This window comes from Podarcis bocagei (assembly GCF_964188305.1).
Source record: "Podarcis bocagei genome assembly, chromosome: 15".
NCBI lineage: Eukaryota > Metazoa > Chordata > Lepidosauria > Squamata > Lacertidae > Podarcis > Podarcis bocagei.
Genome location: NC_138141.1, coordinates 31,819,701 through 31,878,108, shown reverse-complemented (window position 1 = coordinate 31,878,108; position 58,408 = coordinate 31,819,701). Strand labels below are relative to the sequence as shown.

The window sequence follows — 58,408 nt, the reverse complement described above, 5'->3', positions numbered from 1 at the left end:
ACAGCCATCACCAGCTTCATGTCCTCCACATGTTCTGGACTACAACTGAGGCTGATAAGAACTGTAGTCCAAAATAACTGGAGGGCACCAGGTTGGCAAAAGCTTGTCTACCAGTGATAAGCCTTTAAATGTTAAGGAAAATACTGGCCAGTTTTCTGTTATGTTGGGTGTTGCTGCAACTCAGGATTTCCAAAGCAGCTTTTTCTCCTTCCTCCAGCAGAGGTTACCCTCAGATTGTCTATTGCTGAACTGCAGTGCATTTTATAATTTTTTTGTCTTCCAATAGTTCTGGGTTTTGACACCCTTTACAGACTTGGCCTTAAGCCTTCTAGTATGTCAATGTTAGAAAACAGGAAAAGAGGCACTTTTATTATTTTTTATAGCATCTGAGAGGTGGTGAATGTGGGATTACCCTTATTCCATATTCATAAGAATCCCAAATGATGAGCTTGGGCTGAACTGGGAAATGGCTACTTTGCTTATATAGGTGAGCAGGGCTTTGCACCCTGACTGAAATCTGACCTTCTACCAAGCAGAGTCCAACCACTATCTATGCTGACTGGCTGTGGCTCCCCTGGGCTTTCAGGAGATTCCAAACCCTACCTGGAATAGGATTCTATGATCCTGTGCTGCCATTGGGGATTGAACCTAGGACCTCCTGCGTACAAAGCAGATGCTGTACCACTGAGGCCCAAGGGCTCAGCCATTCTGAAATGTAAACATGGGAGGCAGAGGGGGAATTTGGCATGGGCAGCTTTCAGCCGTGAGATCGTATTTGCTGCCATTCCCAATTCCCCATGCTCAGCCACCATGGAGTCTTGGTCCACTCTACACCAGTCCCTGAGATTTGAAGGTAAAGAAAACATTTTAAAGTTTTGATCTGGCATGCCAAGCCACACTTGTTATCCAAAAGACCATCTGCTCCCTTGCAAATTTATGGACAGATCAAAGAAAGCACTGGCTCATAGAGCACATATGCTCCATCACAAAGGAGGCAGCAGTGGCCACCAACCTAGATGGCTTTAAAAGAGGACTGGGCAAATTCATGGGGAGAGGGTGATCAATGGCTATGCTCTGCCTCCATGGTCAGAGGCAGTGGTACTTCTGAATCCCAGTTGCTGGAAGCCACAGGCTTGTGTTCGAGTCTTGTTTGCGGGTTTCCCATTGGGGCATCTGGTTGGCCAGGATGTTGGACTAGATGGGCCATTGGCCTGATCCATCCAGCAGGCTCTTTTTATGATCCTAACATACCTTTTCTTTAGGATCTGTGTCAGAAAGCCCTGCTCCGGATGCCAATGTCTTTAGAGGTGAGGCAGGTGACAGCCATAGCAGGGCATTCTTAGTGGTGGCACTCCTGGTGTGGAATGATCTTTGCCCCTAATGACATTCATGGGAATAATTGCCTCGCAGATACTCTGCACACTTGACCTTGATATTGTCCATGTCCTGTTTGGGATGATGGGACAAGGGGGATGCAGTCCAAGTCTCCCTTCCTCCACCCCCATCAAGCAACGACCACCTATTGTCAGCTAAGTGGGTAGGCATGCAGATAAACCAACATTCACCAGTGTGGTCACAGCCTGCTGCTCACACACTTGCAGGCCACAGGTAAATATCTTCAAACCAGCAGAGAAACACCTTCCCCCCCCCAAAAAAATCACATATTTGACATTCCAAATCTGTGTTTTGTTTTGTTTTTACAAAAACCCGCTCTGGTAAAAACTAAGGTGCAAGAACAAGAGAGAAAAGGCAGGCAGCCTAGGCATCTCCAAGCTCAGTCCAAGCAATCTCTGCTCCTATGGCTTTCAGAGGAGCTGTGTAAATGGAGAAATACAGTCCTGGATTTCCAGCAATGAGTCTTAAGAATTTGGCCATGGGATGAATTCATGGAGAACGTCTCCTGCACAAGCACGGTGGATATCAAATGGCATGTGTGCACAGCAAAGTACTTTTGCTCGCTGTCCACTCGTTCTGAAGAGGTTTGCACAGACAAGATCTCCAGCTGCAGTGCACAGTGATCCTGGAATCACTCACTCAAAATAGCTCCAGCATTTCAGAGGGGCCGCTATGGAGTCAATGGCACGAGGACTAAGACACAGAGGGTTAACATGTGTGCACAACCCCCTTCACCTCCCACAAATATACCCCCTTTTAAAAAGCAAAACAAAAACCACAGGATGAAAAAAAAAATTCTGAACAAACAGAACAGCTCAGCAGGTTCTTGACGATTCCACCCCAATGCTTTCCTCAAAAGGGCAGCTGACGTCCCTGGTCAAAAGAGGAAAAAAAAGATTTCAGCAAGTGCAACTCAAGGGTGGGCTACCTGCAGCAGCTTTGGGGCAGTGACTCATTCCTTTTTGCATGCAGAAGATCCCAGGTTCCAATCTCCAAGTAGGGCAGGGAGGACTCCTGCCAGTAACCCTGGTGAAACGCTGCCAGTCCGTGTAGTTAATACCAAGGCTAGATTGTCCAATGGCCTGACTCAGTGTATGGCAGCTCCATATGTTAACACCACTCTGGGCCATTGACAGGAGCTTAGCATGCAAACACGTGCAACAAGCGCCTCTGCTCTGTGACTGATGCAGCTGCCTATTGTGGCTGGTAGGGTGGAAGACAGGGAGTCAAACAGTAGGTGGCGCCAGAGCCAATGATAGCCAGAACCTACTAATTCTTTTTGTATATATCTAAATTAAAATCAATATACTAAAAATACATAAAAGCAGCACAGTATATCCATAAAAGTCTTAATATTGGGATGGTAGAGTACTTAAGACTGTTAGGAAAGCCTAATTTTAAGTTGTGCTGTAGAGAGGGAGTTCAGAGTGTCTGTATTTGTTAAAATCCCATTAAGCAGCACAGAATTTTTCAAGCTCCTCTGAGCCTTTGGCTTCACATAATCTATGAGTTACTTTTTTCAGCTAATGCTAAATGCCGCATATAGTTTCTAGAGTGGTTTAACAATCAATTCCTCTTCCAAGGGAACTCTGGGAGCCGTAAATCCCAGGATACTTTGTGGAAAGCCGTGAGTTTAAAGTGGCATGATAGTGCTTTAATTGCATAGTGTGGATTTCAGTGGGTCTACTCAGAGTATGGTGATCAGGAGGCGGCTTTCCTCCCAAGAGGGGCCCATCACATTCAACCACAACTTGCAAGGTTTTCACCCTCACTGGAGACAACGCACTAGACATTTACACTTATTACCATGCTCATCTCAAGAGTGCTTGTGGAGAACACAACCCAGTGAGGGTGGGCTCAAAGCAGAAGGCAAGAATAAACCTTCCCCCCACCCCAGCCATATACTAATATACTTTGTGTTAACAAAGAGAGGTTGAAAGACAGGATGTTCTCTTTTATTACCAATTAAGCACAATTAACTCCACCAGGACTTCTATTTCAGCACATCAGCCTAGAGAGAGAGAGAGAGAGAGAGAGATGGAAGGCACATTAATTTCACAAGTAAATACCAGCTGTCCATTAAAATCAATTATGCTTGTTAGTAAACAGGAAAAGGCAAAAGGCAAATACCAGTGAGGGGGTTGTCACCCCATAAAACTGACTGGTAACAATTCAATTATGCTTTTCACGCAGAATGAGTTTATGAAACTCACTGCCACAAAGTTTAGTGATGGCCAGCAATGTAAATAACAGGACAACAGAAATACATGGAAATGAGGAGGGGGAAGGGGGAAGTGGTCTATTGGTTGGTTGGGGTTTAGTTGACTAAATGGAACATCCTACTGCAGAGACAGTCTACCCCAGAAGAGCAGGTGCTGGGGAACGATCAGTGCAAGAGCTCCTTATGAACCATCTTACTTAAAAGCAGACTGGAACAAAAAAGGTCTGTTAATAAGAGCATACAAAGGGCTCTGCCAGTTCTGTCTAGACCAGCATACTGTTTTGCCACAGTGCCTGTCTGGGGGCTGATGGGAGTTGTAGTCCAACAACAACATCTGGAGTGCCCCCATTTGCCAAAGGCTGCCGTAAATAATCATTATTTTTGGCTCCATAAGGGACAGGATTTGTTGAGTGAGAATATAGGGGGACAGATGAACTAAGAGAGAGAGAGAGAGAGAGAGAGAGAGAGAGAGAGAGAGAGAGAGAGAGAGAGAGACTTTACTTAGATGCCAATTCTAATGAAAATACACAGCTTCTGCAACACTTTATTTTATGGGGGTGATGAGCACGCAAAGTCTGGAGCGGAGCAGAGCCAAGGCAGCATATGAAGCCAAACAGGGGCAGATCCTCTACAGCTTCAGGTTAGAGACAGCCAGCCAAGGCAGGGAGGCCCAGAGGGACAGCAGAGACCAAAGGAACTACCTTCCTGTGTGCACCAAGCAGGTGAAACACAGAACACACACATACATGCATGTGAATGAAAGGAGCTGGGTGCGAGGAATTCCAGTGCCTGCAGCCAAAAATGGGGGGCGGGGGTCCGTGTTTGGGGAAACACAAGACAGACACCACACACTACTATACTTTCACATCAGCTCCTCAATCATTTTATCTTGGCTTGGGGCTTCCTTTCTACAGTCTTCCGCAGCTGCAATGAGAAGAAAGGGCCACGGCTCATTTAAGGATGGAACGAAAACTCTCGCCTCGAGTTTGACCAAGGGGTTTTTAAAAAAGAGGAGTTCATTTCACAGGAGAATAGTATTGTGTGTTATATTTCCAAAGGCGGGTTGGTAATCTGAACTGTAAACCTTTAAAAGAATTTGTACCCAAGCTTGCTTTTTCCTCTGCCCTCTGTTGCTTTCCCCCCCTCATGTGTCATGTATTTTTAAATTTTCCATTAGTTCAAACTCAATTAAGATGAAGAAAGGTCCTCCAAATGAGTTGATGGACAGGCCAAAAATATTTATGGTGCAACAGGCAAGACGAATGCTTCCAAGGCGCCTTACCTGTGGCACTCCTTTGAGAAAGTCAGGAAGTTGAAATTCTCCTTTGTAGACCTTCAAAGAAAACAAGCACGCTTTTAAACCTTTTTAAACACAAGTTTTGATTTAATTCAGAGCTGGTGCAGTGTTATAGTTAGATGTGGGTTCACAGCCCCACACAAGCTGTGGAGTTCACTGAGTGACCTTGGCCCAGTCACTACCATATTGACTTTACGGGGGTTTTATGGAGCTAAAATGGAGGCCGGTGTAAGCTCCTTGGGAAATGAAATAATATATGTGTTTCTCTCAAGTACCTTTGAGACAGGATGAATGTGGCAACTTAACAAGGGAACAAAAACTATGACAAAGATGCTCAACTCAGATAACAAATATCAGCAGCGAAACAAAGCATCAAGCTAAAAAAAAATCCAGAAACAGAAAGAATAAGCCTGTTTAAAGCCACTTGAAACTTGAAAAGCTTTAATAAATTTAAAGAAAAGACGATAAAAATTGACAGAAGCACTTTCTCTTTTTTGAGGGGGGAGGGGAGTGTGGAAGACCATGAAGATACGTCAAATGCTAACTGTATGCTCCTTGGGGCTTCAGTTTTGCCAACAGTGCAGTGTATCATTCTAGGTAAATAACAATATTATAGTAACAATAAGCCTTGTCTGTTACCCTTCTAGTGTTTTCCAAAACTTTCTGATCCGGCTTCCCGTAGTTAGGGGGGTTGGCGTAGGGGTCATAGCCAAGTTTCGCCAGCATCGGGGCAATCACAGGCATGTCGTGAAGGACGTCATCGGGGATCTTCCCCACCCATTTTGACAAAGCTTCCACGTTCACTGGCTTGATTACTTGGTCGGTAGATCTTTCAACTCTGCAAAAGAAAGGAATTTTTCTTTTAAAAAATGATCACATTTAAAGCCAGTATGGTGCTGTGGTTAGTGTGTTGCACAAGGTTCAACCCCACCTCCACCTCCCAAATTTGGCCACGATGCTCAGCTGGGTGACCTTGGGCCACGCACTGCCTCTCAGCCTAACCTACTTCACAGGGGTATTGTGAGGGTTAAATGAGAGGGAGAACACCTGTACACCACCCTGTGCTCCTTGGAAGAAAAGGTGGCATATACATGCAATACATAAATGTATTTCCAGGTACAGTGGACGCTCGGGTTGCGAACGTGATCTGTACGGGATGCGTGTTCACAACCCATGTCTGCGTGTGTGCGCATGCGCGGGTTGCGATTCGGCACTTCTGCGTATGTGCGACCGCTGAAACCCGGAAGTAACCCATTCCGGTACGTCCGGGTTTCGGTGGTCCGCAACCTGAAAAAACGCAACCTGAAGCGGCTGTAACCCGAGGTATGACTGTATTGATCAAAACACTGGATTTTATTTGCACACTTAAGAGAAGCCTGCTGGGGAAAAATACATCAAGACAGCTACAAAAATCCACAGCCACCCAGAGCCCATAGATTTGCTCTGTATATTCTGGAGAATATAGTGGCTTGGAAGCTTTCCCAAAGGTGCATAAGAAGAGCCTGCTGGATCAGGCCCATCTGGTCCACACCCTGTTCGCACAGTGGCCAGCCAGGTGCCTCAAAGGGAGCCCTTTCTCCTCCTGCAGTTTCCAGCAGCTGACATTCAGAAGCCTCTGACAGCGAAGGCAGAGCATAGACATCATGGCTAGCAGCCACTTATCACAGCTTTTCCCTCCATGAATTAGTTTAAACCACACAGACTTTTCCAGGGCAGGGGAAGGCTCACACATCACAGTTTCTTCTATGGGTGACTCAAGAGGCCAGAGATAAGCCCAGCAAAGAGGGAGAGCACAGCTAGGAGCAGGAGAATTTGGAAGGGGTTGGAGTTGTCTTCCTTTCCATACACAGGAAACTGCCTTATTGGACCCATCCAGCTCAGTCGTGCCTACACAGACTGGCAGCATGGTTCCCCAGGGTTTAGACAGGGCTCCCTCCCAGCCCTGCCTAGAGACACCACTGGGCTATGGCTCTTCTCTCCCTCTCACTACCCAGCCAACGTCAGCTTTGGGAACTTGCATCTGCCAAGGTAAAGCACTGCTCCAGACAGAAACTCTGCCCTGAATTGCCAATCCTTGGATTTCACAGCAGATTAAAATAGAATCCCAGGCATTCTGATGCTCTTGGACACAGAGCTCCCTTAATGGATTGTCAATACGGTGCTACACTTTCACAGCAGCCCAGGCTGGGTGGGGGAACAAATGCAAAACTCAAAAAAGGAGGATGGGAGCAGAGTCTCTCTCCATCCCCATCCTAGAATGAGTGAGAGGAGGGGATGACTCTGGCCAGTAGGTTTCCTGGTAGCATCTGGTCAGTCTGATGTAGGAAGCAAGAGTTCTTCTTATAATAATAGCTGAACAGACTGAAATCCAGACACCACACCCCCCCCCATCGCCACATCCTAAGAGAAGATAAGCCAGTGAACAAACCAACACACACACACAAACGTTGCACATTCCTTCTTGCAGATTTGTGGGTTTTGCTTACAGTAATGAAAAGGAAACTTGGCCCAGATCCTCTCCGGGGAAAATGACACCTCCCCCCCCCCCTTTCAGAGGCTGTTGCAGACACAGATGTTTTCCATCAAGGAGAGGGCAAATGCCTGAATTTTTCAGCACTCAGCTATGGCAAGACTGCCTGCCAGCAGCCACGCTGGCGATGCCCCCAAGCCACAGAGAGTCCCGTGCTGATCTGCGCTGGTGCCAACCCCTTCCCTGTGAAAAGCCTCCCTTTGGACGCCCTTGCGCCAGCTTTCGAAGCAGGAGATAGGAAAAACACGCCCGGAAATTGCTAGAGGGCTGCAGAGTCGCCCAGAGCGACAAATGCAAGAAGGCCTGGTTATCCAGAGGCCAGAAAACAGCTCAGGCTGGAACACGCCAGCAAAGGCCACTGAGCTCAAAGTAAATATTGTTTCGTAATGGGAGATGGATGGAATCATTAGAGAGAGAAGGGAGGAATGAACTGGGCTCCCTTTCCCCTCTTTTAACTCTTCCCCTGTTCTTCTACCCCAAAAGACACACACATATATTTTGCAAACTGTCTTAATGAGCTTGATTAGCCCATGGAAACTGCTTTTAAGTACCGCCGCAAGCCTCTTGATTGAGATCTGCGTCTCTGCAAGGCTGATCAAGAGAAGTTTCTCAAATGGCATTTCCCTCCCAGTCCTGCCAGCCCCCAGCTAAGATGAGAGGCACCCAAAGAGATCTATTTTTATCACATCCAGGTGGAAGGGCAGGAGAATGAGAATGCCCTGTCCATATGCAAAGGAGATGCCGTGCCACTGAGCCAACTGTGGTGTTCATGCATGGCTCCAAAACAGGCTGGAACCCTACAAAGAGAGGACCCTTCCACCTCTTCAAAGGTGAGATTTAGCAGCCTACAAGGGCAGCAGCCAGAGACAGTATCAAAGACAGCTTCGTGGTGAAGCACCCCAAGCCAAAAGAAGTTCCAAACCTTGGCCTGGAAGTCCTCACTGCTAGGGGGTGTGTCTCGAGAGTGCCAATCACAATCATCAGGGGAGGGCAGATTTCCAGCCCACGGGACATCCTTCAACCTTTACTAGAACCCCAGTGCCCACCACTCAGAACCAAGTATAATATCATTAACTCAGCCAGGCACACATGTGAAAAGCATTAGGGTTCGGGGTGCCTCTGAACATACACTGAGCATAGGGATTTGTGATCAACGCCAGAACCAACCTCAAAAAGCCTTTCAGACAAGCCCATCTCAAAAGTCTTTCCCTGCCCTTTCAGACTACTACGGAAACCACATTTTAAGTTTCTTTTTCCTAATCAAATATGACCGAGGTAAAGCAGGGCGGGGTGGAGATTTATATAGGACATAAAATGGAATACTTACTTACTAAAGGTAAGCAAGATTAAAATGCTAATATTAGAACAAAACTATCTGCAGCAGCGGGGTGGGGAAGTTCAGGCCCAATAGCTGAATGCCCTCCCCGCCCCCTCAAAACTCTTCCCAGCAGGACCAGATTTTAGGGCTGTGTGAATGAAGCACATGCACTAGGTGTTGCACGAAAGGAGCGCAGTCTCAACACATCTTATGTTCTGTTAGTGCTAGGAAAGAGTTTAGTTTAATAGTGGTTTATGAGGGAAATGGATGCATCTGTGTTAGAAATAGCTTGGTGGGATTCATAGCCTGGGTAGGGTTGCAAGTATTTCAGGAGTGTTAGCAATAACGATTCACCCCGGTGTGCGGACTTTATAGCTACGATACACACAATACAGTGGATGGTCAGACAGGCACGAGCTATGCATGTTCTTGAAGAATTATAAAAATGAATACTCGATTCTGACCAAACTACAGTGGTACCTCGGGTTACATATGCTTCAGGTTACAGACGCGTCAGGTTACAGACTCCGCTAACCCAGAAATAGTACCTTGGGTTAAGAACTTTGCTTAAGGATGAGAACAGAAATTGTGCTCCGGCGGCACGGCAGCAGCAGGAGGCCCCATTAGCTAAAGTGGTGCTTCAGGTTAAGAACGGACCTCCGGAACAAATTAGGTACGTAACGAGAGGTACCACTGTATACACTTCCAGAGTTAATGCTAAACACATTACTTCTGGTAAATGAGCCACCATAACCGCTAGGGGGCCAGGAATATTTGTGTCCCGAGCTTTTTAGACTCATCTACCCACGTACTATCTGAAACCAGCATTGGTCGCCCAATGTGAAAATTTTTCCACCCCGATGTGGCCCACAGAAGATTCCCTCCAAGAAAAAGTGGCTCAAAAAGGTCCCCTACCCCACCTTAAGATAATTTTCTCCCTACAAAGATTTTCTGGAAAACCCTCAAGGGATCCCCCACCCCAGGGAGGAACCGACTCACTTTGAGAGGGAGACGCCCCCGGCTTTCCCAATCATTTCTTCGTGGTGCAAAACGGCAGGGTCCCACGGGATGTGGAGGAACTTGAGGAGCGTTTGTAGCCACCTCTCAGGGTGCAAGACAAGCTGCTCGTAATGGACCATCATGCAACGGTCCAAGCCAGCCTCCAAGCACTGGTTATACATGGTCTCTATGGCCCGATTCCACTTGGTCAAGCAGTCCCTGTAGCTGCTGAGGTCAAAGCCAGCGATGGTGACCTTCCTGGAGATCATGGAGTGGACGGAGGCCCGGCCGTCCCGCACCATCAAGACGAACTTGGCGTTGGGGAAGATCCGGGCAAGGTACGCCAGGGACTTGAGGGCAAAGGGGTCCTTATTGCACAGGTATGGGGCTGGCTCCCCATGCTTCACAATGATCTCCAGCAAGAAGGCCCTCATAGCCGAATCCAAGACCTCGTCCGTGACGCCGGCCTCATCGAGCCGGATCTTCTCCTTGCTCGACCGAGCCCACATCTGCTTGACGGCCAGGATCCGGGGGATCACCCGCGTCTCTTCCCCGCAGCGGATGTCCGGGTGAGCGTCCAGCATCGCCCGCATCAAGGTGGTGCCACTCCGAGGGACCCCTCCAATGAAGATCAAGGGCATGTCTTTGTGGTAGGCCAAGGTGACATTCTCTGGCGAACCCAAACCAGCTCTCAGAGTGGCCCTGACCGGCTCCGGGTGGACTATCTGCCTGCGTTCCTCCATCTGGTGGTGGCACTCCATGGCGTGCTGGCCCAGGTAGAAGACCGTCACTGAGCTCACCACCAGGCATGCCAGCAGCAGGTTCTGCTTGAGTTTGCCAACCATCTTCGCGCAGAACGGTGCCTCACACGACTGAAGCAGATCGCTTGGGCCACGACAACGATTCAGACCATGAAGAAGCTAGATCTGAAAGCGAAAGAAAGAAATTGCGGTCAGGACAATTTACATACAACCTCCTCCAGCCCATAACAACACACATTCATGGAGGACTATCAAAGGCTGTGTTCTGCCTCCGTGGTCAGAGGCAATAAGGCTTGTCTGTGCCAGTGTTCTTGTGCACGGGTCTCACTTGCAGGTTTCCCATTAAGGGCATCTGGTTGGCCACTGTTGAGAACAGGATGCTGGAGTAGATGGGCCACTGGCCGGTGATCTAGCAGCCTCTTCTCATGGTCAAAATGACACACTTCTCAGAAACAGCAGCACCCAGGTTACAGTACCGTCTGCCCCAGGAGCAAGGCAGCGTTCAAAATTAACAAGGCACATTTTTGCATCTGGCACAGGTCCAACTGTGACCACAAGGGAGATCTCTGGGTGCCAGGTTGGCGACTGGGATAAGCAAAATGTCACTTAGAGAAGGACCTGAAATATTTTATGTGAAACTTGAATTTGTTTTATTCTGCATGGTTTTAATGTGCTGTAAATAGCTTTGAAATTTATTCTTTAAAATATAAAGCGGTATAGAAATGAAATGAACAACAAAGATCAATGGAGAAAAAACGGCACCTAGACATTCTGTTGTGGCAACCGTAACCAAGGTTTAAGGTGCCATTTGGCGATTAGATTATTGATCTGAGTTTCTAACACTGAAACAAGGGTGCTCCTTGGCACTTCAACATCTTGGGGCCATAGGCCCGTGAGACAAATTAGCCTAAGATTTGAAGGTGTTCATTTATATGTACAGATACCTCTGAGGAATTAAGATGAAGGGCTGCCGTCACCAGCGCAGCCCATTGCAAGGTGCCCAGATGCTGTTTTAAGTCCCTGTTGCCGTATAATAATACAGTGGTACCTTGGGTTACATACGCTTCAGGTTACAGACGCTTCAGGTTACAGACTCCGCTAACCCAGAAATAGTACCTCGGGTTAAGAACTTTGCTTCAGGATGAGAACAGAAATCGTGCAGCGGCAGCAGGAAGCCCCATTAGCTAAAGTGGTGCTTCACGTTAAGAACGGATCTCCGGAACGAATTAAGTACTTAACCCAAGGTACCACTGTATTAGGGTCTGCCCCCCCCCCACTTGCTCTGCTGTTCTTCATCCCCACCTCCCCCTCTTTTCGCTTCTTCCACACCTGACCAAGCCCCTCACTTTATGCCTCTTCCACCCCCTCACCTGTCCCCACCCCCAGCTTGCTCCAGCAGCTGTTTGGTGCTGAACTGACTCATTTCCACAACAGCAGCAGGTGGAGAGGGAAACACAGGTTTGGACCTGCCCACCATGAAGCAGAGGCAGCCAAAAGCACCGCCAAGCCGCCCCTTCAGGGACGGATGCCTCCAACAGCTGAGGTTTCGTTATTCTGACTATTTGGACAAATTAATTCCATCTTGATTTGACAGCTGCTTTTGCTGGGTGAGGCCAAAGGCCCATCAACATGTTGCTCCCAGCGGTGGCAAGGCAGGTGTCTCTTTGTCCCCAAGTGCACAGTATGCAGAGGTACACCATCTCTGCACATGGAGGCTCCATTAGCTCAAAGAAATTCATGGGAGAGGATCAGATATCCCTAGAGGACTACCTCTGAAGGACGCAGACTCTCTTTCATGGGAGGTTTTTAAGCAGAGGTTGGGTGGTCGTCTGTCATGGATTCTCTGCCTAAGATTCCTGCATTGCAGGGGGTTGGACTAAATGACCCTTAGGGTCCCTTTCCAACTCGACAATTCTAGGATACTCTGTGTGGAATAATGCACAGCGCCCATTCATGGAAAATCCATCTTTTTATTTAAAGCAAGCCGCTATTGTTTGTGGCTGCAAAGACTTATAAAAGGGGACCTGCATCAGCATATGGAGACAGAAAAGGCTATCAGCAGCTACGATAGGAAAGCAAGCTCCACATTCAGAGGCAGTCTACCTCCGAATGCTGTTACTGTGGGGGAATTACAGGCAAGAGCTGCTCCATTCACACCCCGCTTGTAGGCCTCCCCAAACCATCTGGTGGGTCACTGTGGGAGATGGGAAGGAGGACTAGATATAGTTTGGATCCATCAGCAAAGAGGACTAGTGGGAAGAAAGGAAACACAAGAGAAGCTTGCTGGATCAGGTCAATGGTCCATCTAGTCAGCATCCTGTCTCACAGCAGCCAACTATGCCTGTGGGAAACCTGTAAGCAGGATTTGAGCACCAGAGCCCTCTCCCCTCCTGCGGTTTCCAGCAACTGGTATTCAGAAGTGTTCCTGCCTCCGACCGTGGAGGCACACAATAGCCATGAATCCTCCATGAATTTGTCCTAGACTCACATATTCAAGGGTCATTGGAGTGTTTCTAGCAGGAAAGCCACTGCACATTTCTCTTCCCCCCCCCCAACACCCTAAATACCTCAAGTGTTTCTGGGTGGGTAACGAACTCAGAGGAAATTGAATTGGGAGGTGATCTGGGTTCACAGGCAGAATATTAACGTCGGGAAATAAATTAATCATAGATGACTAACTCAAGATGATGGGGGGAACTAAATTGATTTGCAGCGGGAACTCTTGTGAAATGAATAAAGAGTAAATGAACTGAACTCTCTTGGGATGATCCAATTTGGGTGGGCTGCTGCAGACTGACTGAACAGCTCACCTGGGGCGAGCTTGGACAGGAAATTAGCCGGCTCATCTCCTGTGACATTTAAGTTTGTGTCTACAGACTCTTAATCTTTTATGCAACCCACCTGCTGCAGGGTGCCATGAGGCATAGTAAGAAAGATTATTTGGGACAGAGGCCCTCTTGCAAGTAAGTGGATGAGATCTCCTGAAAGCTGTGTTAGGATTCTCTTCAAAGGGGCATTCTAACCATGTTCAGAGGCCCCTTCTCAATCTTTTTAAATTTAAAATGCCCTGCTCAGAGATCCCCATATATTTCAGAATCAATTTACAATCAATATAAAGACACAGTATATCCCAGCAGGTATAAAACACCCTTCATTTCCAACAGAAAGCTGATTAAAAATACAGCAAAGAACAGTTTCTCTGAGCATGTACAGGCCACTATACGCAGTTTTTTTATTAAAAAAAACAAACACCACAGGGTACGGAGTTATTGTACATGACCAGAAAGGTTTTCTATCTACATCTTAAACAAACACCTCTAATAGAAACCATCCAGAATATCAAAGACAAACAAATATCTGGTTTTTCTGGCTTAACAAACTTTCTGCTCAATTAATGAAACACAAATATGAATTATTTAGCTGGCAACTGAGTCATTCAAAATCCTCGGTGGCAACGCTGGCCGGCTGCTCTTCTCAAGAGGTTGGTATCTTTAAAAGAGCATTTTTAAAAACGCCTCCGAGCACATGCAGAGTACAGTTCCGACACACATACAGCTTCAGTCTTCTGCGTAAAAGCAGATTAAAATAAAGCAGGTGGGGGAATTCTGTGCGTGATCAGAAACTTTCTATTTCAACAAAAAGGGGGGGAAATCAATGTAAGGGCAAAGCACCTCTGAGCACGTGGGAGGCACCCTTTGTTGGGGAACAAGCCTACATACGAAGAAACAGGCTTGATGGAATCTGTGCATGCTCAGAGACGCTCTCCCCCGATCCACGTTTTTTGAAAAAGCAACAACGCAGAGTTTATAGAAAGCACGAGAAAGAAATAGTAAGAAGCATCAAGCCAGCACCTACGCAGGCAAAGAGGATGTCGTCTTCTCGGCTCTGCGGTCGGTTAAATGGGATCCGAGCTCCCGATTACCCGCCCCCAGGAGTTCAGGGATCAGCCGCATGCACAACACAGGAAAGCCGCTGCGATGCAAGGAGTGGGGGCTCCCACTTTACCTGTCGGGGGTCTCCTCGCGGATCCCATCCTGTCCCCGCCGCTCCCGCTGCGCCTCCAAGCTTCGCCAGGCTCCTAGTCCGCTCTGTACGCTGCGGCGCTGCCATGGAAATCACAAGCCCTCCCAGGATTGGCCGTTGTGTCGCCGCGCCCCATTGGTGGCGCGAGGGGTGATGGGCAGGAGGGCGGGGCTTCCTCTGGCTCCACCCCACCCCCAGATTCCTTCCAGCCTGGGCTTCCCCCATCACCACCCACGTGGGTCATCTGGATCAGAGCGCACAGCTGGCGGTGGTGGGGGGGGGGGGGAAGAAGAAGCGCAGCTAACGTCTGGCCTAACGTGAAATATTGGCATCGTAACCCTAATAATACCTGCATTGAGTACTGCTACTGTTCCCTACAACGTGGATAAGGCATGAAGAAGCCTTGCAGATTAAAACGGGATGGAGCGATTCCCCCTATGAGGAAAGGTTTGGGGGTTTTTCGTTTAGAGAACAGACGAGTAAGATGTGGCATGATAGAAGTTTATAAAATGATGCTTGGCACAGAAAGAGTGGGTAGAGAAAATGTTTTTTCTCCCTTTTTCTTTACACTAGAATATGTGAACACCCCATGAAGCTGATTGTTCGGAGATTCAGGACAGATGAAAGAAAATACTTCTTCAGGCAGCTCATAGTTGAACTATGGAACTCTCTGCCACAGGAAGCAGTGATGATCATCAGCCTGGAGGGCTTAAATTAGAAAGAGGCGTGGACAAATCCATGGCTGATATGGCTATCAGTGGCTACTAGTTGTGCTGGCTATGCCCTCAGTCTCCATGCTGGAGGCAGCAATGCTTCCGAACACCAGTTGCTGGAATGCAAAGGAAAGGAGCAGGCTCTTGTGCTCAGGTCCTGCTTTTGGGTTTCCCCACACAGCCATCTGGTTGGCCACTGTGAGAACAGGGTGCTGGACTAGATGGGCCTGATCCAGCAGCCAGACTCTTCTCATAGACTGGAACAAATGACCCCAGAGGGCTAAGGAGGCCTAACCAGAAGCCAGAGCAAAGTGTAAAGAAGGGGAGGAGGCATCACAATTATTAATCCATGGCACATCGGGTGGAGGCATCTCAGACAGACGTCATCCCTGCAACCTGCTTTGAACACCAGGGTTCACAGAGTTCAATTTCTTTTAAAAAGAGAGTACAGCAATTCTGCTTTCAAAGTTATGCCTGCAGGTTTTTACATTTCCCCCTCTTTTGTAATTTCTGGCATTTCTTTGATAAGCGTATTTAACTTAGGTAGGCAGCAATGCTTCTGAATGCCAGTTGCTGGAAACCAAAGAAGGGAAGAGCTAATTTTGTGGCCAGGCCCTGCTTGAGTTTCCTGTTTGGGCTAGGTTGGCCATTGGCCTGATCCAGCACGCTCTTCATATGCTCTTCTGGGATGCACAGCCACCTAGGCATACTTAGAATCACAGCCTTCCTTTTATGGCTCAACATGTTTTATCTTTTTGGTTGTTGGTCTTTTACGATACAAATTTTAATCAGATTGAGAGGTGGGTGGTGGTTGTTGTTTTTATAGTGACTTTTGTTAACTGCCTTGGATCATTGTTTGTGTATTCATTTTTTTAAAAAAAGAATGATGACATTTCTTAGAAATAAAAACCACATATTCTAAAGATTTCAGGGCAAACTGAGAGATAATTTGGCACCACTCAATCCACTTGAACCCACCTAAAACACTTGGGGGAGATGAAATATGGTGGCACCCTTACCAATTTTAAGTCACCTCTAGGAGGAAGGAAAAAGCACTTTATACAAACTAAACTCTCAAGCCACTGGTTCGGATTATGCATGCGAGTCCAAAGTTTCCATGTTAATCATCAACTGGTTATTTGGTTCCCAAAACCTGCTGGCAGCCACAGGATGCTTCTACCCATGTCCAGAATACTTTCTGCCGGCTGTGGGGCTTGCAGTCATTCTACATTGATCTAGAATTCAGGATTATGCAGGCTAGGGTCCAGATACCTCAATATCAATATGATTTCCAGTAACTGGCATTCAGAAGCATCATTGCCTCCAACCATGGAGGCAGAGAAAACCATCAGCTAGTAGCCATTGCAGCATGTGAAGAAGTCCTTTTGTCTTTCCTGAATCTTCCAACATTCAGTTTCATTGGATGACACCCCACCCCCCCGTCCTGGTATTACAGTGGAGGAAAAACTTCTCTGTCCACTTTCTGTTCATACCATTTATGTTTGGCACTGTTCTCATATTTAAAAACTCTGCAGGTCTCCCCTCTTTCCCCCAACCTCTCTACCTTCCTAAACATCTGCTTTTCTGCTGGGCAGGAGGGAAGCTTAATAAAATGCATACAATACGTACAGTGCATTAGGAGAACTCAGCTGTGCAGCTAGATCTATCAGACCTTGGCTGGCAGCTGAACCTGGGACGTGTCACATCAGAGAGATGAGAGTTGCTAATAAAAGCAAGTTAAACACGCCAAGCAGTACCTGGAGACAGCTCACGCAATGCTAGCCTCCAAATCTATATATCTGAACGGGGGTCAAAGGCATGCATCAGCAACAGTGCAGAAATGGAACTGCCTGGATTTGGAAGATTAAAGGGCGATCAATGAGCCGACAGGTTGAAATGGATTGCTCTCGGTTCAGGCATGAAACATTTGTGCATATATGTAGTATTCTCTGTCATCCCAAATTAACCTCATAAATCGACATATGTAGTAAGTTTTTTGTGTACGTTTAATTCTGCACCTTCAAGAGCAGCATGACCTAAAATAATGTAGCAGGTGGAGTTTCCTGGCTGGAGTTTGTGGGGTGGGGTGCTCATTCAAACTGACTTCTTCTTTTTTTGGAACATGTCTGGGGGCTGTTAACATCTACTCTGGGAACGAAGTTCCAGACCCTTTGAAAGCTTACAGCTCTATTTCAGAAATTTGTGCAGAGTGTCTTTGGGAGGTTGAATTGTACTAAGACTTGGGAGACCAAGGTTCAAATCCCCACTCAGCCATGAAGCTCACTGGGTGACCTTGAGCCAGTCACTACGTCTCAGCCTAGCCTACGTCACAGGCCTGTTTTGGGGATTAAATGAGAGGTAAGCCTTTGCTGTATTCAGTGTTCACACAAAGGTAAATGGATATAGAATTGCAGCCTTGGTCTCACTAATGAAATAAGAATTAAGAGACCCAGGGTGTAGATTTTTTGATTTTAAAAATGTTCTATTAATTGCATTTAGCCAATGACTAGAATGCATCCATGAATGATTGCTGCATGCCTGCACTTTGTGACTCATGCCTCCCTCCTACGTAGCATTCCACCTCTCCTATCTGACCCTGAAAGTGGCACAACTGGAAGGATGTGTTCCTATGTCTGTCGTGCGTTAGCATCCGCATCTCCTTGAGAAGTTCCAGGGACAGATACAGGAAAAGAACGTCAAGAGCCTCCACTGAAGGTCTGATTGTCTAGACAACTGCCTGATAAGTTGTAAGTTGAGACCACATGTTTTGGAACACCCCAAGGAAATTGATCTCATTATGAAGCCGTGCGTATTTAACATCCCATGACCTCTAACCATTCTTTATATATGTAGAAGGACGTTTAAAGATGTTTTGATGACTGTGTGCTGTGTGTTAGCGGCCTACATAAGCTTTGTTCTGAAGCATCTCCGAATCTCTGCCCCAAAGGGTTTCCAACCTATGGAAAACTAGAAATCATGTTTAGCAACTCTAGTCATGATTCTCAGCAATCTCTACAATAGCCCCGTAGGATAGGCTGCTTTTATTGTCGCCATGGTGCAGATTGGGGAGGGGTTGAGTCAGAGAGAGTGACTCCATCACTAGGCCGGAGTCAGGAGGATCAAAGACCGTACCTGCTCATAGAACACTCCATGCCATAATTAGAAGGTTAAAACACAACTCCCTACCACAACTCTTATTTTAAAAGTTAAGTATGGTGTGTTTGGAATACACCCAGGAGGGGTATCTCTGCTTCAGCAGGCAGGAAAACCAGAAAGGTCTTCTAATCCCAGCCGCTCCATTGACAGTGCCCAACACCACTGGCTAAACCCAGGCATCAAATGGAAAACCAGGAGCACATTTGTTTTCTCATCTTTTTCTTTTCTAAAAAAAGCTAGTCATTTTTGAGGAACAGTCAAAGGCTTGAAAAGCAAAGCTTAGGAAAATCAACAGGAGCGTTATCTAGAAAAGCCCTGCAGCACACACATGGCTGTAGCATTATCATTAGCTGTCTCCCTGGCCTGGGCCTAAAAATGAAGGAGTGGGAAAACTTCAAGCTGGCAGCACAGACATTTCCTGCGGGCCTCTCCCCAAAGCCCACCCCATCTTAGGTCCCACTCCTCCATACACTGCTGAGCTGCTTCTCTCTCATCTGATGTCCTCTCTCTGAATTATTCCACCCAGCTGATTTCAGTAGCAGGAAACGTGAGCATTCCCAAGTTCTGGTGCCAAACTACCCCACTCCCCAGTTTGATCTTTTTCCAAAGAGATCCAAAAACTACCAAATTTATTGTCTAGACTCTGTTACATTTTTTTTATTCTCCTAGGCTTCTGCTGCTGGCTGCACTGCTTCTTAACAGTTGTTTTCAATTCAACTTAGACTATCTGTTGTATTTTATTTGCTATAGACTATCTGTTCTATTTTATTTGCCCACCCTCCACCCTTAGGTCTTAGCGTGGTTACAATTTAAAATCTAACATTAAAAATTACAAGGAAGCTACAACTGCAAGAAAATCAACCACAAAAAATAACATCTAATAAAAATGCAACATCTAATTAAAAGGTAACAAGACTTCATATAGTTGCTTATAGATTCCCAAGCTTTCTGCATTAGAAATCTTCAGGCAGTTTTCTAAAAAGAGACCACAACTCCCATCAGCACCAGAGGTTGGTAAATGTGTTCTGGCTTGTTGAGATCTGCCTTGGAGGCCATGAAGGAGAAAAGCTCAAGCAGCACTTCCTCACCCGCTGCCAGAGCAAATGTATTAGGCTGAGGTCCTGTACTTGACTTACTTGGGCATAAGTCTCAAGGAACTAAAATATTACTTCTTCTTGTTGGCATCTGTCTGTCTCGGGAGACAATGGAGTGCACCTCGGGGGGGGGGGGGAGTCAAACCACTAAAGAATCACAGCACCTGCAGTGACCTCTCTGGGGTGCAAGCCTGGGCAGTGTATATGGAAGCACTGGGTTTACTTTTGAGTAAAAAGGCATAGGAGGTTGGACTGTTCCTCATTTCACTATTCTCAAGCAAAAAAGCTAAGTATTTTATTTACTTTGACAACTTATATATACTGCTAAATTAGTTGCTTCTATGTGGCACATACAAGAACCCAATACAATAAAGTGGTTAAAATTATAACATCAGAATTCACTTAAAATGCCTGCTGGAATAAAGAACTATTCATTGGGTGCTGGAGGTTCAACAGAAAGGGGGTCTATCTGACCTCAACCAGGAGGGAGTTCTACAAAATTGGGTTCACAATACTAAAACAGCATGTGAATCATGGGCGACTACTCCCCCAAAAATCCTCAGTGATCAAACAGGAATAGAAGGAAGCAGGTGGTCCCTAAGGTATCCTAGACCAAAGTTTTTATACCGAAAGAGGTATAACACAATATGATCATGATGTTTATTTGTGAACTACTTAACATTACTATGTGGCTTCTGAAGAGTTAGATCTGGGATAGGTAACTTTCGGCCCTCCAAATGTTGCTGGACCCCCCAAACTATTGGCTGGGTCATCAAATGGTGCAGAAACATTCCAGGTCTCCAAAACCTTTCAAGACACACCTCAGGCAGTTGCTTCGCACAGCAGCCTGGGGTTTATTCGAGCTAAGCTTACAAACCACGACATCCGCAAACAGAAGAATGTGCTGGGAGGGAAGGGGAATGCATTCTTAGCTGCTGAGGAACATTTCTATTTGTTTTTGCTTTCAGGGATTGGTCCCTCACACACTAACAGGCCCTAATAATTAACTGTCAAGTTCTGATAAAGACGGTGCAAAAATATGTATCATTGCCTGGATAAACAGAGCACACACCCCAAATTTAAACCACATCTCTGCTTATCTTTTCATGCATTCATTCTTTTACACAGCTTCTACAAACACAAAATGCAAAGTTTCAGAAATGGGCCCCATGTTCCCATGAATGGGAGGGAGGGAAGTGGGCAGATGTTGACAGATGCCCAGAACTGCAAGGGCAGGGAAGAAGGACAGTCACCCTGTAGGAAAAGCTGGATGTCTCCAACCCTGGTATTCTAAATACAGCAATGTAATACAAGCCAGGTCCTTCATGTTTTATGCTTTCTAAGTCCAAACCAGTTCTAAGCAGGTGGAGTATGTGAGATCTAGAAAGCTGAGAGAGAAAAGTGTCCAGGAGACTGAGGAACTAAGGAGATGAGGGGCCCCAGAGGCAACAGGGCTGAAGAGAAAAGAACACAGATTGGGCGAAGGAGAAGGATGATGACTGGGGTCAGAGGGCCTAATAGAATGAGGTGTGGATATAAAAGATAAGGGAAGGAAAAATGGGTCACAGGGCCTAAGGACAGAAGAGACTGTTGGTTGAAACGCATAAAGCAGGGAAAGTTTTGCCTTATGAGATTAGAATGAGGTCCAGAATTCAATTTCCGCCAAACAATGGATGGATGCTTCCAAATGCTCATAAGCAGGGCACAAATCCAACACTCTCCACTCTTGTTTGTCCCTGGTCTCTAGCATTCAGAAGTACTAGGGCTTCTGTGCATGGAGGTTCCATTGAGTTATCGTGTCACCCCACTTACTCATACAAGTAACATCAGTTTTCCATCTAGTTCAGGGTTGTCTACACCAGTGTTTCCCAACCTTTTTTGGGCAAAGGCACACTTGTTTCATGAAAAAAATCTCGAGGCACACCACCATGCCAGATGGGGAAAGGTCACTTTTTACTTATGTAAAAAAAAAATAAAAAAATAGTAACAGCATAGAAGGTAATGGTTAGGCTAGCATCCCTCTTCCAAATATGCTAGGTTTTTATTTGCAGGGACTGTTCTACATGGGAAGGAGAAAGGAAAGTTAATAGAAGGAAAGGCGGGTGGGAGAGAAAGAGAAAGAAAGAGGGAAGGGGGGAAGAGAAGTGGAAAGGAGGGAGACCGAGGCGGGGGAGAAGCGTCTGGAGAGTTGCTCCAAAGTTTGGGGGGCCGCGGGGGTGGGCGCGCGTCCCAGGAGGCGGAGGCCAGCCCGGGCTGGGAGCCGCGCCGCGGCCCGGGGGCGGAAGGCGGACCGCGGCTCCTAGGATGTGGAAAGGGGACGGCGGCGCAGGGGGAGGAGACCCGCACGGCTAGGGCAGCGCGCAGGGCGAGGGGAGCGGGCCGGAGGCGGGCGAGGGGGGCCGCGATCCCGCGCGCCGCGAACATGGCCTCCTTCCCCGCAGGCCCCGTCGAGCCCCCCGGCCGGGGAGGGCGGCGCACCCCCGCCGCCGGAGGAGAGCAGAGGCAGCAGGAGGAGGACGAAGGCGCTGCCGAGGAGGCGCGCCAACTTCTGCCAACTTCGGCGCCCGCCCCGTCGCCGCAGGCTCCTCCCGGCCGAGAGCCAGAGGACGGCGGCGGAGCAGGAGGAGGAGGATCGGGTTTGGCGACGGCTGCTGCGTCCTCTCCAAGCGCGGGGCTGGCCTCCGCCGCGCCCGATCCTCCAAGCTCGCCGCGCTTCTTGGCGGAGCAGGTCTCGTGCGTGTGCGAGGCGCTGCTGCAGGCGGGCGACCCCGGCCGGCTGGGCCGCTTCCTGGGCTCGCTGCCGCCCGACGCCGAGGCGCTGTGCCTGGAGGCGCAGGCGGGCGAGAGCCTGGCCAAGGCGCGCGCGCTGCTGGCCTTCCAGCGCGGCGACTTTGCCGAGCTCTACCGCCTGGTGCAGAGCCGGAGATGGGATGTGGGAGGGAGCTCGCCCCGCGTGTGCTCGCCGCCGCCGCCCCGCCTCTCACCGCCCGACTCGCCCGCCTCCTTCCCACGGAACACAAGGCAACGTTCCGCGGCACACTAGTGTGCCGCGGAACACCGGTTGGGAAACACTGGTCTACACTGAAAAGCAGCTGCTCTCCAGGGTTTGAAGCAAGGAGTCCATCCCAGCTCTGTCTGGAGATGCCATTGGGGATTGAATCTGGGACCTTCTGCATGCAAAGCAGATGCTTTGCCCCTGAGTTGCAGCCCTTCTAATTCTTTTTACAGCTATCTGAGCTCATGTGTTGGCTATCAATTCTGTAAGGTCATGTGTTGCGTCAAGAGCTGCTCCCTTTCTCCAGTCCTGAACCTACTGCCAGTTTACTTTGTTGGGTGATCCTGCACTCTGGTAATGCGAGAGAAGAAAAACTGGATACACCTCTCTAGTAAATAAAGAAGCAGAACAAGATTTTGCAATCAATTGTGAGACGTATTTTGCAAAACAGGTCGGGTCATTCAGAAGCACTAGAAACCAACTGGTAATCAGAAGGCCAGCTGCATGTAAATCTTACTCAAAGGAGTACACACATAAAAGGCACAAGGAACCAACCACAGCATCTGCATCTCAGACAAATCGAGTTTTCTTATCCCACAAATAGAACATTTGTTAAGAATTCTGTTGTTGGTAATTGTTGCTCTTGTGGAGGATAAACAAACATGAAAAACACTGCAGGGTGATATCACTGTGTGTTAGTCAGCAAATGAGGGAGGGGGGAGTCTTCATCCTCCCTGGAACCTCTTTGCAACTGGAATGTTTGGCTGACTCTCCCCAGTGATAACATTTTGGCAAGGCCACCCACATGGTCCAAGTCTTTCTATACCCCATCTCCTTCTTCCTCCGCAGCCATGGCTGACTCCTGCTGCTCTTCTTGCTCTGGGTCTCCAGGAAGATTTCTAGTGACCGTCTGGAGCAGGGATTCAATCTGCTCTTCAGTGAGCCTCTCCTCACTTTCTTCCACGATCTGCAGAGGAAAAAGCAGTGAGCCACCTCTGGTCTCTTGCCACCATCACATGCTAAGAGCAAACCGTTCCTTAGGGCAAAGCACAGACAAACTTTGCCAACCTGGTACCTTCCAGATGTTTCAGACCACTACTCCCATCAGCCCCAGCCAGTTGGCTAATACTGTAAAAGCAGAAATAGCCAAAATGGGTGTGGTGCAAGGCTAAGTTAGGGATGCTTAGGCCCCAATGAAATCAATGTGAAGAGATAGCTGTGACAAGCTCAAATTCCATTGATTTCAATGGAAACCAACAGCTGCAATCCTAGAAGCAGTTACTGGGGAACTCATTGGGACTTATTTCTGGATAACCATTCATAGAACCATGCTGTCACTCCAACTTAGTCTAGATCCAACCCTTCATTTCTACCCAGTGAATTCAATCCAAGATTCCTTGTGTCTTCTGAAACTGCTCCTTATGTTCCTAGAATGTTTGGCAAACCTGTTTATTTATTTGGGACATTTCTCTTATGCTTGGAACACTCTTCTTTTGGAGCAAGAGACACAGCAGTTCATAGAAAGCACACAAAAACAGGATAAAACCTGCAGCAGATTAAAACACAAAAAATAAGATCTTCTTTAAAAAGTTTTTTAAAAAGAGGATCAATAAAACAGACATAAAATCAAATAGAGAAGCAAGTGACAGAGTCACTAAATCTGGGAGGTTTTCCTTCTATGTGACAGGCTAGCACTGCTGAATCTCTAGCCTGTGGGCCTCATTAGACCTGCCAGGCCTCTGAATTTTGCCCACAGGGCCCTTTTGGGCAAAGCATGCCAGGATGTCAGGCACTTCACAGATCTGCTGCATCTTTGCTAAGCTGAGAGATAAGATCAGGAAGCTGCTGCCCTCCTGCTGTGGTTGTTCAAGCAGCAAACTGGGCAGTGTAAAAATGTACAGCGATGGTACTGAATAAAGGAACTCAATGAACTATTACTGTAACCAATACCAAATTTTCACAAGCTGCAAAGAGATCATTGGGAAAAACACACACACAATCCCCTTAATGTTCAAACGTTAACACATCATGTTTTCAGAAATGTCTTGTTCTGGGGGACACACACACCCAGATAGTCCCTTCTTTTTCTATGGCAACTGCCAACCCACACCTTTAAATGGCCTTTGTTCTCTGGAACTGCAGGGAATTTGCCTCAATGGAATAAAGAAAGACTCTCTGAAAGGACGGTCACATTTTCATATCATGGTGATCATGACAAGAGCAAACAAAAAATTTTTCCTCATGCCAAGTAAAATCAGATATACGTAAGTCTCCATCTCTGACCCATAAGCCTCTGCCCGTAAACTCTTATCTCAAGGAGAAAAAGAACATCTCTTAACCATTTGCTGACACAGGATCCCACTCTCTAACTTCTTTATACTCGGTCTCAAATTAATTTCTCCTTGCGATAGCTTGTATTTCAATTTCTTTTCCTCCTGCTTGCTGTATATTGCTTTGAAAAGAGACAGCACAGACACGCAAATAAATAAAGAAGGGGAAATCTACTGCTAAGTCAAATCTGCAACATGGAATGATATCCACATGCTTCAGCTTCCAGATCCATTTCCTAGGCTTTGCATTCAGGAAGAGGTTTAGAAACAAGTGCTTTTATTGGGTGGATTAACCTGGCAGTCACCTTTTGTCTTCAATCTGCTGTAACCTAATGGACTTCCTTTTGTTGGGGGAAGAGGGAAGAGGGAGCAGAGAAATCACCTTCTTCCCATTTCATTGACTCAACAACTCCCACAGCTTCAGTGGGTGCAGAGGCCATCTCAGAGTGTTTACTTCAGCTATTCATCTCCTTCTAAAACAGTAGACATTTTATGTGCTCAAGGGTACATTGGTTCTCAATGACGCATCAGTCAATACTTGTTTATTACACAGTACTTCAAGGTCTGTTAGCTTCGGTTGCTAGGCTTTAGGTAACCTGGAGAGGCAAGCAGAGTGGAAATTGGGACTTACCAAGTCCCTGAATGGTGGCTGAGGGAGAAAACCCACATATAGCAGGCAGGCAGGCAAGCTGACCCAATAGGGCTCACCTTCTAGCCTTTGTAGATAACTCAATGAGCCAGGATTAAGGCAAACCATTCTAGAGACAGAGGGTACATCGTCATCAGTGCATGGGTAAGCAAACTAAGGGCCGGGGGCCGGATCCGGCCCAATCGCCTTCTAAATCTGGCCCGCGGACGGTCCGGGAATCAGCGTGTTTTTACATGACTTGAATGTGTGCTTTTATTTAAAATGCATCTCTGGGTTATTTGTGGGGCATAGGAATTCGTTCATTTCCCCCAAAAAATATAGTCCAGCCCCCCCACCAAGGTCTGAGGGACAGTGGACTGCCCCCCTGCTGAAAAAGTTTGCTGACCCCTGATCTAGTGGAACCCTCTGAACTGCAGCCCCAGCTGGCTCACCAAAGGGGGCAGCCAAACATAGCCACTGCTTCTCCGTGTGTTTCCCTCTGGCCTTACATATCACTCCTTCAGGATACACCACTGCCACCAGACTTTCCCCACATGCATCCTCACCCTTCACTGTTCACCACCTCTCATGTGGACCACTATGCTGTGCAACACACTTTGGCACGAGATTGGTGCCCACCCCTGCCAATCATCCTCTTGGCCATAAAGAGGTCTGAGCCAAAACCACTAAATTTGAGAGCCAGTGTGGTGTAGTGGTTAGGACCAAGGAGACCAGGGTTCGAATCCCCACCTGGCCATGAAGCTCACTGGGTGACCTTGGGCCAGACACACTCTTTCAGCCTATTCCACCTCACAGGGTTGTTGTGGCAATCAAATGGGGGAGAGAATCATGTAAGCCTTGAGCCCCGTAGAGTAAAAGGTGGGCTATAAATGCAATAATCATGGTCAATCTTATGACTGACAAAAACACAAATGATTTCTGATTATGAATGTCTTTCTGCTGTTCCAATGCTGCTTTCTGAGCATCTAGTTATTAATTATACTTATTTCTGAAATGTAGATCCCAGCCCTCAAATAAATTGTTAAGGAAGGCTTACAACACAAAAGCAAAGATACAATAAAAAACATTTTAAAAGAAAAGAAAAACTGACTACAGACTAAAAAGCAGGGCGCAAAAATTTTAAACAGCTGCATGAAGTTTATCTGTCTTCTGCTGGCTCCCACCCCATTTTCCCCTCAATGCCATTTAAGCAATACAGGTGTGTCCAACTACGTGGCTCATTTACTGTTGTCCATAACGTCATCACATCAGATGTCACTTTGTGACAACGCTGGCAAAATCACTGGGGTTGTTAGGGCCCGATTAAACAGCAAGGTAAGTGGAGGACAGTCAGGTAAACAACAAAGAAGGAGCAGGAAATATAAAAAGGTCAATGAGCAGCATCAAAAGACTCTGAACATTTCAGGACACAGAAGGAAAAGGGTTACTGCTCTTCAAGGGCTAGGGATACCTGGAAGCTTTGCAACTTACCAACTGGATCTCAACGGCAGTCACAGGCCTGAGGTTGAGAAGTTGCAGTTTTTCTGCCCTGTGCAAATGCAAAGAACACAACACCATATAATTTAGGGATTCTGGTTACAGGAGCCATCCACATGCTAACACTTCTTGGCCGCAAAACAATGGCTGGAGAGCCAAAGTTGCAGCTTGACCTCAGATGAGATGCACAACAGGCAAAAATGAAACCATTTGGGAGCTTGGAAACAGGCTCATGGCCACATCCATAACCCAAACCCACTGTGGCATTTAGTGGCCCGAAAGTTTTAAAACCATCCAATTTTAATTGTAACTCTTTGTTCAGACACACTCAAAACCACTACTCTTTCTGAACCCAGGATTCTTTGGATGCCGTCTACAACCCACAACACACTTTTCCATAGAGCTGTCCCAGAGACAGTTGGAAAAGAAAATATTTCAAGTTCAGAGGCGCCAGAAAAAACCCTTTAGGAGTCTCATATTCTAGGGTGCACAAATATGCTCCAGGAAGACAAAAAGTGGAGTAGGGAAGAATCATCAGCAGGGTGCATAAAAATATTGTTTTTAAAAAACCATGGATTTTTAAACATGTAAATCAGTTTTAATTTCTTAACAACGTTAAGATATAAGTTTGTTTTTAAAATAACCTCAGGGAAAATCTGAACTCAATTAAAACATCTCCCAGAGCTGAATGTATGATCCTCTTATGAGCAGCAACTGTGAAAAAAGCAAGTTCCATGCTAGGGATGAGTAGGAACAGAACTGAAAATAAAAGCGCTAATATAATAATGTAGTTACACAAATCCACGGTGCAGCCACATTTGGAATACATTAGGCCCTCAATTTACACAGGAGTTATGTTCCAGAGATTGTGCCTAAAGGTTCAATGGCAGATGAAATTGCCAAAGCCATTTTCCCCAGAACCCCGCCCTCTTAATTTTTTTTTTTTAATTTACCGTTCACTTAAAGCTGAATGCACACAAGTTATATGTGTGCAAGTTGCAGACTTACTGTACTGTGTACAGTTATGGCTGCTTCACCTAAAAAAAAGATATAGTGGAGTTTGAAGGCGATGGTGGCCACCAATTTAGATTGTTTTAAAAGACAACTGGACAAATTCATGGAGGAAAAAGCTATAAATGACTACTAGCCATGATGACTGTGCTCTGTCTAAATACTTGGAGGTAGCAATGCTTCTGAATACCAGTTGCAGGAAAACACAGGAAAAGTGCACTTGTGCTTAAATCCTACTTATGGGTTTCCCACAGGCATCTGGTTGACTACTGTAAGAACAGGATGCTGGACTAGATTGGCCATGGGCCTGATTCAGCAGGCTCTTCTTATGTTCTTAAAATATTATTAATAATAGAAAAACAATTTCTCTTAACATTTCTGTTTAGGTCCAGACAAACAAAACTAAACCAATTAGATTATTCTGAAGTGGTAATGCAAGAACAGAAGCAAGTAACAATGGTCATTCAAGGGCACTGGGAACTTCTCCCGCCTTAAGACCCCCTGGAAAATTCAGCCTCCATTCAATCCAGCAAGGCTTGCTCAGGAGAACTCCCTGGCAAATTGTCGCTCAATATTTACTTACTTCTCTTGCCTATCTTTCCACTCAGGAAGCAACAATGTACTAATCCCGCACACAAGAACTCTGAACTAGTAGCTCCCTCTGCTGTCAGCATAGTATCCTTGCATGTAATCTGGTGAGGTTTCATTTTGGTTTAATAAACATCATAGAAATACTGATCTTTCAAATCTGACTACCTACAGGGAAACACCAAAATCTTGAGGCAAACTTCAAAACAGACTGGGAGCCATTTATTTTTCAAACTGGCATATTTTTGTATAAAGCATTCCTAGTTCTGTTTGTGATTTTGTATAATTATAGCAGAGTGGTTATACTCAGAGAAAAGGACGCAGGTCTAAACCACTGAGCCTAGGGCTTGCCAATTGGAAGGTTGGTGGTTCAAATCCTCGCAACAGGATGAACTCCCATTGCTCGGTCCCTGCTCCTGCCAACCTAGCAGTTCAAAAGCACGTCAAAGTGCAAGTAGATAAATAGGTACCGTTCCGGCGGGAAGGTAAACAGCGTTTCCGTGCACTGCTCTGGTTTTGCCAGAAGTGGCTTAGTCATGCTGGCCACATGACCCGGAAAAACTGTCTGCGGACAAACGTCGGCTCCCTTGGCCAGTAAAGTGAGATGAGCGCTGCAACCCCACAGTCGTTCGCGACTGGACTTAACTATCAGGGGTCCTTTACCTTTTTATACTCAGAGAGTATCTACCGTTCTCAATGAGTCTACTCTGAGTATGACTCATGTTGCATATCACTAATACATTTTAAAAAGGCTCATGGAAGGGATATCAGTGGTAATTCCACCAGAATTAATACCCACTTTACATTCTGCAGTTCCATGTTTTCTCATAAATTGCATGCTTAGGGTTTAGGAGAAGTAATGCCCACTCTCCCCGTCAACCCCACATTGCCTATAACAACAATGTCTCAAACTGACTACAACTAACCTGTATGAAGGACTCTACAATTTGAAAACAGAGATGATGAATGTATTTTTTTTTTTACTTATGGAAAATATATTAATAAAAACTTTTTTTTAAGTGAATACCTGGACTTTCAGTTTAAAACACTGGTACCTTGAATGTCATTAAAGATATTTTCACATTTATAACCGCTATATGCTTGTATGCACTGGTCTTTGACACACAGGGTATGTCATTTGTTTTATTTTTATATCCTATGCTTATCAGCAATGTTCCTCTTGGATTTTTTTTTCTGCTGTAAATTGGACCTGCCCAGTGGAAATAAAATGCATTTTAGATCTACAAAGCCACTGAGAGAAAGTAATGCTTCAAAATCTGGTAAAAGATAACAGATTGAAAAGCAGATTCACTCATCCATCTCTTGGGACTGATTGCTTTTGACAAGTTTCATCGCTACTTTGAAAACATGGAGCCCACTGGATTGCAAAGGCACAAACATCTGCTAAGTAGCACTAAAGGATAAAGACTTAGCATTGGCGCCTCACAGAAGAATGAGAAGAGCCAGTCCAATCTGATTGAAAACAGAACACAGAGTTTGGTCAGCTTTGAAGGGGGGTAAGGGAAACCACCCTCCCACTCATTTCATCATGGCACTGTCAGAAAAGCTTGAGAAATTTGTTATTTGCTAATTCTCATACAAATGGATCTAATCCACACATCCCATGAATGCAGTTACCTTTCAGATTTTGCATTTCTTTGAATTCTATATTGCAGCTCTCAGCTCAAAGAGCATGCCAGTATGTATATAAAATTATTATTTTAGGGTAAAATACATTTAGACATACATACTTTGGGAGAAAAATATATAGCAAAGTTCCTCTGGAGCATAGAAAGAGACTTGAGATGCAGTCGTCACACGCACTCTGAAGGGACTGTGAAGAGGGTGGCTGCCTGTATATACAACCACCAAGGTTACAAGCACTCTTTCAGTGGTTCATTGGAAGAAAAATAAGACATTGAATGTGCCCAGACCAAATAATTAAGTCCTAGCCAATGACTGCTGGCAGCGGCAAGCTCTTTCATCACTTGACACCTCCCTGTGCTTCAGAAACTCATGCTTTTCTATGGGTTAGCATATACTGAAACCAGAAATTCAAAAGCATCATACATCAAGGCCAAGCTCAGCAGTCAGTAACAAACACAGTGCTGGGTTGCTGCCTCACTCCTGCAAAGCTTGGGATGGAGGGGGTTGCATGGGAGAAGCAGCAGACTGGGGGAAGGAATTTCATCCTCTTGTCAACTGTTGGAATAATTGAACCTCTCATCTGGCAGCTACAATCCATCAGCCCACATTACAATATTAATGACTTACTTCGTTAACTTGTGGCTTTTCAGTGCCAAGAGGAAGTCTCTTACAACCTCAGGATTCTGGAATTTGCATGGTGTCTTAGATATGTATTTCAGTGTCTAGAAGGGCAGAAAAAGATAATTGTGCAGATTCAGTCTACCTTTACGCCTCCTTTTCAAGTCTAACTTAAAAGCCGATCCCTCCAAACCAGGAACAATGTTCTCTGAAAGCAAAACTGCTCTTCAGATTAGCAAATGTATCACAGCCATGTTGTAACCAAATAGAGAAATGATAATCAAATTGTTGGGAACTTTAAAATATTCACTGAGCAGGAAATCCAGAGGTCAAATGTTTAATGATGACATTAACACATTTTCTTATTTCACACCTGTTAATGTTCATAATTAGAAATAAAGAGAGTACAGAAAAATAAAATAAAAATGATTGGGGCATATGTGGGAAAGGAACACCGCTCACTGATAAAGCATGCAGAAGGTTGCAGGGTACAATATGCAATAGCATCTCCAGGTAGGGCTAGAAAAAGACTCCTGCCTCAAGCTCCAGAGAGCCACTGGCTACCTGTGTACACAATACTGAGCTAGATGGACCAACAGTATGATTCACTCTGAGGCAGCTTCCTATGTTCCTAGTTAAAATCAGACCTTTTTTCAGAACCATGTGGACTGAAATCTTCATTTTCAGGAAAAGGACCATAGCTCAATGGAATAAATAACACATGCATTACATGCAGGAGGCCCCAGATTCAATTTCCACCATCTCTAGGTAAGGCTGGGGAAAGACCCCACCTGAAATCCTGGAGAGCCGCTGCCAGTCAGTGTTCACAGTACAGAACTAGATAGACAGATTGGTCTGGTTCGGTCAAAGGCTCTATGTTCCCTTTTTTAAAAAGAGCTTAAATTGGTTAGTTTTTCTGGCTTAGAAAACTGCATGTGGATATAACTGTGCTACCTAAAATTATGAATGGTATCAAGACAGCAGAAGCACATTTTTTTCCATCCTTCTCTCTCTCTCTTTTTCAAATGCTCTTGTGTGTGAGGAGGGCTGGGAGAGGTGAGGGAGGGGGAGCTGGCAAAAAGGGGATCCTGTGAATAGAAGCATGGCTAGTGGGATGTGGAGAGAAGGTTGCAGCTTGGGACAGGATCATTTCCATTGTTGGTTTTACTCACTTCATACATGATAGTATTCAAATTCTGCTGCCCAGCACTCTGCTTGCTTCTCCCGGTCTCTCGGCGCTGCTGCTTAAGATCAGTCAGCAACTTATACACCTGAAAGAAGGAACTTTGCTATGAGGTGGCCTCAAATGCCATAAGAGCTTTGATAATGCTAGCAGCTCATCATATGAGCTGAACCGTTTAATTCCTGTTCTTTCTGCTAATTTTGGTATGTGGCTCTCTTCTATTTTTGAAAGAGGTCCCGGTCTTCAAAATGAGCTCATAACAACTATTGTAGGTCAAGCATATATCATTCTATTGCAGATAGAGAGAGCAAGCACACATTTTAATGGAAAATAGGACCTTAAAAACAAATTTTCAGAGGGGTGCGGCTTTCACCCCAGTGAGAAGAACTTTTTAAATTTTGGCTGTAGGAACATTTCAACATTTATATTCCCCACTCCTCCAAGAAATGTATGACTACAATGCAAGCTTTGTTTGTTGATCTGGCATGGAACAAAGGTTAGAACTAGCATTCTGAATAGGGCAGGACTTTACATAAATTATAATTGCAGTAAAATGATTTTACCTCATAATTGCTCAGAAGAGCTGCATTTCCATCTTTCCTAGAAAAACAATAAATAAAATATGTTAAGGTGCTTTAGATGTGTTGGCGTGTGTGTGGAAAATCCACCTTAGAAACCCCTGCCTCCCGTTACAAAGCTCCAAAAGAACTATTTTTAAAAAGTGTATTTCCTTAGTTCCCTTTTCCCCAGTGTTTTGTGCCAGGCTTGGGTGAGGCTACACATGTGTGAGTGGACACATCTCATCAAAGCCAACCATTACAATTAAGCTTACATACAAGCTTTGCTTGAAAGAGAACTCAACTGGCAAACTCAGAAACTCACTGCCCACATAGACAAGGATACACTAATTCTCACAGCACATATTCATTGCCACAAGATGGCTTTAGACAGGGATCAGACTTCACTATGAATTTGTCTATCAGTGTCTGTTAACCATTTCTGTGCACATACCATACATTTGAGACACATTTTTTATCCCAAGAATCCTGGGAACTGTAGTTTGTTAAGGGTACTGGGAATTATAGCTTTGTGAGGGGAATAATAATAATAATAATAATAATAATAATAATAATAATAATAATAATAATAATAATTTATTTATACCCCGCCCATCTGGCTGAGTTTCCCCAGCCACTCTGGACGGCTCCCAATCAAGTGTTAAAAACAGTACAGCGTTAAATATTAAAAACTTCTCTGAACAGGGCTGCCTTCAGATGTCTTTTAAAGATAGGATAGCTGGTTCCCTTTAACCTCACTTCTCGCAATGAGGGAACTGCCAGAAGGCCCTCGGTAAATTAAATAATCATTTTTGGAGGGGGCAGGGGTGTGCTTTAAACTTATGCAGTGTACACAATCCATGTACCTCCACATCCAGAGGCAGAGTACCAGTAAATATGAGTTGCTGGGGAATACCAGTAGGATAGTGCTGTTGCTTTCATGCCTCTTTGTTGGCTGATTACAGACATCTGATTGACCATGGTGGGAAATGGGATGCTAGACTAAGGCCTGGTCCAGCAGGACTCTTCTTCTCAAGTCCTTGTTTAAAAGCATGAGTTGGTCCTAGAAATGTATAGTCTAACTTTGCTATAAACTACCTCTATAGAGTCAAAATATATGCTAAGGAAAGAGCTTTCCTGCATGTTTAAGGCTGCAGTCCTATAAGCACTTATCTGGACGCAAGTCCCACTGAAACCAATGGGTCTTGCTTCTAAATAGACACATGATATATAGGATTTCACTGTAAATCAGTTTCAAGCCACTGGTTGTGTGTAGCGGCTGTTGCTGCTTATTATTATTTTTCCAGCAAAAGGCTTATAGCGGCAGGAGGCGTAAATGCAAAGTGGAGGTTTGTTGCTCCCCCTGTAAGAGCCACTAACTGTCAGATATGAAGGGGGCAGATATTTCCCACACCACAACACTGTTTCTGAGCAGGACTTTAATTTTTTTCCCTTAGCAATGACCAGTAACCATCCATCTATGCCCCTGGTGACCCAAGCTATAAACATTCCCTTGAGTTTAGGTCTGTTGGAGAAGTTTCCTTCTGTGCTTCAACAGCAGAAATGTTGGCTGGATCACAACAGTTTTTTGGGAGAAGGCCTTGTTGGCAGTATCAGAAGGCTGCAAAATCCCCTGCCTAAGGAGGCTGAGCTTGCCTTGAAACCTTGACAGTTGTGCTGGCCCTGTTGGATTGCTGGTGTCCCTTTCTATGCTGCCTGAACTTGCCATGAAACTTTTCCTGACTGTCTCAGTACCTTCTGAATTGCTTTACTTGTTATTTGTAAATTTCGCACTGCCTTGTTTCTTTAGAAATGGAGAAGTGGGATAATAAACATCGTATCAACTGCTGAATCAGGGAACAAATGTACATCCAATTGTGGATGCTATCTAGTCATTCCATAGGGTAGATAGGCAGCTCCCAAGATTCCTGCATTGCTATCAACACCATTCACAAATGTGGACCCTCATACTTTAAGCAACCAGCCACACATAAATACCTTTTTAAAGCACAACTAGAGATGGAGCAGACTGGCATGTTCCACAGCCAGCAAGCACTACTGCAACCCACACTTATTTACAATTGCTTAGATTCAATTCCATTGGGACTTGCTAGCTATTGTTTACTATTTAAGCACAATCCCGATTAAGCTACAGACAATATTATTTAATTTATTTCCATTATAAATAAATAGAATGTTAGTTTTTAAAAGAAAACAAAACCACCACAAAGCCGCGACCGCTATACATCCTCAGGACAATGGGTTCTGCTGAACAGACAGACAGCACTAACAACAGAAAGTTGCCACAGCTATATAAAAGGAGGAGGGTAAGGCTATTCTCGGGTCCCCCTATTGCAACATATTTAAAAGTACAATGTATTATGTCAAGCACAGCCAACTGTTTGAATAGAACTGTCATACTCATCACTTTCAAACAAGTTCAACGCCTCTTCCACAAACTTCCACAGTTTCTAGCATTGTTTTTGAAATTGCATTGGGATAGGGCGAGGGGGGAAAGAGGGGACCCCCTTCTGAAAATACGCTGAGGTGCAGTTCTCATCACACATTTTGCTGATCCAGCAGAAACTTCAGCAAGCAAGCAAGATCACAAACACACACATTCATGCATTGCAAAAATGGTTACTGCTTTTTGTTGATACGTATATTTGATTCTTTGGAAGAGGGCTATCTTTGCATTCCATCTACATCTAGAGAAATCCCTGCAGATTCACTATGACCAAAGCCTATTTTTTTAATGCCCCACATAAAATAAAATAAAGGAGAACACAGTACAGAAAGCAACTGAATGTACTAATGGGTCTAGGAAGAATTATTGTTGATGAAGTGCATTTAAAACAAAGGGTGGTCCCATTTGGAGCAAAAAGAGAAAAAGTTTGCATTGTTTCATAATAAATCAGAAGGTTCAGGGAGGTCAAGGCTCTTTTCAGGGTGTTAAGTCTTGCTGGAAAATATGGAACTACTATCACACAATTTAATCTATTTTTGTATTTCCGTCTTGAATGTAACTACATCAATATGCTAAGAATGATACCAGTTGACAATGCCACACACACACACAGTTTGATTGCAACCTAAGTACTTGGTACTGTGTACTAGAAAAAGTCAGTGGGACTTCTGAGTAAAAGTGCATAGGGTCAGATTGTACCAAATATAACCCCCATCCATTTCTACTTCAGGACACCCTGGGAGGAGGGGGGGGGGACCTTTTTCCTTTCTGGGGAAGACACAGTAATAAACAAAGAAAATGTGCATCTTTAAGATGGTTTCCATTTAAATGAAGACAATCATGTCCAGTACAACTTTCAAATTAAACAAATACATTTCTATGAACAGAAACTCAAAATGAACTTCTCAAAACCCATCTTTTTGTCAAGACCCTTGCGATCACCCATAAGTTTTCATTTGCAAGAAAAACTGCTTGCAATTTACTTTTCTTACATTTATGTCCTATCTTTCTTTCATCATGGAACCCACATGTGGTTCCCAGCTGGCCTCCCATTCAGACACTGACCAGACTCAGACCTATTTAGCTTCAGAATGATGGTGGCCTTCATCCCACACAATCTGTTCTGTGATAACATGTGTAAAGCGTTTTAAAATGACTCTCCATCTGGCACTCAACAGTAACCATATTATTTTTTTTAAGTTATCCTTAACAGCTTCATTTAAAAAATAGTAAAGATGAATGATGCATTATCATATGGGAAGATGGAGTAAGTCCAATTTCTATAGTGGAGGAATGGGGAACCTGGAGCCCTCAAGAGGTAAAGAGTTCATATTAAATAATCTGAATATAAACATGTCAGCCCTGCAGTTAATCATTTCTTGTAGAGGCACTGATTAAAGCTTAGTGTTTCTATGTAAATGAAGAACCAATCTGATCATTTCTCAAGTATGAAATGACTTTACACAGGGATTTGATTTTCACTTCATGAAAATGAAGCTGCTCTATCCTAGCAGCTACTAATGGACTTTGCTTTTGACTTATCCAGTCCCAGGCATTTAATTTTTTTTGTTACTTTTGTTTTTGCAAGGGTGGGACTGGGCCAAGACAGAGCGAAGCAGAAAATGAGCAACGATGAGGGTGTGGAAGAAAGAAAAGCTGGCAATATGGTCCAGTGTGCAGAATCCTTTCTATTTTCAGATTTAAGCTCACAAAGTGTTATGTGTGCCGGTTGTAAGAAAGGCCCAATGAAACAGCCACTCCTGGACTGGTACCCTCTAGATCATGGGTAGGCAAACTAAGGCCCAGGGGCCGGATGCGGCCCAATAGCCTTCAAAATCCAGCCCGCGGACAGTCCGGGAATCAGTGTGTTTTTTACATGAGTAGAATTTGTCCTTTTATTTAAAATGCATCTCTGAGTTATTTGTGGGGCACAGAAATTTGTTCATTTATTTTTTCAAAATATAGTCCGGCCTCCCACAATGTCTGAGGGATAGTGGACTGACCCCATGCTGAAAGGGTTTGCTGACCCCTGCTCTAGATGTTTAAATCTGGCTAGGGCTGGTGGGAATTGTGGTCCCCAGCAACTGGAGTATACCAGGTTGGTGAAGGGTGCTATATGGAAATATTTTACACATTCATGTCAAGGATGTGACACAAAAATGTGCTTTCCCCCTCCCTCCCTTGTAGATTAATAATTCTGAATTAGAAAAAGATGATCATGCATAAAAATCTCCACAGATCTGGTAACCTGTAGGTGACACAAACAAGTGACCGTCAGTTAGGGAAATCTTAACAAAATCTGCAGTGCAACCCTATGCATGTTTTGCTCTAAGTGGACGTACCCACACTCTGGCCCCATCCATTAGCCAGAAGACTGAGAGCTGCTGGATATTGTGAGTAGTGTACTTAAAAAGCAGGCAATGGTCAGGGCAGGATTTTGGTGCAGAAGCCCAGAGCTCCCCTCAGGAGAATGGAGGGGGACAAAAGTGGAATAAATACATATTACCACCCAACAGAACATTAAACCTAGAGTCTAAAATTAATGTCAACAGTGCCACTGAAAGCAGGGAGCCAGATGATGCCATTGAGATTATATAACTTCAAGAACTGGGTCCTGGGTCCATCTGCTTTCCTCTGCCCTCCTCACTCGCTTTTCATTTTGTACTGTGTGCATTAGATTGTGAGCCTGCATGAAGGGACTGTCATCTCCTTTTATCTCTGCAAGTTTTTCAGGTAGCCCCTTCTCTGTCTGCTCAGTACCTCCTAAAAATATTATCATTTATAGACAAGCCTACCCAGATACTTAGAATGCTGGTGCCTGTTTTACACTTCTTTTTAGCTTACTGATTTTAATTTTTTGAATGTTTTAAATTGTTTCCAGTGGTAATTTTATTGTTTTATCTTTTTTGGTATTGTATGTCACTTTGAGGGTTTTTCTCTTCTTTTTTACAATCTAGTCCAAATTTTATGAAATGAAAAAATAAAAATAATGTTGTGTGCCCAAGAAGGAGGTCTGCACCCGTCCGATTGTTCATTCACCCCTTCAGAAGTTTTGAGGAGAGGAATTTCTCTAGGCATCCCTCCAGCACCCTCATTTCTTCAACCAGCCCTTCAAATATATTGATGTTCTTTTATTTTAGGAAATTTCATCAAGCAATGCCAATTCCAGGACCCCATCTCACCCCCCCCCTCTTAGGAACGATTTCATTTTCTACCCCCCCCCCCCTTTCCTCAGCCATCCCTCCAATTGTATTTTTGGGGGTGGGGAAGGGTAGGAAATTACCTCAGGCATTGCCAATTCCTGGAAATCCACCCCTCCATTTGCTCCCCCCACATCACAGAAACTCCCCCCCCACCCCGTCAAAAAACCCTTAGCCATCTAAATGTGAGATTTACCTCTGGAAAGGGCAGCTGCAGGTCACCTCTTCCCCCTACCCAAAAAAACCCCATAGCCATCTAAATGTGAGAAAGTTTGCCTAGAGAAAAGTCAATACCAGGAATCCCCCCAAGTAGGAAATATCTCTCCCCCCCCCCTAAAAATTTTTTTCCTCAGCCACCTAAATGTGAGGAAATTCACCTCAGGAAAAAGGACCATTCCAGGAATCCCCCTCTTCCTCCCACCCGAGTTTGAACGGCCTCACCCACTCCCCTGAATTTACACGCCCCCCCAATAGGCAGGGAATCTCCCCCCCCCCTTATCCTACGGCGAGGAGGGGAGAGAAACGGGGTGACTTCGGAGCAAGCGGGGCTTCCGCCGTCGCTCCGCCATCTTACACTTCCATCTTGCCCACGCCGCGGCCTCTTCCTGCCTCTCGCGCCGCCTTCGCTCGCTCCTCCCTTCGGTCCTCCGCCGCCTTTCTCGGCTGTGTCGTCTCCGGCCGCGTCGCTGCTCAGGCAGCGGCCGCTTTGCCTCTTTCCGGCGGCCCGGTCGGAGCGGGGATCTCGGCGGCCTCCTCCCGCCTTCCTCGAGGGAGTTCAGGGCGGACGGCTCTTTCCGTAGGAAAGGGAGGAAATAGTATATGAAGGTATCAGTAATACCTTTCACGCTGGAGTATGACTTCTGCCCCGGGAAGGAATCGAACTCGCGTCAGTCTCGCAGCACCATCCTCATTGTTATTATTAGGTCGCTTTAAGAATACTTTTTATAGTGTAAATTAAAATAACCTCTAGCATAGAAAGAAATCGAACCCACGTCTCTCTCGTAGCACCATTCTTAATCTTATTATGTCACTTTAAGAGTACTTTTTACAGTGTAAAATAACTTTACCATAGAAAGGAATCGAACCAGCAGCCACCTTATAGCAGGTACACATCGTATTTCCACCACTGCTACTACCCCATTTTTTATTATCATAATCAACATCACTTCTTGGCCTTTTGGCTAAGATCAAGTGTATTATTATTATTATTATTATTATTATTATTATGGGGGGGAAATAAAAAAATAAATAATTGTCTGATAGCACCTTATAGACCAACTAAGTTTATACCAGAACAAACTTAGTTGGTCTATAAGATGCTACTGGACATTTTTTTTTTTTTTTTTACTGCTTCAGACCAACACAGCTACCTACCTGAATCTATTATTGTTATTATTATTATGGTTGTCACTTTATCCACTGAAAATGACTCAAAGCAATTCGCAGATACTAAAACTCATTAACAACCTGTGAGGTTATCCCTAGTAAACCACACCATGCGTTTTAGAGCATAGCCAAGGCACGTTTAGAATGTGTGCCACTTCCCCTTATGTGGTGCAGCAATAAAAATGCTAGCACATTTGCAAAGCTAAGCAGGGTCCAGTATGGTTTCAAATTGGATGGAGGACTGTGTGTTGAGATTCCTGCATTGCAGTGAGCTGGGCTAGATGACCCTAAGGATCCCTTCTAAGAGTCCTGGGAACAGTAGTTTGCAAAGGGTTCTGGGAATTGTGGCTCTGTGGGGGGGAGAAAGTACAGTTCCCAGGATCCTTTGGGGAAGCGATGTGCTTGAATTTCTTCACCAAGAGAAGGACCTCCCCTGAAGATCTCAGAGCCTGGGCAAGTGAGGGAATACCATCTTTCAGATAGCTTGGACTTAAGCCACATGGGGCTTTATAGGTCACAACCAGCACTTTGAATTGTGCCTGGAAACAGTGGAGCTCTTGTAGCAAAGGAGTCATCTGCTTCTCTATAACCAGCCCCTGCAAACAGTTTGGCTGCAGCTCTTTGAGCCAGTCAAAGTTTCTGATCACATTCCAAAGTCAGCCCTTTGGGAGAGCCCTGTACGCTACCTTGAGCTCCTTGGAAGAAAGGTGGGATATTAAATAAACAAACAAAATGTGCATTTGGCGTGGGACCGCAGTCCAGATCCTGCAAGCGCTTCTTACGTTCTTACACAGTCCAGCTACAGAAATTGTTTCCCCTTTTACTTGGGTGTGGAAAAACTTTTCCCCACCAGATAATGCAGATCCACAACTTCTACAATCCCTGGCTGTTGGCCATGCTTGTTTTTACTGATAATTTAATTGTTTTATTCTCTTTGTAAACCGCTTCAAGGTTTTTCTGCTACAATTGAGCAGTGTGTAAGTTTTTGGCAACAGCTAAGTCCGTATGGTATAGCTCAGCCAGTAGAGCATGAGAGCCGAAATCTATAGCTTTGAACTCTATTGTATCTGTCCCTTAATAACATCAGAGCGGGGATAGCTCAGTTAGTAGATAGTGAGAGACTCTTGACCTCATGGTCACAGGCTCGAGCCCCACATTGGGCAAAAGATCCCTGTATTGCAGGGGGTTGGACTAGATGACTTTGGTGGCCCCATCCAACTCTACAGTTCTATTATTCTATGAAATAAAAACAGCAGCTACGATAAGTGGCTGCATGAAAGCACCCTCTGGTTAGCAAAAGAGAAACATATATACACACACAGAGCTTTCTTGCTGGTCCCTGGCCCAGCCATGTTGCTAGACAACACAGAGAGAACAAAGGCACTTTGTCCCCTTTTTCCTCCCCAAAAAAGTGTGCTCAGCATAGCAACGTTTCGGTGCAGCGTTCTGAGTGAGATGGCAGGGGGGCCCAGGGTCACTTGTGTGCATGTCGGTATTAACTATTGAAAGCAGAGAGGCCCAGCGCCAGCTATTGTGAGTATTTGTATTCTTTGTCATGAAAGATGTTTACTACGCTCAGCATTTCGCTGATGACACCAAAGTGTCTTTTTTCTCTCCCCTATCCTTTCCTTTTCTTTCTGTTTCTTTCTTTTTTATAAAAAAAGGAAACATGCACAAACATTCCCTATTCATTAAAACAACTGGTTTTAAAAAAACAAAAATGTCAACACCTCTACATACAAGTTCAGCTGATCAAGCATTTCACCAGCACTTTCAGGATGTATACAGAATCTTTCTTGCAATGCTGAACGTACTTTTTTAAAAAAGCTCATTTTAGCACCCCGCATTCATTAAACATAATTGCTTCTTAAAGAATGAAGAATCATTGCTATACTATTCAGTTTTAAAATAGTTTAAAAGGAACTTTTATTTTATTTGTACACATAAATCTAAGAATAATGAAATAAAAGTTTTATATTATGAGGACCCAGATGTTTATTATTTATTTGTTGGTTTGTTGCATTTATATCCTACCTTTTTCACCAAGGAGCTCAAGTTGACTTACAATGCCCTCTACCCCTCCAATTTCATCCCTGCAACAACCTTGCAAGGTAGATTAGGCTGAAAGTCAGTGACTGGCCTCCAAGGTCACATCCAGCAAATTTTATTTGGACCCTTGTCTCTCCCAGGTCCCAGTTCGACACTACTCACTACAGTATACCACACACAAATCTAGGAATAATAATAAAATTACAATTATTATTATTATATTTCTTACGTGTTCTTCACCAGAAAGTCCCAGAGTGGGTGACAGCAATGCAAAATACAACATTAAAAACTACTTTAAAACAATTATGCGTACTCTTAAAGACACAAGACGTTGCCCCAACCATTTTTGATTCAATTACACTGAATTTTTTTTCAGTATAATGGCTTGTGGTCTATTTGTCAATGTGCCTGGCACTTTGCAAGGGACAAGAAGGCAGGTCCTTGCCCCAAGGAGGTTACAATAAACAAAATGACATAGGGGAAAACACAACAACGGAGGAAAGGGAGGCAGAAATCAGCATCTTCAGTACCTTCAGGGGAAATAATAATCTGCATATCAAAGAAAAATGTTTCATATGGATTTAGATTTTTTGCAATCGGCTAATGGGACACACAGCTTCAGTTGTTCCTTTAGGTCAGCCTTTACCATCCTGCTGCCCTTCAGAAATTTAGGACTACAACTCCCATCAGCTCATGGTGGAATACACCGTTCTCACCCTCTTACTCTCCATTTTATCCTCACAATAACCCTGTGAAGCAGGTAAGGCTGAGAGAAGGTGACAGTCCCAAAGACACCCAGTTAGCTTCATGATGGAGTGGAGATTTGAACTCATCTCCTGGGCCCTAGTCCAACACTCTAACCACTACACCCATGCTGGTTTGATTTGTGTTGTGGGTAGTAGTTTCTGAACATCACCCATTTTTCCTTCTGTGAAATGGGTATTTTGTGGTGCCTTAACTGCTCAGATTTCCACATGGGCCCAAGAGGGTTGGGGGACTTACCCCCTGGTTTTAGCATAAGGAGGCTTATGGGAGGGAAGTTGTTGGTTTGTCGGGGGGGTTGGGTCTTGTTTTTATTATATATTTTGCGTTCTCATTTTGTATTTTCATGTTGCAAACTGCGGTATACAAATTTAATAAATAACCAACAAATAAATACAGTATTAAGCTTCCTATGTTACTTTGCTTCCCTGAGCCAGTGCAGACTGCATTTCTCATCACAACAGCAACCCAAAAGTGAGATTTCCAGACAGCGGTGGCAGGGGTGGATAACATCTCCTATTTAGATAAGTAAGCTAAAGTGCTTAACCTTATCTGATTTGTGTCATTAATAAAGGGGGGAAACCCATTAAACAGCATAGGTTATTACATGGTACGAGAAGGAAGAGATTGATACATATGAAAGGAATTTGGACATGATGGACAGGGTTGCTTTTGAAACCATTTTCTTGATCTGATTTGTCAACCGCTGTTGGAATGCAGGAGTAGCAACTTAAAATCACCACCCGGAAGCTGTCTGCGGACAAACGCCGGCTCCCTTGGCCCCTAGAGCGAGATGAGCTCCGCAACCCCAGAGTTGGTCACGACTGGACCTAATGGTCAGGGGTACCTTTACCTTATAACAAAATAAGAAATGATAAAAGCAGGAATGTGATATTCTTTGACGCACTTCATTCTTTGCCTCTTGGATCTTAGATGGCAAAAGCCTTGCACAAACACAACGCCTCTAATTTTGGAATATTTGATGCAAAAGGGGAAGGGCGACAAAAAGAACAAAACCATAACGTGATCAGTAAAACCAGTCAAAGGCAGCTAATCTAAAACATCCGAATAATAAGTTTTTTTTAATGAACCAGCAATAAGCTAAAAACAGATCAAAACACATATCAGCATCCTACAACCAACATGTTTAATCAAGGCTGTGTGCTGACTTTTCTAAGCCCTCCTGGGCTTCTTAGACAAAAAGGTGGGAGATAAATGCGATGATAGATAGATAGATGATAGATAGATAGATAGATAGATAGATAGATAGATAGATAGATAGATAGATAGATGATAGATAGATAGATAGATAGATAGATAGATAGATAGATAGATAGATAGATAGATGGGGAGGGATCATCATAATCTAGCTATAATATAATACTTCCCTCTCCCCGCCACACACATAACTTGTTAAGTTATTTCCTAAGATTTGGAGTCGGTAAAAAACCGAAACTCTGTAACAAGAGCGAGTTTGATATCTCTTGATGAGTTTAATCACTTCGAGCTATTAGGAATACAGATTTGAGAGCAGCCCTTCCAAAAGCGTTGGGGTAAAGCCAGAGGGTCGGTGGGCGGGGCCAGCTATCCGTTCTGCCAGTAAGCCCCGCCCAGGGGGCGCGGCTTGCTGGAGACTGCCGCTTGAAAAGGGGAGCCCTGGGCGGCTTGGAACAGCACAGATCGGCTGGTTGGTGCTTCAGAGGCGCAGCAGGTGAGCCCATCGTGGGAAGCAGCTGCGGGGCGCTCCCTGGCGGTCTCTCCAGTAGCCTTGCAAAGAGGGGAAAGGATGCACCGCATCTCTGTCTCGCTCTGTCTGTCTGTCTGTCTGTCTGTCTGTCTGTGATGGTAGAGGGGCGGGCTTCTTATGCAAGTGTCAAACCACCCCCAATCTCTGGCTCTCTTCCAGATTTTGCAAAGCTTGCTTTCTTTCTAAGCCAAATTGGAGAAGGAGGAAACATCGCCAGACATGGCATCCGAGGTGAGCTGGGAGTTTTTGGAAGTTCACCTCCCCCCCCCGTACCCCCCCCAAACCCCACCTTCCATCCCTGTCCTTTTTCACAATAAGGTTTGTCATTGCGGAGGCTTCACATCAGAAATAAGTTTGAGCAAAATTAGGGTTTGTAGTTATTTCTGTGATTCATTTTCCGTTTTGATGGCACTGACAGTAGCTTGCATGCTGGAGAGGGCATGGTTGCAGCATGGGATAAGGATTTTTTGGGATGGTGGAATTCACTGTCACCCAAGAGCTGCTGAAGGGTCTTACATGCTAAGAACCAGTTTCTGGGTTTGCTGTTTTCCTCCTCCCTCCGAAACCCTTTTCCTTTTGTGTGATGTGCTTTACAATTTAAGCCCGAGATCAGGAGTTGTTTTATTACTGAAATTTGTAAGCCTCTCGATGAGCATTTTTTCCAGGGCTGGAGAGTAGGATGTGAATAAATAAAATATATGGTGTATTCCATTGCTGCAGAGCAGACATATGGGTGCCCCTTTATTGGGGTTGTTAGCATGGTTAGATGAGACTCGTACACCCTCCATGGTTAGAGGAAGCGTACCTCTCACTGCTGTTAGTGAACAAGGGCCTGGCTGTTAAACCATGCATATATGTGAGTCCATTGAACTACCCTGTGTTGGAGGCAGAGTACTGAGCTAAACAGCCCCAAGAGGGCTATTCTTATGGTTTCATTTATAGCTCTTAGATTCTAGACATCTGGTGCCTGAGTTTTCAGACAACAGCTATTGCTGGGTATCTAAGTTTCTTTTTTTTTTTTGACCCGTTGTAGGATTGAATCATAGAACCTTCTTATTTATAGTGTGTCATCAGCTAAATGTTGGCAGATTTCAGGACACACAGAAGGAAGTTCTTCTCTACAGGGCATATAGTTAAACTATGGAACTCCCTCCCACAGGAGGCAGGGATGGCGATAAACCTAGATGCCTTTAAAAGAGGATAGGACAAATTCACGGAGGTGAAGGTTATCAGTGGCTAGGAACCATCATGGATGCGCTCTGCCTTCAAAGCTGGAGGCAGCGATGCTTCTGGAAACCAGTTGCTGGAAACCACAGGAAGGGAGAGATGCTCTTGTGATCACATCCCTGCTTAGGGGTTTCCCACAGGCATCTGGGTGGGGTCACTGTGAGAACTGGATGCTGGACTAGATGGGCCATTGGCCTGATCTAGCAGGTGGTTCTTATGTTCAAGAGGCGAATGAATTTAGGGTGGGGATGTGAGGGGTTTGCAATGCTGGAAGGCCCAGGGGTTGGGGAGAGATTGGAAGGGGCCGGGCTTTGTGGTGGTGCACCTGCACTGCATACAGAAGGCTCCTGGGGAGTCTGACGCCCTCCCTGGCACGTCCGTTTCAAAGAAGCTCACATGGCTGAAGGCCGTTTCCTGGTCAAGTCAGACACTCTTGGGCAAGGTGGACCCACAGTCTGACTTGCACATGCTGTATTGGAAGGATCTATACTGATTCCTAGAGCTGTAGAGTTGGAAGGGACCCCAAGGGTCATCTAGTCCAACTCCCTACAACATAGGAACCACAGCTAGATAATCCCTGACAGGTGGCAGCCCATCCTCTGTTTGAAAACCTCCATAGGGCAGAGGGCAAGCAGCTCAGTGCATCAGTTTGGTGTGCAGAACCTCCCAGGTTCACTCCCAGATAACATCTTTAGGTAGGGCTGGGAGAGACTCCCTGCCAAAACCTCTGGAGTGCGACTGCCAGTCAGTGCACACAATTCTGAGTTAGATGGACCTGCGGTGCATCTCAGCGTAAGGCAGCTTCCTGGGTTCTTTGATTCAAAACCATGAGGACCAGAATCTTAACTTTATTTTCAGGGCAAAGGCTGTGGCTCTGTGGCAGAGCATCTTCTTTGCATGCAGTAGGGCTGGGATGGACCGGCAGGTCTGACTCAGTCCTGCGTTAAGAGACCCTTCCTTTTGAAAGCAAATCCTCCCCTAACAAGACTCGCTGTCTCTTGCAAAAAAAGGGTATTTGCAAGTGATGCTTCTCAATGCTAACCTCCATTACTGGCATTGCCCAGGAAAAAGAAGCATTTTTACTTTTTAAAGTGCTGAATGCAGGCTTCAATGTGGCTTGACCCTGAAATGATATTTCCTGGCCGGCTGACCTTTGGCTCCTGAAGAGGCAGAGCAGTCACATGTTGCCCTCCTATTTGTTTTGAGGCAACGGGAGCAGTTGCAGCAACGGAATCCTGTGCTGACAGAAGCAGATTGTGATCCACTGAGTGTTCTGCTGAAGATCAATAATAAGCTATATGTGCTGGATTCACCAAAAAGTTGGCTGGGGGGGGGAGGGAGAGGCGGTGAGCTCCAGAGGTAGACCTGTGGGTCATATGATTTCAGAATCAGACTTCAACATTTGAGGGGAGCTCTGCCGCTTGGGGGGGTCTCAGGTTCAACCCTGGTAGGGCTGGGAACGTGCCCTGCCTGAAACCCCAGAGAGCCACTACCAGTCAGTGCTAGATGGACCAACAGAGTAATGAAGTACAAGCCAGCTTAGAATCATAGAACTGTAGAGTTGGAAGGGACCCCGAGGGTCATCTAGTCCAACCCACTGCAACGCAGGAATCTTGACTGAATCATACATGGTAGATTTGTCACCCAAGCTCTGCTAAAACAAACCTCCAAGGAAGGCTCAGTCCCCAGTTGCATTCCCAGATAGGGCTAGGAGATGCTCCCTGTCTGAAACCCTGGAGATCCAGTCCATGTGAACAATACTTAGCTAGAGTTATTTCCTACATTCCTTCTTAATTTCTCATACTTGCTAACCTGCGCAAGGCATCTTCCTTCTTTCCCCAGGGTGATAAACTTTACGGAGGAAGGCTGACGGGGAGTCTTGATCCCATCATGGAGAAGCTCAACTCTTCGATAGAGGTAGACCATCGCTTGGCGGAAGTTGACGTCCGCTCAAGTATAGCTTATGCCAAGGCTCTGGAGAAAGCTGGGATCTTATCCAAAGCCGAAGTGGAGAAGATCATCGGTGGGCTTGAGAAGGTATTGATCCGGGAACTTCAAAGCAAGCTTACAAGATCTAGAAAGGGTGCTTTGGGAGACGGTGACTGTTTCATCTTGAGTAGGGAACATTAGAATTTAAGAACTGGGGCCTGTGTGGGTTTGTTTCCCCTCTTTCCTTGCCAAGAACAGGTTAGAAAATCTCTACTTCAAGAGCATGCAATTTGTGTCCCCCCATCACATCAGTCTGGGATTCCTTGTTAGAAAGAAGAATCAACTTCTCCTTATCCAGTGTACAGTTCCTTTTATAAAAGCACCCCAGAGCCAAAAATATTTCTGTGGTGGGTGATGTCATCCACTTCCCAATATGCTGACACCCCTAAGTGCATGCTGGCTCTTTTTGACTTTCTCCTGGAAAGAAGCAGGGCTCCTAAACACAGTTTCTTGGACTCAGCTGTTAAATGCATGAATGACTCTCTAACTCATCCCGCCACAAACACAAGCAGCAAAGACCGCCTTGTTAATTACTAACCAGCCCTTTTCCTGCTGTATTTGTAGATTTCTGAGGAGATTTCCAAGGGCACTTTGGTGATCACCAAAACTGATGAGGACATCCACACTACCATTGAACGCAGGCTCAAGGTTTGGTGCACCTGTTCAATCTACGTTCTGTGGCTTTTTTCTTCTGGGGACTGTAGACTCTAAGGGATTTTTGGCTATGTCCATTTCAGGAAGAAGCAAGCTTCCCCTTACCTCCTGTTTGTCCACCAAAAGAGATCCATACCCTAATTTTCAGTGTCCTAATGGCCCTTTTGGGCTACAAACACGGTTGGATAACTATAGGACAGCAGGATCATAGAGGCCGAAAGCACAAGCAGGTCGAAAACAAACCCAAGCTTTTAGATCCACAGAGCCCTACCTCCCCAAACAAGCAAACCTCACAGAACCATCCCCAAGCAAAAATAAATAAATAAATCACCTCAAATTATGAAAATAAAAAAGGGATGGACATGGGGCCAAGTGGGTGCCAAGGGGGCTGTCTGAGGAGCCTGCAAGCACCACATCAAGGACCCCAGCTTTAAAGTAATAAACCATGGTTTGTTTACTTGTTGGGGAGACAAGCATGGTTCATTCGGCAAACCATTGGTTCAGACAAACCACGGCTTAGCATTACATGCAAACGTAGCCAATGAATAACTGTTTTCAAGATCTACTTCCTCCAAAGCATTGGACTGACAATGACGATGACTCCTTTTTTTCCAGGAGCTGATTGGTGATGTGGCTGGCAAGCTTCACACTGGAAGAAGCAGAAACGATCAAGTAGGAAAACAAGAGTGGATGGCTTATTAGCAGTTTTAGCTATTCTACCCGTTTCTCTCTCTCTCTGCCCTGTTTCCTATGTAAATGTAGTAGCAGATGGTATTGATGAAGGGGGCGTTCTGAAAAAGCTACTCTGTTTTAAAATATAACGTCAAGTTTCTAGTCCTTGAAGCTTTCCAGATAAGTCACACTTCCAAAAAAATCTCACAAGATGGTGGGGAAATGAGGAGGGATTCTTGTAGACACCCTGATTTAAGCCATTGCCCTTTGCCCCTTCCTGTGTCCAGCCGAAGTCAGATTGTGCAAGGTTTAGGGATTTTCTGATACAGAGGATAAACAGCCAGTAATCCCACATTTCTGAACTCGGGAGTTGCACCATCGTGCTCTGAATCTATTTGCATGAGATCAGCTTTCCGGCTCCTCTTCTGCAAACTCCACTGGGGTGGGAATGGTGGGCCCTTCCTCCTTGCTGAGGTCGTAACAACATAAATAAGAGAATCGGGTCAATGGCCCATTTAGTCAAGCATCAGAGGGAGCGGGTGGCGCTGTAGAGTCACTGCATCCCCTTGATCATTAGGGTTGCCCTTTTCTGAACCTTTTCCAATATCCTTTTTGGGATGAGGCGACCAGAACAGCACACATTATAACTCAAATGTGCTTTGAGTTACCACTGTATCTCCATCTCAGCTGCCTTTGTTTTTCTCCCTAGCCCAACAGCTCTGGTACCCAACACTTTGAACCGAGTACAACGAGCTATTCATTCATAGCTACTGAGCTTTCTGTCTCTTCTTTATTATTATTAAAAATATGTTCTTGGTCTTGGGGACCAGTTGCTTGTGTAAAATTCGGAGTCTGTTTGCTCTTTCAAGGTGGCCCCTTTCCATAGCTGATTCCTCCAAAGCCCTCTTTTCCTCCTCTAGCCCAGAGCTGTTGCAGTTGAGAGGCAAAGTGGCCTGGTGGTTAAGGAGCTTGTCAGCATCTCTGAAGGCCATGGGTTCAAGTCCTGCTTATTCTCACACTGGATGGCCGCCTCCAGTTCACTCAGCAATGAAGCGGTACCTTAACTGTGCCAAATATATCTTGTATCTTGATTCCTGCATTCCCCACAGCCAGATACTGGTCCTTCAGGCCTTGTAGGGAGCTAACTGGCCTCCAGCTGAGCAATTCCATACATGGTTACTTGGAAGTAATTCCAACTAAGTTTAATAGGGCTTACTCCCAGGTAAGTGTGTATAGGACCAAGGCACCCAGGTTCTTATCAGGAGACCCTCAGTGGAAAAATCTGCTTTTGCAGACAAGTTTCCATGACTCACTACCTTCATTTTTAAAAATTAGTAATAGTAATACATTATTAAACGAGCGATTTTTAACCCACAGCAGAGGCAAAGGAGTTGGGGGATGGAAGCAGGGGCAGACCAGGGATGTGGTCTTACCCAACTGGCCACCGAGGTGCAGGAAAATGTTTGCCCAGAATGTCACTGAACGGGGGAAGAAATGTTCCCAAGCTGTAGGAAATAGAAATGTGTTTTAATGAATTCATCGTTGCATTATTATTAAAGTGTGTGAACATATGTGTGCAAGACAGGTAAGGGTCATAGCTCAGTGGGAGAGCAACACTTTGCTCCCAGATTGTTCGTTTGCAAACTAGAGAGCTGCTGCAAGTGAATGGAGCCGGCATTGAGCTAGATGGACCAATAGGTTCTGTAGAAGCCATCTTCCAATGGAACAAAATTCTACTCTCCTTTAAGTCAAACCCATGAGACCTAGCTCTGCACTCTCAGCAGCAGCAGTGAGAGCCATAGCTCAGTGACAGAGCACCTGCTTTGAACAAGGTCCCGGGTTTGATCCCCAATGGTGTCTCTGGATAGGGCTGGGAACGCCCCCCCCATCTGAAACTAGGAGGCCTTCACTCCCATCCTCCCCACCCTCCAACCCAGTAGAAGAGAACAACATGTTTCTCAGAAGTAACGGCTGTGTTCCAATAATGGACATCTTTGAGGCCAGGGTAAAGGATGTCCACTCCAAGCAATCGAATGCTATATGGATTCCAAAACGGTTTTCTTGGATGCCATCAGGACCTTCTGCTGGTTTCTTGGGTAGAAGGGCTTAGACAAAACACCCTCCAATGCTCTTCTTCCTTGCCACTTGTGGTTGGCATGCCCATCAGGAAAAGAGGCAAGTGAGCAAGCCAGGGGCCACAGGGCAGGGCTCTTTTTCAGTGTGAACCCCCCAATCTTAGCAACTGCCCAGCCACTATGACATGTGGTGTGTGCCTTTGGAACGGTATCCTTGACCAGCTAAACGGATCCCAAATGACCTTCTTCAGCATCCTCTGTGAAAGGGGCCAGATCAGCATCTCCAGGTGGAATTGTTGGTCTTTCTTTCGTGAGGCCTGAGCAGTGAGATGCTTTGCGGCTTTTCTTCCAGGTGGTGACCGACCTGAGGTTGTTGATGAAGAGCTCTATCACAGTGCTTTCCGGCCACCTGCAGCAGCTCATCCGCACCCTGGTGGAGCGTGCTTCTGCGTAAGATTCTCTTTATTTTCTCCCTGCCCCTCCGCCACATTTTACTTATATATATTTTATTGCATTTATATCCCATCCTTTTCCTCCAAGGAGCTCAAGGTGGTATGCATGGTGCTTCCCCATTTAATTCCCGATAACAGCCCTACAAGGTAGGCTAGGCTGAGAGAGGCAGTGCCTGGCCCAAGGTTGCCCAGTGAGCCGAGTGGTGGATTTGAACCCTGGTCTGCCCTAGTCCAACACTCTAACCACTAAACCACACTGTCCCCTCTTCTTGGACTAGTCACTCTGGCTGCCAGTTCATTTCTGGGGACAACTTTAATGGCTGGTATTGGCTTTCTGAAGCCCTAAGCTGGAGGAGGGAATCTTTTCCTTTTCCCCAGTGTGAGGACTACATTCTTGGGCAACCATCTGTGAGCCATGTGTCAGAAAAGGGCAAGGCCAGAGGCCAAGAATGGGTGGAGACAACACTGCAACTCTTTGTGCAGTAGGCAACAAACTTGGTCCAGTCAGTGAAATGTGATTTTGTAACTTGATGGTCTCCTGTGTTTCTTTGCAGTGAAATTGAAGTGATCCTTCCTGGTTACACCCACCTGCAGAGGGCTCAGCCAATCAGATGGAGCCATCTCTTATTAAGGTAACGGATGCCTTCCCCACCTTCCAGAGTTCCTTCTAGTAAGTTGCCCCAATCGATCCTGCAGCAGCTTTCAACCTGGAAGGGAGAGATAGTCTGAGCATGTGCAGAGTGCTAGGTCACCAAAATCTGCTTTCTATGATCCAGGAGGCTCCAGATGCAAGAAGTAAAATTCCTTGGCCCTGGCGGGCGGGAGGGCAGGCACCTATTTTCAGAGACGTGGGTTTGCTTCCTCCTCTTCAAGTCTCTTCCTCTTGACTTCCAACAGCCATGCCGTGGCTTTGACCAGGGATTCCGAGCGTCTCTCGGAGGTGAAGAAGAGGATCGACGTCCTGCCTTTGGGAAGGTAAAAACTGAATCTCCTTCTGGTGTTAGTTACACCTGGGCCAGCTAAGACCAGTAGCTCATCATCACCTGTGAATCTTGAGGATGTTGCGTGTACACCTGTCTCCTTTGGATTTTAAGAATAATTGTAATGTAATGGACCGATATATCCTGTAACTGCTGACAGCAAACTGTTAGTATGTATAGGGAAAGGAGGGAAGTGTTTTCTCAATTCCATGGCTCCCACCCCATGTACAACCTCCCTGCAGTGTTGCAAAGGATCTTGGCTGGGCAATGTGGGCCTCCCCTGCTAGTTGGCTTCAGCCCTTGCTGCCCTTCCTCTGAACGGGAGGTTAGAAGAGGATCCTGTTTGGGGAGGAGGGATTCTTTCTACCTCTTCTCTCCATTTATTTTATTTCATTTTTTTTATTGCAGTGGTGCTCTGGCTGGCAACCCTCTTGGCCTGGACCGTGAACTTATCCGTAAAGGTGAGTGGTGCATTTTTCCTTCCAAATGAAACAGAGCAAAACCATTCTTCCAGGAGGTGAGGGAGTTCATTTACAGACTGCCAAAAATAAAGGAGCCTAGATTTTAGGCTGAATTGGTCGGAGGTGTTTTCTCTTTCCCCCCTCTCACACAACAATACATTCACTTTCTTTCTCTCTTTCTCTCTCTTACCCCATTAATCTACTCTTCGCTTGTGGCAACATCTGTGTGCAAAGTGAATCAATCTGACTTTGTTACTCTTTTGCTCAAATTTCCTTGACGTGTCTCTTTTTGTCTGTCTTTTTTCATTCTAGAACTCGAGATGGCATCCATCAGCATCAACAGCATTGATGCCGTGAGCGACCGTGACTTTGCGGGTAAGTGTGCTGTTTTTGTGTCAGGGCAGAGTTCCGAATATTTGGAATCGGTTGCAGGCGGTAGGTTTGCAGAGGACTAGAACCTTGAAGGCTTTGCAATAAGAGTGAGCTAGTTAAAACAGGACAGCCTGATGGACTCTATTCTTGTTCCCTGTTTGAGGGCAACCAATGAGATTTCTTTTCCCCTCATTTTTTTCCCTCCAGTGGAGTTCCTTTCCACTTCTTCTCTGCTCATGATCCACCTGAGCAAATTAGCCGAAGACCTGATTCTCTTTGCCACAAAGGAGTTCGGATTCATCACTCTCTCCGATGCATTCTGGTAACACTTTGGAATTTCTTAACCCTGTTCCGGGGATTCCTCCGGCAGTCTTGCCCAAACAGAGGTGGAAGGGCCACCTTTTCAGAGAATATTTAGCATTGCAGGGGTCCCTTGCAAATCTATGATTCTACGTCCAATGGCTTTTAAGCTAGGCATTTGGGGATCTCTGTTTTCCTTGCTCACTTAACAGGAATTTCTGAATGAGATGGCTGATAGGGGATTAAAAGACACCCCCTCGCAAAGATGACAGCTTCCTCCTCCACTACACTGGATATTCCTGGGGTCATGCTCCTAGTCCACATGGCACAATTAATGAACTGCAGCTTGTGGTCTGACTGTGCACTGTAAGGCACAGAGGTATTGACATACTTAAAAGATTTGGGACTAGGGCACAAATCTGCATATGCTAATATAAGCAAACATAGAACTTAAAGTCACAGGAGTGAAAAGAAAACTTAAGCCCCCACCCAAATCGTCTCAGATAAATTCTTCCATTAATTTGCACTCCGCAGCAGTTTCCCTTCCATTCAATTTCCACATGGATCTTGCTCCAAATAATTTCAGTTCCCCTTATATTATCACCAAGGTATCATCTCAAGGTAATGCAAACTTTTAATTTGTTCCCCTTCCCAAATGAATACGCCAGGTAGTAATTCAGCTCAACCCAGCTTCAGTTCAATTTCCCCCAAATTCATTTTTATTTTACTCAAACAATGAGATCTGTGGCTCATAGTCTTGTGCCTACCACTGCCCCTAATGGGGCCTGTTCCAGAATCCTCTGCAATTTCAAGCAGAGCAAATATAGAGAAGTTGTTTTTCTCCCACTCACAGAGAGGCTGAAAAGTACTGCTGCGGCCTGAGAGGTTGAACCCAGATCTTGCTTTGCTCTAAGTGTGACATATTCTGTTTTGTTTTTTCAAAGCACCGGGAGCAGCCTGATGCCTCAGAAGAAGAATCCGGACAGCCTCGAACTGATCCGTAGCAAGACTGGCCGTGTGATCGGAAGGGTGAGTGCCCAGGCTTGGTTTCAGTTCAGTCAGTGACAAAGCCTCGAAAATATTAGTTGTGATTCCTGCATTGCAGTGGGTTGGACAATTGGACTACATGACCATTACAGGGGGTTGGACTAGATGACCATTGGGGGTATGTTGATAAAGGAATAAAATACAGGTGACCCTTGAGAACTTTCCTTTAAAAGAAAAATCCAGTGGATTTGTCCGTACCTGAATGTATTTGTGACACATACTTTTGCAGTGTTATTAAATGCCCTCTCCCATCTCATTCCTTCCTCGTTCTTTGCAGACTATTGGCCTTCTCGTGGTACTGAAAGGACTCCCCAGTGCCTACAACAAAGACCTGCAGGTAAAAGGATGGGGGCATTAATGGCTTTACCTAGGTCCCAGTTACAGACTGCCACCTTCTGGCGCAGCTGGGTTGCAGCTGGGGCTTGGATCGAGGGTAAGAAACACAGAGGATCTGTGGAACTTCTTGCCACAAGATGTGTGCAGCACTCAGGCTGAGAGAAGGCTTGAGTCTGTTCTCTGGGTCAATGTGGACAAATTGCAGGGGACGGCCATTGCCTACAAGGCCTTGCTCATGAGCTTCCCGGGGGAAACTGACTTATGTCAGACCCTCCAAGTGTTCCTATTTTCCAGGGACATCCCTGATTTAGAGAAGCCGTCTTGGTTTCTGATTTGATCCCAGAATGTCCCGCTTTTCGTTAGGATGTCCTTATTTTCATTGAAGAAATATTGGAGGGTATGTGATGTTTTGCAGGACCAGGTGGGCCTTCTCGTCTGGTTCAGCAGCACCTTTCTCATGTAAAAAGAGAAAAGCATTTGTCTGTTTTTTCCCCTGCAAACAGGAAGATAAGGAGGCTGTGATCGATGTGATTGACACCCTGAGTGCCGTGCTTCAGGTCACCACTGGTGTGATCTCTACTCTCCAGGTAAGAATTATTATTTTTTAGGAAGGTTTGCCCTTACTTGCTGAGGAAGCCCAAAAGTGTTCCCATTCTATCCCCCTCTCTTTCTAAGGCTGGTTCCAGACTGTTACAATTTTTAAAATTTGGTATACCACCAAATCCCAGGTTGCACAATTAAAGTGGATTTGATTATTTTAAATTGGCTATCCATTATACCTGATGTCTTGCAATGGAGCATTCACTACTCTTGCCAAAGGTTTCTGCTGCTATTGGGTTTCTTTTCTTTATTTCTTTTTAATGAATTTCATACATTTTTGTTATAAATGCATTTTGTATAGTGTGTTTTTTAAGCAACCAACAAGTTCAATGTGATAATAGGGAATTTGTAAGCAGAGACCTACGTAGAACATGGATGTATGTTTTAATCTGTTTTTTGGGGTTGTTTTCTTATTCCCAGTTGTATCTTTGGAATGTTTTAAAGAGCTGCTTTGACTGATAACTTGATTGTTTTGTTCTCTTCATAAACCGCTCTGAGGTTGCTGCTTTTCACAATCAAGTGGTGTATATAATTTTAAAACAACAAAAGAAATAAATATTCTCTTCCAGATCAACAAGGAAACCATGGAGAAAGCCCTTAGCCCTGATATGCTGGCTACGGATCTTGCCAACCTCCTGGTTCGCAAGGGGGTGAGTGTCTAAAGCAGGGGTAGCCACCCCAATGGTGTCCCCTAGAAGATAGGACCAACTGCCAGGAATGATGGGAGCCCAAAAACATCTGGAGGGGACAGTGCACCATGTTGGTTACTCCCGATCCAAAGTGGTAGATTCCACTTGCATTTGTACTTGAGAGCTGTGATCCAGTGACTTCCCCAGCGCATCTGGGCCTGGGTGGGCACCAACCCGCAGGACCACCAAAAACTATGATCTCCTGGAGAAACCGCTGCAAATTTCTGCTTGCACAGGAAATGTGGGCATCTGTTTCCATTACATTCCACCACATAATTCAGCAGGGAACACCCACCCCGAGTTTCAGATAGCACTTTTTGATGCAAGATGGGCTGGTTTCCCAAGAGATGACCCCCCCAACAGGTGTTTGGGTGCTCCTTGTCTGCACAGTGCCCCTCAGACCAAATGGACCATTGACCTGATCCAGTAGGCTCTGTTTGTGCTCTTAAGGTCCTAGGGGGGAAGCTGCCACAGCAACCTCCTACTCTTCGTAGATTCAGTCTGAAGATTGCAGGGATCAGCTAGGTCTACATAAGGGAAAGCTCCTGAATGTGTGCTTTTGCGATTGCAGATGCCGTTCAGACAAGCCCACACTGCCGTCGGGAAAGCGGTCCACTTAGCTGAGACCAAAGGAGTGACTCTTAACCATCTATCCCCAGAGGACCTGAAGAGCATCACGTAAGTGTCGCCCTTTTTGCAAAACTTGAAAACCAAGTTCCGTGGAGTTGGAAGGGACCCCAGCGGTCATCTAGCCCCAACCCTGTGCAATGCAGGAACCTCAACTGCATCATACATGACATAAGGGCATCCAACCTCTGCTATTTCTAGCCCTTGTGGCTGCAGACCCAAGGCGTCAGCATCTTATACGGCGTTAAAATCATTCCTTCCAAGAGTCTCTCTAAGGCAGAATGTTAGGTGGCCAAAGAGAGCCATCCCAGTTCAAGGATACTTTCAGCCAGTCAAAAAAAATACTCTGGGGGCTTCGGAGGGGTATGGCATTTGGCCAGAGATGTGTGGCCTGGAGGAGGGCCCAGAGAACTGGACAGAGAAACCTGTGATGGGTACATTTGGCTTCCTGGTCTGAGGTTCCATCACCCCTGACACAGCTCTGCCCTGCATGACTGTCTCTTGGTCACTTGAAAGTGTGACCAACATATATTAGTTCTCTGGATATTGTTGAATACCCACCGACTGACCTGCATTTTCTTTCCCTCTAGCCCCATGCTGGGAGGCGACATCTCCCAGGTGTTCAACCAGCAGAGCAGCGTGGAGCAGTACACCTCCCCTGGCGGGACGGCCAAGAGCAGCGTGAGCACCCAGATCGAGCAATTGAAGGAGCTCCTGAAGAAGCAGAAGGATTAAGCTTTTGAGTGTGGGGGAAGGAAACTGTCCCTTTGCTGCGGGTTGTGCTTATCACGTTTAATCCCGAGTTAATAAACACAGTGGTGTATTGGATTTCACTGAGAAAACTTTGTTGCGTGGTTTTTCTCCCCTTCCCTTTCTCCTTCGTTACAACTCTTCCTGCATTGCAGGGGGTTGGACTAGATGACCCAAAGGTCCTCTTCCAACTCTACAATTCTGTTATTCTATTGAACAAGTTCTCCCACAAGGGCGGGCAGCCGGATCCTCCTTCCATCACACCCTCTTGCTGTGCCGGACTCCTAACTCTCAGCAGTCAGCATGCCAGGAATTTGAGGGCCCTATCAGAAGGGTAGATTTGTGTATGGTGTACAATCTCACACACACTCAAAACCACATTCATGGTTTAATGAATAAAATAAACTCGGGTTAGCTCCTGTACAGTTTTCACTGAGGGTAGCTGCTGGCAGCCATTTTGTCCAAGGGTAAATCCTGAGGAGAATTTTGGAAAGCACCCACACCTGAGAATCTAAGCTTTGATAACAAACTGGAAAATCAAGTTGCTAGTCCTTATGGTTTGAAGCTGAGGGGTGGGAAATGCTGTGGGTGGCAGCACACTGCAACTTAAACGAGTGTTTAAAACACATTTGTATTCACAAGTGAATGTGAGGGGAGAGATTTGGCAGCTTGCTGTGGTGTAAGGTGTTCTGAGGAAAATGTAGGCCTTCACATTCATTCCTAACAAAATTTCAGTTCAAGAGAAGGGGGGAAGATAATGGGTATCCCCTGCCTTCGGAAAGACCCCACTAGTCCTGTTTTTAATTGTTTTCTCAGTGGTCTAGCTCTCAAAGTGCACTTGTGAATGAGGCCTGAACAGCTTCCTAGTACAGAAGCTTCATTATAACAGGGTCCTTGAACAAAAAATGAGGCTTCACAAAGGAAAATAGAAGCAAGAGGCTGAAAAGATGTCTCTGCCCCAAGCCACTTGCAATGGATGGGTGTCTGAGGAAAGCATTGCAGCAG

The 58,408-nt window shown here is 45.5% G+C and overlaps 3 protein-coding genes and 1 long non-coding RNA gene across 10 annotated transcripts; 2 read left to right on the top strand and 2 right to left on the bottom strand.

Annotated features, from left to right (window-relative positions):
• Positions 1 to 1,664: 1,664 nt before the first annotated feature.
• On the bottom strand, positions 1,665 to 14,672 carry TPST1 (tyrosylprotein sulfotransferase 1). Of its 4 annotated transcripts, none has more exons than XM_081173127.1 (7): positions 14,527 to 14,672; positions 9,761 to 10,686; positions 5,553 to 5,751; positions 4,899 to 4,949; positions 4,469 to 4,540; positions 3,358 to 3,406; positions 1,665 to 2,268 (listed from the first exon to the last, which is right to left on the bottom strand). In XM_081173127.1, exons 2-5 carry the CDS (start codon positions 10,603 to 10,605, stop codon positions 4,496 to 4,498), a joined length of 1,140 nt encoding a protein of 379 aa, XP_081029253.1. In that variant the 5' UTR covers positions 10,606 to 10,686; positions 14,527 to 14,672; the 3' UTR covers positions 1,665 to 2,268; positions 3,358 to 3,406; positions 4,469 to 4,495. The 4 variants fall into 4 exon arrangements, with proteins under 4 accessions (XP_081029253.1, XP_081029252.1, XP_081029254.1 ...); XM_081173126.1 differs by having other exon boundaries at positions 4,477 to 4,540; XM_081173128.1 differs by lacking the exon at positions 4,469 to 4,540.
• Positions 14,673 to 14,806: 134 nt separating this feature from the next.
• LOC308574912 lies at positions 14,807 to 30,823 on the top strand. Its single transcript, XR_014002620.1, has 4 exons — positions 14,807 to 15,074; positions 17,831 to 18,004; positions 28,577 to 28,663; positions 29,851 to 30,823. It is a non-coding gene; the product is annotated as an uncharacterized lncRNA (long non-coding RNA).
• Positions 22,917 to 38,943, bottom strand: CRCP (CGRP receptor component). Of its 3 annotated transcripts, none has more exons than XM_081173238.1 (6): positions 38,803 to 38,943; positions 32,568 to 32,604; positions 31,994 to 32,092; positions 30,831 to 30,925; positions 26,952 to 27,009; positions 22,917 to 23,469 (listed from the first exon to the last, which is right to left on the bottom strand). In XM_081173238.1, the coding sequence occupies exons 1-6, from the start codon at positions 38,808 to 38,810 to the stop codon at positions 23,323 to 23,325; spliced, it is 444 nt and encodes a 147-aa protein (XP_081029364.1). In that variant the 5' UTR covers positions 38,811 to 38,943; the 3' UTR covers positions 22,917 to 23,322. The 3 variants fall into 3 exon arrangements, with proteins under 3 accessions (XP_081029364.1, XP_081029363.1, XP_081029365.1); XM_081173237.1 differs by lacking the exon at positions 38,803 to 38,943 and adding an exon at positions 38,312 to 38,381; XM_081173239.1 differs by lacking the exon at positions 38,803 to 38,943 and adding an exon at positions 36,021 to 36,039.
• A 3-nt stretch (positions 38,944 to 38,946) lies between these two features.
• Positions 38,947 to 57,495, top strand: ASL (argininosuccinate lyase). Of its 2 annotated transcripts, none has more exons than XM_081173100.1 (17): positions 38,947 to 39,053; positions 44,332 to 44,403; positions 47,242 to 47,436; positions 47,953 to 48,036; positions 48,658 to 48,714; positions 51,142 to 51,239; positions 51,796 to 51,873; positions 52,139 to 52,216; positions 52,630 to 52,682; positions 52,995 to 53,057; positions 53,262 to 53,376; positions 54,299 to 54,383; positions 54,679 to 54,738; positions 55,241 to 55,324; positions 55,907 to 55,987; positions 56,598 to 56,704; positions 57,244 to 57,495. In XM_081173100.1, the coding sequence occupies exons 2-17, from the start codon at positions 44,392 to 44,394 to the stop codon at positions 57,386 to 57,388; spliced, it is 1,395 nt and encodes a 464-aa protein (XP_081029226.1). In that variant the 5' UTR covers positions 38,947 to 39,053; positions 44,332 to 44,391; the 3' UTR covers positions 57,389 to 57,495. The 2 variants fall into 2 exon arrangements, with proteins under 2 accessions (XP_081029226.1, XP_081029225.1); XM_081173099.1 differs by lacking the exon at positions 38,947 to 39,053 and adding an exon at positions 44,027 to 44,136.
• The last annotated feature ends 913 nt before the right edge of the window (positions 57,496 to 58,408 follow it).

Bases quoted from the DNA above. Each gene is read 5' to 3' on its own strand.
- CRCP (XM_081173237.1), bottom strand. From the start codon at position 38,364: ATGTGGGGGGAGCAAATGGAGGGGTGGATTTCCAGGAATTGGCAATGC. The intron at 30,926-31,993 runs GTGAGTAAAACC...CTGCCCTTCTAG, and splicing joins TGAATACTATCATGTATGAA to ACACTGAAATACATATCTAA. The intron at 27,010-30,830 runs GTAAGTCATTAA...GCATTTGCACAG, and splicing joins AAAAGCCACAAGTTAACGAA to GGCAGAAAAACTGCAACTTC.
- TPST1 (XM_081173127.1), bottom strand. From the start codon at position 10,605: ATGGTTGGCAAACTCAAGCAGAACCTGCTGCTGGCATGCCTGGTGGTG. The intron at 4,950-5,552 runs GTAACAGACAAG...TTTTCTTTGAAG, and splicing joins TTTTGGAAAACACTAGAAGG to GTCTACAAAGGAGAATTTCA. The intron at 4,541-4,898 runs GTAAGGCGCCTT...TTCTCATTGCAG, and splicing joins TTCTCAAAGGAGTGCCACAG to CTGCGGAAGACTGTAGAAAG.
- ASL (XM_081173100.1), top strand. The intron at 48,715-51,141 runs GTAGGAAAACAA...CTTTTCTTCCAG, and splicing joins GAAGAAGCAGAAACGATCAA to GTGGTGACCGACCTGAGGTT. The intron at 55,988-56,597 runs GTGAGTGTCTAA...TTGCGATTGCAG, and splicing joins ACCTCCTGGTTCGCAAGGGG to ATGCCGTTCAGACAAGCCCA.